The sequence below is a fragment of the Engystomops pustulosus genome, chromosome 7, assembly GCF_040894005.1.
Source record: "Engystomops pustulosus chromosome 7, aEngPut4.maternal, whole genome shotgun sequence".
In the NCBI taxonomy this organism is placed as follows: Eukaryota; Metazoa; Chordata; class Amphibia; order Anura; family Leptodactylidae; genus Engystomops; species Engystomops pustulosus.
This window is the reverse complement of record NC_092417.1, coordinates 54,101,513-54,173,601: the sequence shown is the minus strand read 5'-3', so window position 1 is coordinate 54,173,601 and position 72,089 is coordinate 54,101,513. Positions and strand designations below refer to the sequence as shown.

Here is a 72,089-nt window from a genome sequence, read left to right as displayed (position 1 = left end):
CCAACCAGAGAGAATAACATAGAAAGCTAGGGAGGGATCACCGAAGATAACACTCTTCGCCCAAATGTCAATTCATGTGCACCCGCCACATCCAGTCTATAGTGCTTATAAAAAGTGTGCGGAGAAGACCAGGTGGCAGCCTGGCAGATCTGACCTACTGACACCTCATTAAACTCTGCCCAAGAGGAGGAAACTGCCCTGGTGGAGTGTGCCTTCAACCCTTCTGGTACAGGTAGCATTGCTGCCTCGTAAGCTGAACTAATGGCAAGCTTAATCCATCTAGAAATAGTTTTAGCTGAGGCCTTCTTCCCCTTGTTCCTTCCTCCAAAAAGAACAAATAGGCTATCTGCTTTTCTCCATTCTTCAGCCCTGGCTAAGTAAATCTCGATAGCTCTTCTGACATCTAATTTACTAAACTCTCTTTCCTTATCCGTAGAGGGATTATTACAAAAGGAAGGAAGCCTGATTTCTTGTGACCTGTGAAATCTTGAAGCTACCTTAGGCAAAAAGGCCGGGTCTGTTGTAAGAACAACCCTATCCTCAAAAAACCTTGTAAAAGGAGCTCTACAGGATAGTGCAGAAATTTCTCCTACCCTACGGGCTGAAGTAATTGCAACTAGGAAAACTACCTTCAATGTTAACCATTTTGGGGGGCAGGATTCTAATGGCTCAAATGGTTCCTTAAGCAAATAATTCAGGACCAAAGTGAGGTCCCAAGGAGGAACTGTAGTATGCTTAAAGGGAATCATCCGAGATGCAGCTTTTATAAATCTGGCTATCCAAGGATGAGAAGCTAAGGAAGAGTCAAACAGGGCGCTAAGGGCTGACACCTGGACTTTAAGGGTAGCTGGCTTCAACCCCTTGTCTAACCCAGCCTGTAAAAAATCTAGAATTCTGGCTATGTTCGGGCGATCTAGATTTATCTGATTCGGACTACAGAAATCCGAAAAGACCCTCCAAATCTTAAAATAAATCCTAGAGGTAACTACTTTCCTGCTTCCCTGTAGGGTTGTAATTACCTTATCAGATAGGCCTTTTTTTCCTCAGGATGCACCTTTCAAATTCCAGGCCGTCAGATGGAGGTTTGCCATCTATGGGTGGAATACTGGACCCTGGGAGAGAAGATCCAGCCTCTCCGGGAGGATCCAAGGATCTGACACTGAGAGTTCCCTCAGTATTGAGAACCAAGCTCTCCTGGGCCAGAAGGGTGCTATCAGGATAACCCTGGCCTGATCTTCCCTTATCTTCTTCAGGACTTTCGGAAGGATAGCCAGGGGAGGAAAGGCATAAGAGAGGTTGAAATTCCATGTTGTTGAAAAGGCGTCCAGGGTCACGGGATAATCTTTCGGGTTTAGAGAACAGAAACTATTGACCCGCTTGTTCTTCCTGGTGGCAAATAGGTCTATCTGCGGCCGACCCCACAGTCTCGATATCATGTGGAAGACATCCTGGTGGAGGGACCATTCTCCTTGTCTCAGGTGATGACGGCTCAGAAAATCTGCTTCTAGATTTTCTTTCCCCTCTATGTGTACTTCCGAGAGTGATCTTAAGTTGATCTCTGCTAAGCTGAAGATCTGGTTCGCCACATCTATCAGAAATTTGCTTCTGGTTCCTCCCTGGTGATTTAAAAAAGCTACTGCTGTCATGTTGTCTGACATGATCTTCAAGTCCTTCCCCTGAATCTCCGGCAAGGATTGCTTCATCGCCTCTAAGACAGCTCTCAACTCTCTGTAGTTGGAGGACATTCCCTGAGCCTCTTTTGCCCAGGTTCCCTGGAACAGGAGGTCTTTTACTTGGGCACCCCATCCCCAGGTACTTGCGTCCGTTATCAAGGACAGTGGTCTCTCCTCCTTCCAAGATCTTCCTCTCTGGAAGGTTTCCCGCTTTGTCCACCACTCCAAGGAATTCAATACCTCCTGTGAAAGAGGAATTTTTTGGTCTAAGGTGGCCTGATCCCCATCCCAAGCATTCAGCATGTATACCTGCAGAGGTCTTGCATGGAACATTGCCCAAGGCACCGCCGGTATGGCTGCTGTGAGGAGACCCAGAACCTTCATTACTTCCCTTATTGAAGGAGAACTGTTCCTGCATAAGCTCTTTACTGAAGCTGTTAATTTCTGTATCCTTTCGGGGGGAAGGAAAGATCTTTGGATCATGGAATCTAACTGAATCCCCAGGAATATTTTTACTCTGGAAGGTGTAAGGGAAGATTTCTTCCAATTCACCAACCATCCCAGACGGTGAAGGGTCTCCAGAACCATCTTTATCTGATCTGCTAGATCCTCTGATGATCTTCCTACCAGCAGGAAATCGTCGAGATATGGTACAAAAATCCCCTGATGTTTCCTGATGTACGCTGCCACCTCTGATATCAACTTTGTGAATACCCTTGGAGCTATAGCTATTCCAAAGGGCATGGCCGTGAACTGGAGGTGAGAGAGGATGCCATCCAGTACCACTGCCACTCTCAGATATTTTTGGTAATCCGGATGAATGGTGACGTGGTAATATGCGTCCGCCAAGTCTATAGAGGCCATGTAGCAGTTGTGAAAAAGCAAATTTATCGTTGACTTTATGGACTCCATCTTGAATCTTTCTACTTGTAGATATTGATTCAGAGGTTTTAGGTTTATTATAGTCCGAAGGGAACCATACAGCTTTTTTACGAAGAATAGGGTTGAGTAGAACCCTTCCCCTTGTTCCTGAAGTGGAACTCTTCTGAGTACTTTCTTCTGAAGTAAGGACTTTACTTCTGATACTAAAGCTTGTTGGGTCTCCAGACCCGCCACAGATGTTATCCTGAAGCGCTGTGGGGGAAAAGACAGAAAAGGTAATTTTAGGCCGTCCTGGATGATTCCCACAGGTCCTCTGGCGTCATTGTTGATTAGGTCGTTTGTTGGGGTCTGAAGGGCGCGAGAACATGAAACCCTTAGATCTTCTGGAAGGTCTCCATGTATCCTTCTTGTCTCCAGATCTTTGAGGTGACTTGAATCTCCTTGGGGGACGAAAAAACTTCCCTGGCGGTTTTGTATTAGGAAAACCTTTTTTCCCATCTGCCGCTTTCTCCAGGATCTTATCCAATGTGGATCCAAAAAGGAATTCTCCTTCACAAGGAATATTACATAGGTGACTTTTTGATGACAAGTCTCCTGACCAGTTCTTGAGCCACAGGGCTCTCCTGGCTGAATTAGACAATGCTGCTGACCTTGCTGATAATCTAAGAGCATCTACCGATGCGTCCGCTAGGAAGGCTGAGGCCTTTTGTGCCGTAGTGACCTCCGTAACCAGCTGTGATCTTGGAACACCCGACTTGATCTTCTCTTCCAGCTGGGTAAGCCACATAAACAGTGATCTAGACACACAAGTAGCCGCGATGTTTGGCTTGAATGTTCCTGCTGACGCTTCCCAGGAACGTCTCAGAAAAGTGTCAGATTTCTTATCCATAGGGTCTTTTAAAACCCCGGAATCCTCCACTGGAAGAGCCACTTTCCTAGAGACTTTGGATATAGCCACATCCACCTTGGGCGCTCTGTCCCAAGTCTCCGTATCTTTCCCTGCGAAGGGATATTTTCTCTTCATGGCTCTTGGGAAAAAAACTTTCTTTTCCGATTTCTTCCATTCTGCTCTGAGGGAGGAAATGTTATTATGGATGGGAAAGACTCTCTTTTTCCACTCCCTTAATCCCTGGAACATAATGTCTGTAACTGAGCGTTCCTCCTTCTTGTCCTCTAGCTCCATAGTATCCCTGACCAGCTTTATCAAATGCTCCGTATCTTCTGCTGGGAACAAGGGTCTACCCGATCTATCTTCTTCCTCAGAGCCTGACGATAGATCCTCTGGGCTAGAGCTTGAGTTGTCTGATACTCTAGAGGTGCCGGGGGAACTCTGAGATCTAAGGGATTTTTTCATCCCCTGCATCGAACTACGCACTTCCTGTTGGATAAAGGCACGCATAGATTCAAACAGAGACGACTGCTCCTGATCTACCATACGCTGTATACATTGATCAGAGTTAGGTTTCGGATGCGAGTCCGGCAGGTCATCTCCACAAATCCTACAAACACGATTTTTAGATTTAGTGGCAGTTTTCCCCCTACGCGTCTCTTCCCTCTAATAAAAAATCACATAAGAGACTTATCACAACCAGTTTAAAGGCTTAGTAAGGCCCCACTTACCATCCAGTGGACTATTCCACTAAACCATAATTACCGTAGCGGTGTCCACTGAATCTCTACCACCGTCGTTGGAACTCATACCGCCTGGTGGAGAGTAAGCTGATTATTCAGGTCCTCTGACCAAGAAACAGCAGCAGACAAGCTGGATGCAAATCCTGTAGCCGGCTGCCGGTGTGGAATACACACAGGATTCCTGTGTGGGACCAGAATTTCAAATCTCCCGCCTGGTGATGTCATCAGGGTGCGCGCTATCATTTTCCTTGCCCCACTTCCTGTCTTCACAGGAAGTGGGGCGGATGCCATCTTGGTTTTTCGGCCTGCACCAAACGAAGCGTGCGATCCCCCGGCCTCAACGTTCCCACCACACCTGCAGACTGTCGCTGCGACCCGCAGCTTCCATCGCACCACCCCGCCGCGTCTTAAACACCCTCCGGTAAGCGCTTGGCGGGGGACATGCACGGCCACCGCGGGGTACCTGGGACTCCCATTCCCCCTCTCGCCACGCAACGGAGCCTCACTGAGGCTCCCTGGATACCCATCAGGGACAGGAAAACCACTGAAGGAGGAAGGACGGGCCGCGCTTAAAAAGATCTGGGTTTCCTGTCCCTGGGGGCGGATCCCTCTCTCTGGTTGGGTGCTGTCGTGGTGAGAGGGGGAAAGATTCATCAAAGGCTGTTCCCGTATGAAACCTCACATAAAGAACTCAGTTCCTCCCTGGAATTTTTCATTGGTTTTAAATTGCCTCACAGGGCCCCCTTTTGAGCCCCTAGACTCAGGGAATATTAAAAATCTTATGTTTAAAACAGCCTTCTTAATTGCTATCACTACGGCACGCAGATTGAGTGAGATTCAGGCCCTTTCCTGCAGAGAGCCCTTTCTAAGAATTCTAGATAATAAGATAGTTCTTAAACTAGATCCCCTCTTCCTTCCCAAAGTATCTGACTTTCACTGCAGACAAGAAATCATCCTTCCCTCCTTTTGTTCAGACCCCAAAACAGAGCGTGAAAAAAACTGGCAGACCCTTGATGTCAGGAGATGAGTACCTAGAGGCCGCAGAGGGGTGGAGGAAAGATTCAAATTTACTAATTAACTTTGGGGAGAAAAATAGAGGGTCTAAAGCCTCAAAAGCGACCTTAGCCAGATGGAGATATTAAAGCTCATTCCACTAGGGCTGTGGCAGCCTCATGGGCAGAGAAAAGAGGTGCATCTCTGGATCAGATTTGCCGGGCAGCGACGTGGTCAAGCTCCTCGACCTGGCGATCGGTAGGAAAATCCTACAGGCGGCAATCCCTCCCTAATAATGACATAATCTGGTAAGTTTCCAGGTGGGGGCCGTCATGGAACGCGGTGGAAATATGGAATTAGTCTTACTGGTAATTCGGTTTCCACTAGTGACCTTGACAGCCCCCCATTATTTCCCTCCCTTCCTTCCTTCTTGGAGATGGGTCTAATTTAATTTTCATTCGCACTTGCATCCTTCCAGGTGGTACTTTGGTAGACACAGGTGTTGGATGCTAGGGAGGAGCTTTTAATCTCTTGAAACTTCATGTCCCTAAAGGATATAGAAGTATCTTCCAGGTGGGGGCCGTCATGGTCACTAGTGGAAACCGAATTGCTGGTAAGACTAATTCCATATATCTCACATGCCCATAGACAATCTTCAAGGGTAAACAAGAAGTGACATTTACTTTTCGTATTCACTTTAACCCCTTAATGACCGCCGTATCGGCTTTTTACGGCGGTCATTAAGGGTACTTCTTCTGAGGCGTACCCCTTTCTGTGGCGGTGCGTCAGAAGAAGATTTCGGGACACCGGGTCTCGCTGGTGCCGGTGTCGGGCTGTGATATCACAGCCCAGACCCGGCACTAACACCCGGGATCGGAAAAACTCTGATCCCAGGTGTTTAACCCCTTACACGCCGCGGTCAAGCATGACCGCGGCATGCAAGTGTGTCCCCCTTGGATCGGACCCCCCGGTGTGCTTACCGGGGGATCCGATCCCTCCTGCCGCTGCCCCGGGTCCCGACGAGTGACCCCAGGATGCAGGCTTCTCTCCCCGACGGGTTCTGCCTTCCTGGCAGGACCCGGCTGTAAGTAACTGAGCATGTGCGGCATGCTCAGTTACTTACACTATACACTGCAATACAAGTGTATTGCAGTGTAAAGGCTTGAATAAGCGATCGGATGATCACTTATTCAAGCCAAGAAGTAGAAAATGTAAAAAAGTTAAAAAAAAATGTAAATCTTTTTATAATATAATTAAATAAATAAATGAAATAAAAGTCCCATAATCTCCCCAATAACACATAAAATGCAAATAAAGTAAATAAAACACAAAAACACGTACATATTTGGTATCACCGCGTCCGTATTAATCTGTACCAACAACTGTTTTCGCAAAAAATAAGCCCTGAACCATATCTGACAACAGAAAAATACAGAAGTTATGGCCCTGAAAAGTTGTCAATAGTAAAAACAATGCGATTTTCTCCAATATTGGTTTTGCTCAGGAAAATTTAGCAAAAATAAGAAAAACTATATAAATGAGGTAACACCGCAATCGTAGTGAACTAGAGAATAAAGATAAAATATTATTTTTACGTTACGGTGAGCGTGGGAAAAAAATGCTAACAATCCAAAATAAAAATTGATGATTTTATTTGTGTACCCCTTGAAATAGTTAATAAAATCTCATGAATAAGCTTTAGACTCCCAAAATGAATTATCTATACATTGTATATCATCCCGTAAATAATAAGCCCTCATATGTTTGCATTACCAAAAAAAATAAAAATTTATAGGTTGTACAATGTGACAATACAAATCTGCTGTGAATGGCGCCTCCATTCATTCTATACTCGGCCGTGCGCCCATACAGCAGGTTACCACCACATATGTGGTATCAGTACACTCGGGAGGAATTGAGCATCAAGCGTTGCAGTGCGTTTCATCATTTAATTTATTCTGAAACTGTCAGTTTGGCCTAAATGAATGTATTTTCCCAAAAAATTCTATAGTTTCTAAATCGCAGGTCCATATTTTTTAACCCATGTGAAATACTTAAAGGGTTAATAGACTTTGTTTTACATATGTTGAGGGGTGAACTTTCTATAGTGGTGTAATTTATGTTATTTTACTATTATTTAGGCCTCTCAAAGTCACTTGAAAGCTGAGTTGTCCCTCAAAATGTGAGTTTTGGCAATTTTCATGAAAATAAGAAAAATCGCACCTAAAGTTCTGCACCTCATAACATCCTAGAAAAATGACCAGAAGCAAAAAATATCATCCCAACATAAAGCAGATATTCTGTAAATGTTAATTATCAAACTTTTTGGGTAGTTTTACATCTTGTCTGTAAACCAGAACATTTCAAACTTGGAAAATGAAGAATTTTTACAAACTTTTGCCACATTTTCACTTTTTTTCAGAACGAAACGCAAAACTCATCACTTAAATTTTATAACTAACATGAAGTACAATGTGTCAAGAGAAAACATTCTCAAAATCACCCGGATATGTTAAAGCGTTCCAAAGTTATAACAAATTATCGTGAGACATGTCAGATTTGAAAAATCGAGTCTGGTCATTGAGCTGAAAACTAGTGTCGGTGATAAGGGGTTAATGCTACTGTTTTGCTGCAGATTTTCTGCAACAAAATCCATGCACACAATTTGTACCCTTAGGCTTTCATGAACATATTTTGTTGTGTAAAATTATTGTGTAATACAGAAGCTGTAGGGTGTATGTTATTTGGCAAAAGTTGTTAAAGCATAACTGTAAAGGTATAATTTTATCAACCTATAATCTGACTCCCCCCCCCCCCCCCCATTTGAAAACAAATGGAATGATGCTTACTTTGTCCTGTTCACTCTTTTCTTTCCAAAGTTCTGGCATTTTATGTTCTCAAAGTATTTGACAAATCTTTCTCACCAGGGGTGAAGTGGGCAGAGACTAGTGTCAGTCTATGCCCTAATGCTGAGGCCAGTTAGCTTGCCCACAGATCCCATGATGCCTTGCGTTCTCAAAGTAATTTAGCATCAAATCAATTTAGTTTCCCACAATAACTCCAGTGCACTAAAGAATATATATGGTGGCACGTTCAACACATGGAGGAGCAGGGAACATGTAATATGTGAAATAAATGGTAAGTAAACCAGTTACATGAAGTCTATAGCCTGTGCTATTAACACTAGGTGTTAATATCTTATCTGCACAGAGATGATACTGCTGATGACACGGTGATGGATGGGAGCAGCATGAGGTGTAGAGAGAGACTGAGAAAGTTCTGTAGAATTAGACTGGGATAGTGGTACTGATTGGGAATGGAGATCTTGTACCTCACTATTCAGTGCATGAGTCACCTGTATCCAGTCTTGGACACATCCAGCTCTGCTAAATAGAGAGCTCTGTCACATGACCATAAGCATAATTGGTACTCAGATAGCCTATGTTATGCTCTGTATCTTGACTGTATTTTTACAAAAAAAGTTTTCTGAGGAGGTTGCCATAGGGCCAAGATTAGGTTTTCGACAACCCTTTCCTATTTATTTATTTTTTCCAAAGAAGAGGGAACAGAGGCAAGCACACCCTTCCCAAGACAGAGTTAGTTTCTTTTGTTGTAGTACTGCTCTCCTGTTAGCCCAGTGATGATTAACCTGTTCCCCGTCAATAAAGACCGAGAAAGGATAGCCGGATACATGTAGGATGCTCCGTGACCTCCAAGCTGTCAATGAGTGTACTGAAGCTATTAGCCCAGTGTTCCCTAACTCACCCACCTCACTAGCAGCAGTCCCCAAGAATGCCACATTCTTAACTGTTATTGATTTGGCAAATGTTTTCCTCTCTGTGCCCCTACATGAAGATTGCCAGTACCTATTTGCCAATTTACCAATTTAGTATTCCTGTAAACGTGGTGCAGATTCCCTAAAGGAAGGGGGTAAAACTGTCCCAGCCAGTACTCCACGTCCCTACAGGGAGTAGATTGGCAGACTAGCCCCTTACTGGATGTTCTCCTTTTACAGTAAGCGGATCACCTACTGTTTACTGCAAAACTTTCAGAGACAAACTCCAGTACTGCCAGGAGAAGGTGGTCTTCCTAGGCCACTGCTTCTTAGCCACAGGCAGATACTTGACAGAGGAAAGAAAGATGGCAGTCCAGAATATACTCCTGCCCCGAGGCCCTGAGCCTTTTCACATGTTTCCAGCTACTGCAGGCCTGGGATAAGGTCTGCTGCCTCCAGCCTGATGCTGCCCCTTTATGACTGCATTGCCTCTTCCCCATTTGCCCTTAGTCAAGAGGCAATTGATGCATTCCACAGCCTTAAGCTGGCAAATTCTGTCTGCCCCGGTGCCAGGCACACCCCACTGGACCAAACCTTTTGCTTTATTTAGCACTGAGTATCTAGGCCACGTCACAGGTGTCTTAGCCCAGGAACATGGTAGCCTCCCCAGTGGCCCACTATAAAGCCAGCTTAGACTCAGTCATGAGGGAAGCCTCTCATGTGTCAGTAGTTGCAGCCAGCAATCTGCTCAGCAAGGCCAGCGAGTTGATCCTAGATCACTCAGTTACTGTGCAAACCCCACATAACTTGCACAGTGTCCTCACCCAACTACAGCCCAAGCATCTGAGCAAAGGCCAGACAGCTCAGACTCCAGTGTGCACTCCTGATTCTCCAGAACGTCAAACTGACAAGGTGCACAGCTCTGAATCCTGCCATTCTGTTGCCAGTCTTACAGGATACAGAAGGGGGGAGCGAAGGGTGCTTAACCCTATGTCGGAGATGGCTCCAGGTCTGCAGAAGAAGACAGATGGTTCTACACTGGAAATGCCAGTGTTCACTGGAGCACATGAGGTAGTAAAAGCAGAACCACTCCCTCCACACAGGTCAGTGCAGGAGGTGGAGTTGATGGCACTCAGGGAAGCGCTACAGCTGGTGGAAGGTAAAAGGTCAAACATCTATACTCAAGGTATAGTTTTGGGGTCTAAACACGACTATGGACCCATATGGAAGGCCAGAGATTTCCTCACCTCTGCAGGGATCCCCTTTAAGCATGGCACACTGATTAAAGACCCCCCCTTGTACTCTCTATTACTTCCACAAGAAGTGGAGATAATAAAAGTAAAAGCACACACAATTGGTAACTCCACAAGCCAAGGGCAAGTATGTGGCTGACGGGATGGCGAATGCAGCTGCACAGATGGAACCCAGAGACTGGAGTAAAATAGCAAGTGGACGGCACTCCGTATAGGGACGGTGCTCCGGTTAGGGCTTGCGCCTGGATAAATACCAAAGAAGATCCCGGCACTCGTCAACTAGATGCAAACAAATTTTATTGTAAGTACAACTTACAACATGCTGGGCAGGGTCACAAAGAGATGGGAACGCGTTTTCGGCTCAACACACGAGCCTTTGTCAAAGGCTCGTGTGTTGAGCCGAAAACGCGTTCCCATCTCTTTGTGACCCTGCCCAGCATGTTGTAAGTTGTACTTACAATAAAATTTGTTTGCATCTAGTTGACGAGTGCCAGGATCTTCTTTGGAACCCAGAGACTGTCCGGTAGTCTCAGCGGTGAGTTCTGAGCTAAAAAGTTTGATCCACAGGTGTTCCAGTGCCTGGTGGCCCGAGTGTCATCAGAAGAGAAGGAAGTGTGGAGGAAAGCTGGAGCCCAGATGCCGATGGGACCTGGATGCTGGGAGAGAGGGTGTGCCTGCCCAGAGCCCTGACAGTAAGTCAAGTAGCCCACTGACACACACACACATTCAAAATGGCCATTCTAGTGCACATAAACCACCAGTGGTTTGCCCCGGGCGTTACTACCCCTGTCACTAGACTAGTGAAAGCCTGTATAGTCTGTGCCCGCCAAAACCCGGGTAAGGTGGTAAAGCCCCCACAGAAGGTGACACCCAAGCTGCTGTATCCCTTCCAAAGACTGCAGCTGGATTTTACCCAGCTACCAAAAAGTGGTACATAGGAGTACGTGCTTGTGTGCATTGATCTCTTTCCAGGGTAGCCAGAAGCTTCTCCCATGACCAAGGCTACTGCCAGAGCTCCAGCAGGTTTGGACTCCCAGAGACAAATTGCAGAACCTTCTTCACTGGACAGGTAAAGACTCAAACCTTGTCCCTCCTGGGTGTAGAAGAGACCCTACACACCCCTTACCATCCCCAAGCTAGTGGTAGGGTTGAGAGACAAAACGGCACTCTTAAGTTAGTGATCCAGGAGGCCATGGCCCGAATGCCTGTCCGATGCCCTCTATTCAGTCAGGATGACCCTCAACAGAAAGATGGGATTGTCCCCTTTTGATGTACTTTTTCGCTGTGCACCCAGACTAGGCCTCTTTTTCCCAGACCCTATAGCTGATGGCAGGAAACCAGGTGGAATATGCCATACAGTTGAGCCAGGCCTTGGAAAAGGGGCAAAAATGTTTCTGATTCCTTTCCAGATTCAGACAGATACACTGAAGCCTGGAGACTACGTGGTGGTAAAGAGACACACCAGAGAGAGAGAGTCTGGAGCCTCGCTACGATGGTCTTCTTCAAGTCCTGCTGACCAGTGCCACGTCTGTGCAGCTAGAGGGAAGCCAGCATGCATCCAAGCTTTCTATTGCAAACTTACTTCTTGCTAGCTGATCTCTTCTGACTGACTATATGCTCAGGGACACCCCAACCATGACTATCACTGTATCTATAGGGGTGACCAGGATGCCACCAGGGTAGGAGACTTTACCTACGGTTGGTGCAACAAGACAATGACCTTCTTTAACATTGACAGCACAGGTAACCCTGTATTAGCAGTGTCTCATGTCTACAAGATTTGTGGGGATAGAAGAGTAAGGTCAAGCCTAGAGGCTGGGAAGGTGAGTGTGCTGTAATAAAATTTGTGCAATCCTTCCTTGTGATCCCCAAGGATAAGTTTGATCGGACACACTTGATCTATTTCTTTTTCCCAGCTCTCGGACATCACACAGCCAACACTGTCTATTGTGTGAATAAGCCCCTTCTTCAGGTATACAATATATTACATCTTCATGGAGGCCTATGTCTAGCAATAGAAATATCTCCCTGGGAGAGAAAAAAGGACAGTCTGATAACTAAAGTATATAGGATTTCCAATACATATAGCACTGTGAAAAATGCCTTAGAAATGAAAACTATCGGTATATATTTATTTCGCCTGCCTCAGCCACATATTAATATTAATTGATATCAGAGAACAAGGAAAGTAAGTATTGTTTTTGGAATGAGGTGACCCATATTCCTTTCTACCATATCTGTATAATGCCACCTACTGGAGAGATTAAGAAAAACATGTTTATTTGTCTTCTGCTATTTTTCACCATTGACTCAATCATTTGTTAGAAACACAATTTTTCTTAACCTAAATCGATAAACATCTCATGCGTTGTTTATTCTTTGCAAAATGATTGAGATTTTTCAGAAATCCTTTAAGAACCAGAGATGTTTGTGCTCCTTTTTCTGCTTTTCTGCTGGTCAGATTTATCTTTGGAGTTTCTCCTTTTTAATACATCTGAGTGAATGTGTGACTTTTTAAATAAAAGTCGCAAACAGTTTTACTACGCCAGACAAGATGAGGTACAGATTTTGTTTGCACATTTTTACAAAATATTACATCTGGGTTCAGGTGATAACTCAGAGAACACTGCAGAAAACTAGACAATGGCAAACTGTGAAGGGAGGTTGTCTAAGGCGTGGAAAAAAACACAAAAATTCATGTGCCCCGCCAAAAGTCGCAAGCCAAAAAAAATCCATGCTAAAACTGGTATATAAGCCCCTCAGTCAGGGTGCAGCCACACGGTCAGTTCTTGGTGAGTTTTTAGAAGCACTGCAAATGCATTTGTAATTGTATGTTTACCATGTGTTTGGCTGGTTTAAATACATTTTCCCTAACTTCTGGAAGTGTAAGCAGCTGTATTAACATTTTCACAGCTGCTTACACTTCCAGAAATGAAGAAAAATGGATTCAAACCAGCCAAATGCACCATAACATGCAAAAGCACATATGTTTTGAAACCCATGGGTTATTAGTGTGTTTAAAAATGCACCATGAATGGACCAAGAATGCACCGTGTGACCACACCCTCAAAGAGAACCTACACTCTCTTCTGCCTCAGGCAAACCATAAATTAGCGCACTCCTTCTTCCAATTCATTAGTAATATATCATTTTATTGACATCAGATGTGATGATACAGTACATTAAATATTTGAGTCCTGCTTTGTGGTAAGTGACTGTGATTCCGCCTCACCTTCCTGCAATTTTTGCTGTTTAAGGTGAGAGGTTTAAGGGTGATGCCACACATGGCGTTTTGAACTCGTTTTTGGTCAGTTTTTAAGCATTCCATAAAAACTGCATTCTATAAAAAACGCATGCGTTGTTGACAGGTTTGACCAATTATCTTAATTAAAAGTGGTCAAAAACGCATGCGTTTTAGGACGGACTTTTTAAAAACGGACCAAAAACGGGTTCAAAATGCCATGTGTGGCATCACCCTTACTCGCCTTATGGTTGGTGCACCCTTGCATACAAGTCCTGGGAGAATCTAGGCAGACTTATACATGATAAAGAATGAAATGAAAAACTATATATCACCAGGCAGCACTTATCCAATATCAACAAGGAAAGAAAACCTGTTATTACATACCTTAAATGATACTGGGGAGCACATCTCTCCCTCTTTCTTATTTGCTATTGAGTTCTTTGATATGCTGGGGCTGAAACCTGGTCACTGTATTCTAAAGAAGACCTTTCACAGACTTCTTATATTTGTTATCCATGGCTTCCTATCTTCTATAATCAACTTTTATGCTAAGGGGCCTTAATGATGCAGAGTTACAGACTGTTAGAATGAGCCGAACATGTCTTATCCTCCCCCTGATCTCTCTCTCTCTCCTTCCTCCCTCTATCTGTAAAATTTAGCAGCAATGGGAATTGCAGGGGTAAAGGAGACCTGCTCTGCTCATTGTAACAGCCTGCGAAGCTACAGCACTGAGGGGCTCTGGAAACACACACAAGAGCCCTTCTGGCTATTAAGCATAATTTTAAAGGTTTATTTTAGAAGAAAGGAGGCCATGGATAACAAAAATAATAAGATTACCACAGTCACAGTGCCTGGATCTATGAGTACGTATCCCTGGTTTATCATAATATATTTTGATGGTAGATTTTCTGTTTGCTCACAATGTCATTTTTATGTGCTTGAGTCCATAGAAAGTGAAGTGTGCTAACTGTAAAAAATATGACTAGCGCAAATCTATATCTAACATTTGCTTGCATGTAGCCTTATTGTGAGCCAAAATCAGTTGTGGTTGATCACACAAAACTTCTGTATGTATTCCCATATTGCTTTATCCCTGTGTAGTCTTCAGCCTGGATAACTAATACCAAAAAACTGATAAACTAAATAAATAAATAAATAATAAATGAAAGGTGTGAAATAGGCCTTATACATTTGACATTAAATTGCATATCATAAAATGTATTTAAAGGACTGTGTCATGGGTGCTTCTGCGACTTCTGCTCCTACGACCACGGCTCGGGTCGCAGGCGCACCCATGCTCCTCTGTGTGCCCCCGGTTTCCAGCCACGGCTTTCACCTCTCCATGATCCAGCGCTGGCTCCGGCAGGCCAATAATTGGCGCTGGCCGGCTGCCAATTCTGATGAATTCTCAGACGCTCCCTGTCTTCCCTCCTGGATCTTCGTGCTCTATGCCGTTAAAAAATCTTGTACCCTTGCCTAGTGCCTGTTTGTTGATTTACCGTTGTGACCCTGGTTCCGTGTTTGACTTCGATCCTGTTCCGCGTGTCTTGACCTGTTGTTACGTCCCCGACTGGCCCGTCCTGACCTCCTGCCTGTCCCCGACTACGATTCTGCCTAACGACTCTGTATCTTGCCTTGGCTGCCACTGCATACAAAGTCGCACCTGTGGAACGACCTGGTGGTACCACGCCGCAGCAAGTCCAACCCACTTTGCGGCAGGCTCTAGTGAAAACCGGGTGCCACTTAGATTCCGTTCCCAGGTGTGCAAGGGCATGTGCAGCGCACCGTTAATTGGTGCTGGCTCTTTTCAGGAAATGGATAAAGCCCGGCGTCTCTCAGCATTCCCTCCCAGATCTTTGTGCTTATGCCATTGTGAAAGTCTCCCAGCGATATATTCCTGTGTGTTCCTGCGATATTCCTGTGTGTTCCTGCGATATTCCTGTGTGTTCCTGCGATATTCCTGTGTGTTCCTGCGTTCCTGTTCCCGTGCACCTGCATTCCTGTTCCCAGGTTCCTGCGTTCCTGTTCCCATGCTCCTGTGCTCCTGTGTGTTCCAGTCCGTTCCTGTGTTCCCGTTCCCATCTGCCTGGACCTCCCGTTGCTGACCCCGGATTGGACTTGACCTCGCATCTCTGCCGCCTGCCCTGACCCTGTGCCTGAACTTTACCAGGAGAATGTCTCCTGCAAAAGTACCTTGTCCTTGACTGCCACCGCAGGCTAGTCGCACCTGTGGAACGACCTGGTAGTATCCCGCCGCAGCAAGAACATCCCGCTTTGCGGTAGGCTCTGGTGAAGACCAGGTGCCACTTAGCTTCCGGTCCCAGGTATTGGCTTGTACCACCTCCCGCGATGGTCCAGAGGATCCACAGATCCCGCATCCTGACTGTACAATGGGGGTAAGATTGGACCGAATAGGTAGCAGAAACTTGGTGGGATCCATGTTCGGCTCTTACTGTCAGGGGATCATGGGAACAGGAACACGGGAACAGGAACGCGGGAACACACAGGAATATCGCTGGAAGAATTTCACAATGGCATAAGCACAAAGAACCGTCAGGGAATGCCGGGCGACGCCGGGCTTTATCCATTTCCTGAAAAGGGCCAGCACCAATTAGCGGTGCGCTGGCCCTTTAAATCTACTGAAGCCGGCACGTGTCCCAGGAGACGGAACTGTGCGCACGGCCGATGGACGGGAATCAGGAATCGGGAGAGGTAAGACAAGGCGGGGGGCACTGGGGCACACCGAGAATCACGGGTGAGCCCGCGATCAAAGACGTGGGTCACGGGAGCACACGTGACAACTGGCAGGCCTAAAGGGGTTAAACAGAGTCCAGTCCAGCGTTGTTTACAATCCCCAGTCACAGGTGGTAATTTCCCCTGTAACTGAGGCTCTTATAGATACCTGAGTTACAGGGGAAAACTTGTAAAAGAGACACTTTTACGATCTCAGGGGGGACATATAAAGTAAAAAAAACACACACAAAAAAATATTAATAAATATTTATAAAATACAACATTTCCCAATATAATGAAAAAAAATCTCCCGCTACACTACAAGAAGCATTGCCAAAGTCGCCCCGTTCGTCCGAGACTATACACATTACATATGGAAAAGACCAAAACAAAATAAGGAATTCATTCATAATTTTCATATTGAGTTAATTTGAAATAAAAAAAAGTACTATAAATTACAAAACTGTTAACCCCAAATAAAAGTAAAAATTAAAAAAAAAAAGTTTAAACTTTTATTACCTTTTTAACTAACTCTATGTGTCCTGAAATAAACACCGCAAAAGAATTTAAGGTAGCATGCAAAAAAAAATGTTATGGCCCTTTAACCGGTGCACACGAAAATTTGCTAAAAATGCCTGGTCATTAGAGCCTTTTCAGGCCACATCACTAAGGGATTAAGGACATCATTTATGTAAATGTAGTAGACTGAAAACAGACAAGTTGATTCAAAATAATTAACACATATGTATAGCATAAGCAGGAAACTAATGACCAAAATTTAATATAAATACAAAATTAGCAAAATAAAGCTGAAGTACATTATTTTGGAAGTAAAATGTCATACAGGACAATACAAAACAGAAAAATCTAAAGAAACAATAATGAAAAAAATAACCACAATTCCCTTAATGAGAAACAGAATGGAAATTCATCATAATAAGAATGTAATGACTAAATTTAGCATCCCCCTCCCTCATATATTTTTTTGGACAGCACAATGTTAGTTCAGAGTTTCTTACCTACTAAAGATTTAAGCAGAGGATTTGGTAAAATGAACCCAAAGTAAAATATACCTACTTTGGAGTTACAATACTGTTTATTGCAATTCTGTACAACTAAAATCAAGGGGTAGCTGTCATGAGCCTCTCTTTCCTTTTTCCTGGTGGCTGGATGCCAATTGATCCAGGTGGTATATTCCAGTCTTCCAGTGCAGGATTACAGGTGTAGTTTATTTAAAATAGTGGATTTAGATTTTCAGATTAAATTTTATATTGGCGGCAGGTGTTCCCTCTCTGCCTGCTGTACTGCCCCTCCTGGCCATGAGTGTTGTGTTTAAAGGGATTGGCCACTTTACCCTATGTTTCTATTAATGTGTGTGTACAAAGCCCTGCTCTGCTTTCTTGATATGTAAAGAGAAGCCTCCTGTCTTTTACCTCATCAGCCAGACATTCCTGTCCATTGGCTGCAGATGGAGGGTCATGTGATCTTATCGGTCCAAGAGCAATTGCCATGCCAGGACTTAAAGAACAAGTGTAAAGTTTTTCTTTTCCACAATCAATAGCTATTTGGATGTTGAACAAGTTTGCTTATTATTTTTGTTACCTATATCCAGCAGTTTATTTGCTATCCCCCACAGATTATTTCAATGCTGAAGTATCTCTTTCCTCTGCCTGTGCTGACAAACCCTAGAAACCATCTGATAAACAAATTTATAGTCTGAACAAGTGGGGAGGGGCTGCTGCTCCCTGCTCACGGTCATGTGACAGAGCTATTTGTGTATGAAGCAGAGCTCTGTGTGTACAGGACTGTGGATACAGATGTGTCCTACACAGTATAGAGAGGTACAAGATCTCCCCTGTTCCCTATCATTCCTCCATCCCAGTCTGTGATCCTACAAAACTTTCTCTTTTTTTCTCTTCTTGGCAAAATAGGCTCTGTGCAGAGGAGATATTAACCCTTAGTGCTCACACAGCGCAGGTAATACACTTCAATTAACTGCATTACTTATGATTTCTTCCACTTATTACATGTTCCCTGCTCCTCCATGTGATGGAAGCTGCCAGGCAGTCACCATATACATCCTGTATGTGCATTATGTGTTCAGTGGATTTACTTGTGGAAAACTAAATGGAGAGAGAATGCGCAGTCATTGGTTCTGTGGGCATATTGAACTGGACTGAACTTCAGGGCAGGTACAGGAAGACATTAGTCCACTTCACTTCTGGTAAGAAAATTTTTTGTCAAACACTTTCAGAACAGAAAATGCCAGAACTTTAGAAAGAAAAGGTCAAGCTGCACAATATGGGCATTGTTATGTTTGTTTTAAAGGGGGAATCGCATATGGTAAAAATCATTATAACTTTACAGTTACGCTTTAATGATAGTATTCATGAATTTAAGGTTAAGGTCCTGGCAGGGCGATTGTTCAAGGACAGATAAACATCACACCTCCATCTGTGGCCATTTGATGGACAGGAATGTCTGACTCATGAGGTAAAAGACAAGAGGCTTACATTACATATCAATAAACAGGTGCAGAAATTTTAATAAATGTGTAACCGTATATTGGTAAATTACCTAAAATCCTGCACCCTACACTGACACACACGTTACAAAAAAAAGTTAAAGTGGCCAACCACTTCAAGTCTTTGTCTCTAAGGCACTAAATTTTTTTCAAAAAAGAGACAATGGGCACATTTTTGAAAAAAAAGTGTGCAAAGTGCAGTTTGCCTGTGTACTGTGCAGGGTGCACCAGATTTAGGAATGGTGGCCCCCCTTCTGCATGAATCTGGCTCTCTGCACTGCTCTGACAGAGTGCACTAACTTTTTGGTGTTTTTCAGTGCAAAAATTTGTGTAGTGTTGAGTATAGTGCTGCCCCATATATATTTGTGACGTATATGTGGTGCTGACACAGCTTAAATACACGTGCAAGCACATAAAAGAATTAGCAAAGTCCTTCAGAAAACTGACGCAAAGTCCTTATTAAATGTGCCCCAGTATCTCAAAGTTACACTAGGTTAGACCAGGTGTAAATTTCAGCTATAGCATGCATCAGTATTCCAGAGCAAGCTATATGAAACAAGGGGGTGTCCTCAGTATAAAGTATATTGCTTTATGTAGCTAATCTACCACTCGTGGACAGTCATAGTCTTGCTATCCTTGAATATCGAATCAGACTAAAACTAAAAATCATTCCATTGGAAAAATGACCCTCTCTGCAAAATTTAAAATATTAAAAGGGTAAATATACTCCTCAAACTGTATAGGTTTGGCCCAGTACATTGACACACCTAGCATGACATAGCTTTCTCTCACTAGAAAAATACTTTTTGGTAATTTTCTACCATGAAAGCAAACCAGTGGAGTTATGGAATAGTTCTGCTATGATTATACTATCTGTCCTTATAGTTATCAGGTCATTTTAGGGCTTATTCAGATGCTGTATAGTGGATTTAGGTGGGGTCCAAGAACCCCCATAATTTAGAGACCTAATTTACACATAGAAGAGAATAAATATGTGAAAAAATGGATCCCTACACAGGCTGATACCGGGTCATGAAAAGCATCGCCGAGCAAAAGAAAGCCGCAACAGAGGTATAACACAAGAAGAGGGAGATTACTTCAGAAAAAGCTTTGCAGAGATTTAGGCAAATTAGTTTTAGTAGAGCTCCAGAGGGCTAGAGAACATCATCAATATATCAATTACATTTGATAATATATGTATCTGGCCTTATTTTGCCAGGCAAAACTACCCCAGGTCCGACCTGAGTTCGTTTTGTGTAAAAACCAGGTTACAGCCAGGCGAGCACATGTCAGTATGAATGTAGCCTTAGAGAGAATGATGCAGCCTAGGGCCACTTTTGCCATAAGGGTGGCAGCAGATAACTGAACCCTTAGGGAGGGTCACAGAGTTGGTACTTGCAGGCAGCAGTCCTAATCACCCACCATTAGTACGGACCTTCTGCTAACAAATCTGTACTATGCAACATATATCAATTGCATATGTGTCTTTAAGACACAGATATAAATGATATGCATAACGGCACAAAACAAAACTGTTTGTCTGCACCACTCTGCACACCTTGGAGGACCCAGAGGGCATTTGATGATGCTGCAGCAGAGCAGAAGAGTATGGGAACAGGGAGGTGTGTATTTATTATTTTATTATCCCCACATATTGCATATACATTTTCTAGAGGGACTCTATAGAATTTAAAGGAAAACAACCATTTTGTTAAACGTGCCGGGATCGCCTACAAAAAATACTTATAATAATAAAGAAGCTCCTGGATGCTAATTATAAGTCTTTTTTCTGGGCGATACTGGTGTGTCAATATTAAAGAAAACCAGCGCCTGGATCTGAATGAAGAGGAGCGCAGGTGAGCATGTCTGGTTTATTCTTTGTTTAATGAAATTGTTGTTTTCCTTTGAGGGTGCGGTCACACGTCGCGTTTAACGCATGCGTTTAAAAACGCATTGCAATAGCTGGAGAGTGATTTGCCTAATTAAACAGCTGCTAACACCTGTGTTTACAAAACCCAACAGTTAACGCATTGTTAACGCATGCGTTAACATTGCGGTTAACGCATGCGATTGTTAACGCATTGTTAACGCATGCGTTAACATCGCGGTTAACGCATGCGTTTTGTAAACACAAGTGTTAAGAGGTGTTTAATTAGGCAAATCACTCTTCAGCTATTCCAATGCGTTTTTAAACGCATGCGTTAAACGCGACATGTGACCGCACCCTGAGGGGGCTCTATACACACTGTGTAGGGGAGCTGTATATACACTGTGGGGGCTATATATACTATAACCTGGCTGCATATAAACTGAAGGGGGGTGTTTATGTGAAATCCTCTTCCTGATGGAGCAGATTGTCACCTGTAAGGTACTAGATGTCCCTAATATCTGTGTCACTGACTGATTACTAGTGTGTGAGACAGCATGAGCATATGTAGTGCCAGTCATTAGTAATGTTCAGCATTTACTTATTAGTGTGTGGTCGATTTTTTAAGATTTGGCTGTAAACTTAGTTGGGTGAATATAGCAGGGGATCAAAGGTAGGTTGTTGGGGGGCAACATTTAAGGTTTCAGCAACAAAAAGGCTAGAATTGGCCCTGATGCAGCCATCCTGAACTATAACATTGATGGGTCATCGTGATGGCTAAGACACTGGTCTATCTACAGTACAGTTATGTATATGGCTCTTTGTAATATGCTGTATGTCAAGCATGAAATACATAATATTAATCATTGCTTGTATGTTTGGGGGCTGTATGAGTTTGATGACTTCACTGGACACTTTGCCTTGCATTCTATGTATGGTTAATTTTGAACAAATTTGTATGGTATTCTCAAAGAGGTTTCCCCATGTAAAACAAAAAAGCTGCATTTTTTTCTCCATGACCCCAGTAAAGGTATCCCATATTAGAATAGATCGGCTCACTGTTTCGAATAACCAGGGGATTGGAGAAATTAAAGGCACTGCTTTGTCCTCCATAAGGTAAATGGAGACCTATGAATACATTAGATGTATGCACTGGGAATATACTAGGGTAGTGAACAAAGCCCAAGAGATTTATGATTTAAATAAAATAACATTGAGCAATGTATTTCATGGCCTGATCACAGACTTAGTCTATATAGTTCCTGACTCTGCATACAGCTTGGATTATTATGCATAATTTAAGTGTTCCTTCCTGTATATGATATAATAGGCCATTACTACAGTAGGACATGTCAGAGATATTGGTTAGCTATGTCTTAATGTATTATACGATAAAGAAAATGGATTGATTTTATACCTTGTATGCATTTGTTTAGTAAAAGAGACATTCCTTATGGATGAGAATTCCCCTGAAAAGAGCTGCTCCCACTCTGCAGAGAAATTACCATCATGGCAGCCCATTGAGTTCACTGGACTCCATCTACACTGGAGATCAAAATTTCCTATCTTTAAAGGCCATTGTGTAGTCCTATGTAAATATATCCTGAAAGAATAAAATGTAAATGATGTAATTGAAAACAACACTGATCATAATAAAAATAACTGCAGTTTATTGGTGTTAATCTGACATCTGGTGTTAAACCCTATTTAACTGCCAGCCTAATTTTCCACTTTTCACTTACTTTGCAAAAATTGTGTGTTATTTCAAAGTGACTGAAACCCTCTGTCAGGAGGTTGTACCAGATGAAAGCCTAAGGGTTGACGCTGTCACATCAGCCTTGTGGTTGCCATAAAGGGACGGACTGTCATTTTATTGCTAATAATAATCTTTATTTATATAGCCCATCAAATTCCGTAGCGCTTTACAAATCATAGGGGACATATACAGATATAATACATTACAAAGAACAAACCGTCATATGGAACAATAGGAGTGAGGGCCCTGCTCGCAAGAGCTTACAGTCTATGAGGATGAGGGGGTGACACAAGAGGTTGTATAATGGTCCAGCCATTCTTTATAAGGGAACAATATAAAATAATTTAATAAATAATTTAATAAAATAAAAATGCAGCCATCAGCCGCCATCTTATTTACAGGGTCCTAGGTGAAAAAGACTGCAGAGAAGCCTGGAGCTTGGTATATACCTGCTGTTTTGCCAGACGGGAGGAGGACATAGGATGGATTAGTAAAGGGAGAGTTGACATTTCATGCAGTTAGCGAGTGTGATAGGCTTGCCTAAAGAGATGGGTTTTAAGAGCCGGTTTGCTGTATAAGTGTAGCTATTCGAGCTGTTCACTAGTTACATTTATACAGTATTAGCCAATTTAGGGCAACCACAAAGCTATATTGTTAAATGACCTGAGACATCGCGTGAGTGTGCCCCCCAAAAAACAGCCAATACTCAGAGTGACCCAACAGAAGCCACAGCAGAGTACCCTTACAGATAGTACAGTGCCCCTACAGCTGCCACATGCCAAAGTGCCCCCCACAGCCACCAGAGTGTACCCCCACAGATGCCACAGTTCACTCACAGTAGCCACAGTGCCTGCGACAGCTGCCAGTATCGCCCACATATGCCACAGTGCCTGCATAGTTTCCACAGTGCCCTGCCACAGCTGCCACAGTGCCCCCACGGCTGCCACAGTGCCCCCACAGATCCCACAGTGCCCCCACAGCTCCCACAGTGCACCCCATAGATGCCACAGTGCCCCCACAGTAGTCACAGTGCCCCCGTGCACTCCATAGATGCCACAGTGCCCCCCATAGTAGTCACAGTGCCCACACAGCTGCCAATGTGCCACTACAGTAGTTACAGTGGCACCACAGCTGCCACAGTGCACCCCATAGTAGTCACAGTGCCCCCACAGCTGTCATCGTGTCCCCACAGTAGCCACCGTGCCCAAACAGCTGCCACAGTGCACCCCATAGTAGTCCCATTGCCCCCACAGCTGCCACAGTGCACCCCATAGTAGTCACATGGCCCCCACAGCTGCCAGAGGGCCACTCAAAGCAGCTGTACACGCCGTCTTTGAAGCTGGCAGACGTGGTGATGTTGTCACGTCTGCCAGCTTCAGAGCCAGCGCGTACAGCCGTTGTTCACTGAAGTAAAGAAGATGACGGCCGCTGCATCGAAGGGCGGGGAAGGGTGAGTATAGTAGTTACTTTCCCCTATGCTGTGCTCCTGGCAAGCGGAGCATAGGGGCATGGATGGATTTTGCCCGCGGACCTTGTGCTTGACACCTGTACCTTATGACGTGATGCGGGAATAATATACTGATGCCACTCCCCTCTAGATTGGATGCAAAGTAAATATATATACACACGTTCCATAGCGTATAATAACTTGAATATGAAGAGAATCCCAACACCTCGAGGATGGTGAAGAAAATTTTCTTTTAATTTTGTATGCATTACAAGTATAAGCGTCACAGAGAAAACCATTATTATACCTGTAAAGCATGCCCCCCCCCCCCCCTAGATTGTAAGTTCCTGTAAAGTTGTGAAGTACCTGTGATCCTCATTCCTATTGTTCCATCTGAAAATGTTATTGCTCTGTGGTGACTTATTTTGTTTGGCGCAATATAAAGATTTATTATGGTGATGTGCTCTTAGGTAACACATGGGATGCATTACGCACCAGGCCTCGGGTACGACTGTATCCTCTATAACAGTGGGGGCACACCTATGGCACGGGTGCCAGGATTTATGGCCTCCTCCAGTACTCCAAAGAAGCCCAAGACGTGCAGTCCTCAATTCTATTTTCAAAGGCTGAAGCAAAGCTATTGTAGACTCCACTACTATATTTCTGTATGACATGGATGTCTCAAAGTGTATCAGTCTTATAGTGAAGGAATTAAGGACCCCACCTGCAGTGACACTCTGATAATCTCGTTACACTGGAAACATTATCCTACACATATCTATAGCCCATAGAAACTAATGATACTGGTTTCACCCTGAAATCAGTCAGACAATTCACTTGTTTGTAATAACAGCATGCAGCTAATTAAGGGGACACTACCCTAAAACACGTACTTTACAAACAATACTTGCTAAATAAAACTCAGTTACCTATGTGTGTGACATCACTGGTAAATAGGATGTGTCACTTTGGGGGGTAGGAGTTGTTCATCAAACAGATAGTTAACATATAGAAAAAGTACCTCTCATCGTGTTCCCAGGAGAAGGTGTGGACAGAAGAGTGATTAGCATGCCAGGCATCTGCACCAGGGTGTTCACTAAGCTACCTGGCAGCATGGAATATAATTTACATGTCACTGTCTTACTGTAGCCTGGTGAATGCCCACACCCATGTGAAATCATAATCTTGCTAAAAAGTTAAATTATTGACCACAGAAGAGGAACCATGTAGACATATCCAAAATACATATACCTAGTTATGCAATTATGTGATTGGTGCTCATTCATCATGCTGTTATTTAGTACTTCTCCGGGAAAAACAGTCTGATGACATGGGGATCATTCCCTGGCAGTTCTGGGAACTCCTGACAGCAGCTCCGCCTGATATTATGCCCAACAGCTGTGGGAAGGGGCATGATATGAGCGGAGGAAAAATATCAGGGGGAGCTTCTGTGAGGAGGAGCTGATGCTGAGGGGGGCATAATATGAGGGAGAGTTGCTTTGGGGGAATAATATGAAGGGAGCTGCAGAGGAAACAATGATATAAGGGCGAGTTTCTGGGGAGCACTAAGGGGGGGATTATACAGTGTGGGGGGTGGAGTAAAGGGCAGGATTATGACAAAGACATTTTTCGTGGTTCGCTACACACACACAAAATCTTTTGTCCCTCTTCAACTCCAAAAGTTGGTGAATATGAAAAAAAAAATCCAAAAGCTTAACCTTATAGACAAACCCATTAGGAATAACACATTCTCCAGGGGAGTAATTGGGAATGTAGGGGGCCCTCAGTCTGCTAAACGACAGGTTGTGGGTCCTTCTGAGGGGAAGATAATCGATTGTATGTGTTTAAGAGGGAAGACTTCTAGACATTTTATTAATAAGGGGAGGCTGCTGCTGGACATTTCATTAGTGAGGGGTGGCTGGTAGACAGTAAATATATGAGGGAGGCTTCTGCTGTACAGTTTATATATATGGTATAGGAGTTTGGAGCTGTGTCTATATGCCTGTGTTGCATATATGTATATTCCCCAATGTTATGCGCAGGCAAGGGTTTAGGTATTTTTGGGGCCCAGTTTAAAGTTGGCAACGGAGCCCAGTGGTGTCTTCCCCACCCCCTTCAACCCAATGGTTATGAAGGCTTGAGCCCAATGTTCACTAGTGAGTTTTGTCCGAGAAAGTTGCTCCATGTGGAGTATACCAGACCAAACCTAGAGTCACGACATGCTGGGTACAGTTCAGTTGCTTAGTAGGTTTAGTCCAGTAAATCCCGCAAGCACACAGAGCAAGTTTCATCATATGTGATGAGAAAAAAAAAGTTGGCACTCACCACTTTTTTTAAAACTTATTTTATTCTTTACATCAGTAAAAATGGCATGTGTTACAGGGAGAACGCTCCTAATGCATGTAACTCTCCTCTCCCTGTAACGCACGCCATTTTTACGGATGTGCTTCTAACCTGGTTTGTATGTTTAAAGGGAACCTGTCACCAGGGACCTCATTTTCAATAAGCCAATTATTATTTCAGAAGCCTATTACAGCTACAGTGCAAATATGCCTTCCTGCTTTCTCTAAGCATGTGTGTGTTATAACTTACCTTGCACCCTGACAAAATTCTCTGTTTAGTCCCAGGGGCTGGCTTTGGTTTGGATGCATTTCATTAAACAACATGTGACTTGTCTGCGCTACTCACTCCTCAGATCTAAGCCCCCACCTTTGTGCTCCTCCACAAAACAGAGCTCACATCCTGGTGAGCTGACCTCAGTGGGGGAGGGAGGAGATGTACAGGAGCACAAAGGTGGGGGCTGAGAGCTGAGGAGTCTGCAGCACAGACAAGTCACATGTTGTTTTTTGAAATGCATGCAAACCAAAGCCCAACCTCTAGGACTACACAGAGTATTCTGTCAGGGTGGAAGGTATGTTATAACACACTATTATATTGTAATGCAAAAGCTTAAAGAAGGCAGAGAGGCAGACTTACAATGCAGGTGTAATGAGCTTCTGTAATCTGTTGATAGTGAAAATGAGGTCCCTGGTGACAGGTTCCCTTTAAAACAAAAATGCTGATTTTATTCTAATCGCCAAGCATAAAACTAAGGGCTCATGGTGGCCCGATCTTATGGACTGCACATAGTGCTGTGGATGGGAGTCCCTGCATTATATAGAAATATAATTCAAGGACCTCCCGTCTGCCGGCTGAAAAGCGGAACTGTATTAACTATTGCAGTTCTGGTGCAGCTAAAACATGGGCTACGCACATTCATGAGCAAAAAATAAGAACAATAATACAACTCACATCACCCAATAGAGAAACAGCAAAAATGTCAACTTGCCTTGAAATGCGGTGACAACTTATTTTTTTGTAAGGCGTTTTCAACATGCAAAAACACTTAACATTAATAATACAAATGTGTTATCTTCAGAATTTTATTGAGGGGGGGGGAATAGATCAAGGCACAAAAGCCTTGACAAAGTTACACATGGCACACCTGGCGTTTTGAACGGGTTTTTGGCCCGTTTTTAAGCAGTCCGTCAAAAAACGCAATAGTTTTTGACCAGTTAGAATTAAGATAATTGGTCAAACCTGTCAAAAACGCATTCGTTTTTTAACGGACTGCTTAAAAACTGCCCAAAATCCTAAAGGAAATTTCCCTCCTTACGCGACCTCCATACCGAATGGGCAGTGAGGTGTAAGGAGAGGTAGAGTAATAATGTAAACCAGCGCAGGACACCCCTGTTCCTGGTCAGATGTGGCAGTAGCACCATTGCCCCTTAGTATATCTGCCACCACCTGCAGGGAGGGGATAACATCACGCGCTGGTGATTATGGTGATTAAAAAAAAAGCATTTGAATCCCAAATCCTCCCAATTAAGGGTTTCTCAAAGTTAAGGTCTATGTACCCCCAGTGGTGCCAGTAAAATATTCAACTGAACTCACAAAAAACAAGCCCTATAATGGCTGAAAGATTAAAAAGATAACGTTTTATTAAAAGTGAGTGCAAAGAAACTGCAAAAAGTGGTAAAACTACAGGAGCATTTCTTAGAGCTTGAGATAACGCCAGTCACCAAGCTGCATGTCGTCATGACTGGGCACAACTCAGCAGTTCTTGTAGAACTATAAGTCCCATCATGCCGCGCTCCAGCTCAGACCCCCCCCCCTCTACGTCCTACAGGGTGACAATAACCCCGCACACCCCTACACACAGCTCCAGCTTCTAGCCACAACACAGAACTCCAGTCGCCCCTAGCAACAACAACCAGTCCCGTCCTCCAATCAGTGCCGCGCACGGAGGGGACGTCATTTCCGGCGGCTGTAGCTGGGCTAGGCTTTGAGGATCCGTCCGGAGGAAGCGGGGCGGCCATCTTGGATGGTGTAGTAGTAGCGGCACGGAGGGGGCAGAGCGCTCGGGCTGGGGCGGATAAGACACCACACGTAGCGCCCCTCCAAATGTCCATAGGAGTCCGCGGTGCGAGGAGGGGGCCGTATCACGTGACAGCGGCGCCACCCGTCAGCCCGCCCCGCGCTGTGTGCGGCTCGGACAGTCCGTGAGCCTCGCCCCGGTGACATTACATCTCACTCGGGGCCTGTGGGACCGCGGGGGTCCGGAGTGTGTGTCGCCCGCTCCGCCCGGGTATAATGTAATCTCCTCCATAGAATGTGCCCACACGGAGTGTGCGCTGCTGCGGTGTACATCTGAGTGTAAGCCTGTGCTCAGCCCTGCCCGCTCCCGCACCACAGCCTGCTGCTCACAGGGAAGCGCCATGTCCACCAGAACCCCCCTGCCTACCGTCAATGAGCGGGACACGGAGAACGTAAGTCACCCCCCACCCTCCATCTAGTTGGTACATCCCTTACTATCCTATGTCTATACATGAGCTGTCACAGATCAGGATTGTACAAACCTTCATGTCTGTAGGATTATATGTACATATTAGAAAATGTTCTCTCTCCCCTTTCCATCAGGAATGTGTCCCCCCTGTCACCTGTGTATTATATGTGATCCCTATATCCCATTGTTATACGTCCAGTATTCCAGAGGAAAGGCTCCTGGATCTCTGGAACATCATCCCTTGTTCCATGTCTGTAGTGTGTTGTGTTCCCTCAGTCTTAGTAATGTTATTATGTGGTTACATATTTGTCACAATGTTTATTTAACTGTTTGGCTAATTCTGAAATGTGTTGCTTAGGGCACATTGACCTATAGAGGCATCTGGTATTGTGTCAGTGGGTAAAAGTGCATAGTCAATGGGGATAGGGATTTATGACTACTTGTATGGAGGGCACTTGGATGACTCAATTAGGATTTTTTTTCACATGGACCTATAGATCTGCAGCACTTGCATCTCAATGTAATATCTAAGAATGTACTAAAAATGGCCGTCCTTTATTAGAACTGAGTGCATTGGACTTGTGTGGTGTTGAATCTAAGGCAGGTTACACGGTATGGTAATAATGGAAGCCATAGTGTTGTGCCAGACACACAGCGGATCTGAACTGCTGCTCATGGACCACATGGTGAATGGTTCAGATGGGGATTTCCATTGTTCTGGAGGCAAGAATTGTGCTGCATCTTCCATTATTGCTGCTGTCACAGTGAGGGAACCTATGACAGGGCCGCAGAATGCTAATGTGAACCTAGACCGAGCAGTAATACCAGATGCCGCTCTTGTACCAGATAATTGCTGTTCATTTTAAAACATTTGAGCATATTTGTAATCCTTCTTATCCTCAAACAATACAAATATACACAATCAAGAAAATAATTTTTCATCTATTATGTCCCTAAATTTAAAATCACCTTTTTATTGAAACTCTATGGGGGTGTTGCAAATTTTCAGGTGAGGGAAGCATTGGGCATGTTGGTTTTGTCATTGAAAAAACACCCAAATGCTCAACTGTGTCCTTTTGTCTTTACAGTCTACATACACTGCTAATGAGCAGGTTTAGTTGTTGGACAGATGTTCACTGGTTGGATATGATCCATATGATCCATATTTTGATTGGTGATATACACTTATTATAAGGTTATTATGTGTGACTCTTATAGCTTGTTCTCTCACTGATCTCTAGTAGTCATGCTACTTATTATGTTTCAGGCTCTTTGGAGGCTTCTTTATTCATAGAGTATTGTAAAAAGCAGTTTATTAAAATTTAGGCTATAATCTGCCACTAAGATGTTATACAGTACAATGACAGGATCTGAATGATGTACTTTGATAACCTTGGGTATCCTGAATTCAAGGGGGTGGAGAAAAGTCATGCTGGCCTTGCGCCTCCCACCTTAGGCCCAATAGACTATTACATTATAAAAAGCCACTTCTAGATACTGTCACCTAGCAGTTCAATTCTCATAAGGTGCCTTGGGCCTATTAGATCTCAATCAAGCCTTTGTATGATTACAGTATTGTAAGATCTTGCTCTGTGCAGTGCTAAATCTCACAAATTATAGGAGCAGCATTGTGATCCTTTTACTTATTAACACTATGGTGGTGGTTTGCTGTTTTAAATCCTCCCACAGCTCAACTTCATAGTAAATGTTCTGATTGTGTCATTAGGTTCTATTTAAAATTTGTCTCCCTAACCAGCCTGTTGGTTTCGATCAAATCAAAAGCTACAGTCAAAATCCATCATGATAAACCAGGGACACTTACTCATAGATCCAGTCTCTTTAACTGTAGTAATCTTAAACCTAACCTATGGCCTCCTTTGTTGCAAAATCAACCTTAAAAATTAAGCTATTGAGCCTGAAGGGCTCGTGGGGTTGTTACCAGGGCCCCTCTGTGCTGTTGCTTCACAGGTGGTTGGGCTGTCTCGCACATCTACCCTCCCTCTGCCTGATGTAATCTCACTGCAGCACAGGAAGTTTCAGCATGCAGTGGGAGAGGGAAGTTCCCCTTGCACAGTGTAACAACTTGTGAAGCTACTACTAAAAGAATTCCAGAGCCCTTCTGGTTCATAGGCATATTTTTAAAAGTTGATTTTAGAAGGAAGGGCCAATATATAGCAAATATGATGGTAGATTTCCTTTGAGTGTGAAATAGATGCCTTATAATATTTTATGTCATCATTGATTTATATTCCTGTAGTTAAAATTCACCACAGATAATCTTATTTTAGGTGCAAGAATAACTTGTATTGGCCATTGTTTGTCCCCATGTATCACTGGGGCTGTTTCTCTAAAATGTATCCCTTTTTGAGGTATTTGGATATCTTCCAGATCCATTTGGACACTGATGTGTGTTCTGTGGTTTATAATTAGCTGATTATCTTTGTCATTACATCTATGGCGGATAATGTATGTTCCCTGGCTGGTTTGGTTGGACAGTTAATGGACTATTGTATAAGAACTTGTCACTAAGACTAGTTTAGTTCCTTCTATAAGTGATTTATTCTTCCCCCAGACGAATAAGGGGGTTCAATCCTCATCAGAGCAGTGTTACCCCCTTTGGCTCCCTGCGGCATAACTAATATTAGTGTAAGTAAATTTTTCGTTAAGACAGCAGGTCAGAACTGTTCATACACATAATGCGTAATATCTTGACACGAGTAGATCTAAACTCCTATCCATCAGTGGTTGAGAATATGAAGTTTATTCATATATTGAAAACAAGCGGGTGAGAGTATTGTGCCTTTTAGCTTGTCAAGTTTTCTAATATTGTAGATTTTCAGTAATGCGCCTTGTGTCGCGTCATACAGCAATTTATTTTATCTATACGAGACATTTAGTCTTTCATGACAATTCTGCATCTTTGTGCTAACATTTGACACTGAAGAGTCCTGTAAAAATTATCTCTGCATACTAAATCTGCCAGACTGGTGTGATATTTGCAGAGCTGGTTATCACTGGTGCCGCTTCCATTTCCATCTTGTAATTTATTAGAAGGGAGCGAAAAAAGAGACTGCCAGTAGCAAGTAGTGGATTATATGTTTAGGTTGTTGTAGGATCTCTGGTTACAAAGCCCCTGTCCTCTGAGCTGGCTGTCAGGAAATGCGTCAGTGCTTTGTGGGGAGAGCCCTGCAGATGACGATGTCACTTATACATCCCACACACTGGAGGGGAGACGCGGCTTTGTCTCCTCAGCGGTCACTACTGTACAAGATACATGTTTGCTGAGGGTGATCTAGACGATTAGTCAACTGTATACATAAGTTATACAGGAACGGAATAGGAAGTGTATTTTAGTGTGACTCCACTGTTTTAGTTGTTGTGAACGGACTAATACACTCAGCGTTACGTTTGCTTGTGCACAATAAATCGGAATAAATTTTCCCATCTGGACCTTAAAGTTAGTGTTTGGAATACTAAATCTTATTCTCCTTAACCAAGTCACAAAGGTCACAGTATCATTAGACTGATGAATCTCAAACTGCTTCGAATAACAAGCAAAGTCGGCCTGGGATTGTTTTGCCTCTGTAGTTCTACTCACAGGGCACAAATAGAAACAAAAGTCATTACAGAGTAAAAAACAGTCATTTGCAACAATAGGAATGAGGGCCCTGCTTACAAGAGCTTACCATTTAAGGCAGTGATGGCAAACCTTTTAGAGACCGAGTGCCCAAACTACAACCAAGACCTACTTATTTATCGCAAAGTGCCAACATAGAAATTTAATTTGTGATTTATACTCCCTGCTCTGTCACAGTTTTCATTGATACCAGCACCTGAGGACAGCAATATAGCAGAAAATAGAAGATATTTGGATGATCATTGTAGCTTCCCTCCAGGGTCCCATAATCAGGAAGAATTGTCAGGGCCGGAGCAGGAGCTACAATGATAATCCAGATCTGTCCACACCTTCCCACTCCTCCAGTAGTTCCAAGTTGGGCTGTCACGTTAATTATCTCTGTGCACAGCAAGTCCTGGGCTGTCTCGGACTGCTGGAAGATACCTGGAGTCATCTCTGGTGATGGCCTGAGTGTCCACAGAAAGGGCTCCGAGTGCCACCTCTGGCACCAGTGCCATAGGTTCGCCACCACTGATTTAAGGAGTAAGGGGTTACACGGAAGCAGACTACTGGATCTAGCACCAATCACAAGGAACACATAGGGCCTCCATTCCCCTAGGTAAATGGGGTGGCAGTGTTACCTGTGTGCGATAACTGCTTGCTATTACATAGGACTGCTCGAAATACCTGAGCACTGTACTTGGTTTATCTTTGGTAGATGACCATCCATGGTGCTGTGGATGGACCTTCACAGATCAGTCTTATTTAATGGATGAGAATAATTGCCAGAGGACAGGACAACTGTTTTATATAATGAGACATTTACATCTACAGTCACAGGAATCAATTGCTATCAGCAAGTGAGTGATCTTCAAACGGGGGCAAATAATGGACCATTGCTGTCACACTGTATCAATGCTTAATTATATTTTTTGAAATAGAGCAAACTTTTAGTGACGATTCTTCAGGCAGTTTGCTTTAAGAAAAACTAATAAAGCTGCGAATAGCACCATGTGGCGCAGTATATTTGGCAATTCAGCTGCTGCATGTGACAGGATGCCATAGAGCCCTATAAGGCTACATTCACACGTGTATATAATATATATGGCCCTGATATGCGTCCCCCAGAGCACCTGTAATATCTGGACTAAGTGTGCAGTGAAATTCTTATTATATATTGTACTCTCGCATGCTGAGTAAAATAAACTACCTAAGCTGCAATCACATAGGACATTTTCTAAAATTTCGGCAGTATGCTCACAAATTAGGCAGTGGAAAAGAAGTGGGCATGTGCCTGAGCCCATGCATGGGGACTGCGAGCAAGCAATTGATGCAACCGATAACCCACGGACAAAACTGTTTATGTGCATGTAGCCTTACCTTTGGAGTTTTGCATCACGTTTGACTACAATAGGTTACAGTGTATCTATTATACCTAGGCCTGTGACCAGGACAAGGGGGCATCCTCTGCGCCTAGAGGAGAGGCGATTTTACCATCACCATAGACAAAGGTTCTTTACTGTAAGAGCAGTGAGACTATGGAACTCTCTGCCACAGGAGGTTGTTATGGCGGACTCTATGTACATGTTCAAGAGAGGCCTGGATGACTTTCTGGAGAGAAAAAATATCACGGGTTATGGGGATAAAACATTTATTTAATTCTTAAAGGTTGGACTTGATTGACTTGCGTCTTTTTCCAGCCTTATATACTATGATACTATGATACTATTTGGATAGTTTAGGGTGAGGCTGCATTTACACTGATGTATGCCTGCACAGCTATGGCCGATGGAGAGGAGGGGTGAACCCTACCCTCTTTATTGCAATGCATTAGGTACGGCCCGTAACATGGGGAAAGTTGGGACATGTCCTATCTTTTTACCATGTATTGCATACCATGTATGCACTGTATTGCCCCGTGCGGTCATTGCCTTCTATGGGGGACAATGCAGCCTAAAACTGTGCATATTGTATTCTGCACTGTGTGAATGGGTCTGTATCTAGTCATTTACAGGATGTGATGATACATTTAGATGGAAATGTGCCTCTAGCGTCACTCTCTGAAGTGAGGTCTGATTCTTGATGTGTCCAGCTCTTCCTGTCCATACTGCATAAATACAGCGTCATTTCCGTGGGTGACCTGTGCATTGTTTCTGCAGAAGCGTGAAAGAGGTTTAATTGTGTGTAAAATAATACTATGCAGGTCCTCCTACCACTAACATTGGCACCTTATTTGTATATAACTTGTCTATAGAGGTATGCTTGAGGTACTTATAACTTTTTGGTTAGACGTTTTTCTTTTCTTTTAAGCTTGTTGTACTGCGTGAAAACCCCACACATAACTTAATTGTGTCAAGGCAATGGGAGAGCTTTATCAAGCTGTCTGTGCCAGAATTCTGGTTTCAAAAGACTGTCTCAAATGTGCTAAGTTTATTAAGGGTTTTAGAACATTTTTGGGCACTTTTTCCAGCTTCTACAAATAAGTAGCTTGGCCTAGTGGCAAAAAGCCAGTGCACCAAAGACATTGATTTAGACCGTCTTATAGATGGTGCAAGGTACGACTTGCCAGTTTTGGGCAACATTTCCATGATTTGGCTGCATAATTTGTGGCGAGATCAGGATTGAGGTTTGTGGCACCTTTGGGCAAACACTCGGCTGTGTGTAATTGGGCTATCTATATAAAAGTGAGGCAATGTTTCACTTAAAGTTTTGAACACCCCAACACTGGTTGGTTATAGAGAACAGATATTCTTGCTCATTAAAGAGAGTTTGTTTTTACCTTCTTGCACCAAACTTTTTTTTTATACCTCTTGTTACAGCACACGTCTCATGGAGATGGCCGGCAAGATGTACCATCCCGTCCTGGCCGCTCTGGAGCCCGAAACAGGAACTCGATAGCTTCTTGTGCTGATGAGCAGCCTCACATTGGAAACTACAGACTATTAAAAACAATCGGCAAGGGAAACTTTGCAAAAGTAAAACTTGCTCGCCACATTCTCACTGGCAGAGAGGTAGGTCTACAGACTTCATTCACTTCTTTCCCCCGTGCATCATGAGTTACATAAGAGGGAGTAGAGTGCATGCATATTTCAATGTCACTGTGTACTGGAATGTTATTAAGGCATGCCTATCGTTTGGAGACCTCATTGTGCATTCACTACAGCACTCTGCCTTAAATCTGTGCTTTGTGCGCTCCAGTACACAATGAGCTTGTTTGCAGTAAAAGGTCACAGGAAGACTCTTCATGCACAAATTCGGATAACATTGAATTTGCTTACGTTGAGTCCATATTTTAATGTGAAATACGTCATTTAAGAAAGTGCTTTCCTGCAAATATATGTAAACATGGATCTAGGTTTGTATGAAGTGTCAAAATAAGAGAAATGTAATTGTTTCTTAAATTTATTTACTCGCCTTCTCTCAAGGTCTCCCTGAAATGAACCCAATAACGCACTGCTAATTTGTAATGAAGCTAGTTAAAGGAAACCTGTCATCAGAAGCCACTTTTTCTCGCTTCCACTAGTTTCTATAGAGAATAATGTGCACATTGCCAACTAATTTTTATAGTAAAACTAAAAAAAGTTAAGTTAAAGCAAAGTTTACCTTTCTGTATGCAGAGCTGTGTCCCTAGTCTCATGGAAGTGGCCAGTGGGGAGTGCCCCGCCCCCCCCTCTGGAAAAGTTTCATCATGAATTTATTTCAAATTTAAAAAATACCTCCCATGTCCCCTTATCTCCGCCCCGTCGCTTCCCTCCCCTCAGGACTCCATGCATGTCTGCCCCACTCCCATGGGACTAGGGACACAGCTCTGCATACAGAAAGGTAAACTGTGACCTACCTTTTTTTTTGGGGGGGGGGGGGCGCGGAGCCAGTTTTATTACAAAAACACTTGGCAGTGTGCGCACTATGCTATGGGGGCATGGAGAGCCAGAGAAAGGGCTCCTGATGAAAGGTTCCAAATAACAATAAAAACAATCTTTATTTATATAGTGCCATCAAATAATGGAATAATAGGAGTGCGGACCCTGCTCATTCAACACCTTTATCATACTACTTTTATGGTCTGTTGTGGTGGTTTTGTTCACAAAAGCAGCTTTGAAGTAAAATGCCTGTATTAAAATGTGTCTTCAACCTCTACCACGCGTTACAATCTACTTGCAGAATATTATAGAAACTGACTATTTCCATACATTATGCCATTTCCAAGATACTCCCAGTTTAATTTGTATGTTAATGAAGCAGTTGACAATGCTGCCAAGTCACTTACCACCTCTTCCAGTGTTTCAAGCTACTTAGATCTCCTGTTTATCAGACAGTTAGGATAATGGTCCAGTCAGGAATATCAGTGCTTTAGGTGCCAAGAATCAGACTAGGGCACATGCTTTGACATCTCTCCATTCCGATTTATCCCTAGTTTAGTCGGACTATAGCTGGTGACGCCAGTGCACCCCCAACACCCCCCCCCCCCCCCCCCCCCCTCTCATTACTAGACTTTGGCTGAGACAACGCCCCTCCCTCAAACCAGACTATGGATGATAGCACTTGCCTCCCCAGATCAGCTTATGAAATTCCAGCTCTTTAAACTTTTTTTTGTGTGGGAGGAGGAATAACTTTAAAGGACACCTACCACCAGGATGACGGATTGTAAGTCGAGCACACTGACATACTGGTTTATGCCCCCTCTAGGAGGATCTGCTCTTCTTTTAGCTTCCTATGCCCTGGTTTTTTTACAAATTTTTTTTTTTTATTTATGCAGATGAACCTGAGGAGCTCCAGGCTACATTGACGTTTGCATAATTTGTAAAGCCTTTTTTTTTTCTTAAAAACAAGGGCATAGGAAGCTTAAATAAGATCAGATGCCTGCAGAGGGGGCACACACCAGCATGTCAGTGTGCTTGGTTTACAATGCTTGATTCTGGTGGTAGATGTCCTTTAATTTTTTAACTTTATAATCTAATATTCCATAGTACAACAGTTAGCATGGAGCATATTACACGTGTCCCCTGCTGTTTTTTATTTAGATGGCAGATAACAGTAAATTTATCGAATCTACTCAATGGATCACAGAATTATGGCGGATTTTGTGGATTTATGTGTTCCCTGTATCGTTTTGTGCTGTTTAATCCTTTTTAATGGTGCCTAAACATTTGCCAGGCCTCTTTGTTATCATTCTGCTGTGTTTGTATGTCATTGCTGTGAGGGGACCTCAAATCACGGGGCTCCCAATAGAAATGACAGCTTATCTGACGTTCTGACAGCCCCCCAACTGTGCTCTCACATGGTTCTAATCCGCTGTGAGGCACTTCTGCTATAGCTTAGCTTCCATATATTCCACTTTGAATAGCGTCCAAGTAACAGTGTGTTCTGGGAAATATCATTGTGTGCCCTGCTAATTGATCTGGTATCAGGTTACATTCCCATGAAATGTGCCAGGATTCAGGTGCAGCTTGTGTGCGGAGGACGGTCTACATTTCACCGCTGCTCACACAGATTTGTAAACTGTTTTATCAATCATCTTAAACTTTTTTTTTTCTTTTTAGGTTGCAATAAAAATAATTGATAAAACCCAGTTAAACCCAACTAGTCTGCAAAAGGTAAGAACCACATTTGTTACATACTGTGTCAGATTACAAGTTGGCACATGTATTCTTTAGCTTTGTTATTAAACCCAGAACAGAAGTACAAGGTGACTTTAAGACCATGACTAACTCCTGGCTTTAGAAGGACATCTAAGCCCCCACCTTACCTGCACGCAGACATACTCTGTTCGTTGAAAAGGACTCTTGTGCTGGTCAGATCCTGCGGACCAAGTACAGTGTGGGACTCCTTGCATCATAGCGAAACACAATGGATGTCAAAAACGCCTGTCTGAATAAGCCCTTAGATGTATGATAGATAAAAACCTAGAAACAAAAACATTAAGCCAATTTTAGACAAAAATATCTTTCTTTTATTAAACACTTAATTTACACAAAACAATAGTAATAAATGATTTTCACAGATGGGTAGATGAGGATATCACATTAAAAACATAAAATTCATGGGGCGTGGGTGTAGAGTATACATAATTGTTGAGGTAGGTCACGTGTTCAAGACAGTTTTTATGTGCAAAAAAACAGCATTAAAGTGCAGAGTGCGATAGTGCAAATCTCATGACATTCCTACTGCCTTCAATGTATATAGTATTATAGTTGTATAAGTTTTAGTAACGTGACAACATACCCATAATGATGATGTTACACCCGTCCACAATGAACAAAAGATACCCCGACGCGCGTTTCGGCGCTAGCCTTCGTCTGGTATGATAGATACTCAGTATTTTTGTAGCAGGCCCTAATCCAGGGATGCGGGCGGAATCTACCACCCGGATGAAGGATGGTAAGCCAAGCACACTTACATTCTGGTTTGTGACCAGCAGGTTCTGCTCTTTTTTAGCTTTTTTTTTATACCCTTGTTTTTACAAAGAAAAAGGCCTAGGGCTAATTTGCATAGTTTGAAGTGCTCTGGGCTCCATAGCTGTTTGTTGAGCCTAGTTTTTAACGCCTTCCCACAGTGACTTGGTGCTCATTGGCGGATATATCCACCGCAAACCGGCATCAGGAAGCACGGTGTGCAGGCTGTAACTAACAGCCAACATCCCAGTGTAACACCTGCGGTCGGAGTGGGCTCCGATCACGGGTGTTTAACCCGTTAAATGCTGCATTCAGCGCGACAGTGGCATTTAACCTTCCGGGGGTCTTTCCACCACGATGCCCCCCCCCCCCCCCCGGCCTTCTGGGTGTGCCGATAGTTGCTACAGGAGCCCTGGGGTCAGATCAGGACCCCAGAGCTGCCTGCCTGGCAGTGCCCAAAAATGGCTTCGATGACGTAGGCAGTGTCAGCTTATTCATGTGCATAGGCTGACGCTGCTAATACCCTGCAATACTAATGTATTATATTATCATGAACAAGCAATCATTGGAAATCAGTGAAAAAGTAAAAAAAAAATCTTATTCGATAAAAAATAAAGCAATGAATCAATAAAAATGCCCATAAGCCGCATAACATAGACACATATAACAGTCTAAATCAAAACACGAACCCCGCATATATAGTATCACCGCCCGTAGAATAAAAGTACAGGCGGTCCCCTACTTAAGAACACCTGACTTGCATACGACCCCTAGTTACAAACGGCCCTCTGGATTTTGGTAATTTACTGTACTTTAGTCCTAGGATACAATAAATGGCTATAAGTTATCAGTGGTGCCTGTAATTAAGATTTATTGTTTATCCTGGTTCTTATGACAATCCAACATTTTAAAAATTCAATTGTCACAGAGACCAAAACGATTTTGACTGGGGTTACAATAATAAAGTATACAGTTCCGACTTACATGCAAACTCAACTTAAGAACAAACCTACAGACCCAATCTTGTATGTAACCCGGGGACTGCCTTAAATCATTTTTAACCTGCACGTTGAATGCCGTAAAAAACCTGTAAATTAACAGTCAAAAATTATTATTTTTACCTATTGAATCCCACAAAAAAATGCAATAAAAAGTGATAAAAAAACATATGTACTCCAGAATACCGTTGAAAAGTACAACATCTCCCGCAAAAAAACAGCCAACAACCAGCTCTGTAGCTAAAAAAGTTAAATTGTTATGCCACTTGGAAGACGGCAATGCAAAAATTATAGATTTTATTTTTCCCACATTAGGGTTTTATTTGGCAAATTTAGTTAAACTTAAGAAAAAATATTCAAGTCTGGTATCGCCGTAATCGTATCGACTCGTATAGAATAAAGATGACATGATTATTAGGCTATACGGTGAACATGGAATTTTTTTTTTTTTTTAAATCCAGTACAGAATGAATGCTTTTCTACTCCTGCCCTCAAAAAAAAGTTGCTAAATTTTCAACAATAGGGGATACCAACCCCAAAATGGTAACACTGGAAAAACCATCTCGTCCCGCAAAAAAAAAAAAGAAATGCCATCACATGGCCCCAATAGTGAAAAAGCTAAAGTTTTTCTAGCCTACCAAATGGGCCAATGAGGAAACTATAATCCTGGCAGGTGCAGGGCGCTCCTTCCCTTCTGCGTCTCGCTGTGCACCCATTAAACAAGTTACATACACATGTGGGGGGTCTCTATACTCAAGAGAAATTGCATAACAAATTGTATGGTGGGTTTTCTCTCTTTATCCTTTGGAAATTTTAGGGCTAAATGAACGTATAATCAGCACAATTTGACCATTCTAAACTTCACCTCCATTTTGATGTAATTACGATGAAGATCTCAAGGGGTTAACAATCTTCCTAAAAAGCTGTTTCTGATAGCTTGAGGGGTGCAGATTTGAAAATGGGTTGATTATGTAGGGGATTTTTGATGTTAAATATGTAAAATTTCATTCAAAACGGTATTTATCTCCAAAATGGTCAATTCTGAAAATGCGGAAAATCCATGTTCGATTTGTAAGCCGCGTGACATCAAAATAAATTATCCAGACATTTCAAATATTATGATAATGTGTAAAGTAGACATATGGGAAATGTTATTTAGCAACTTATTTGGGTGGTAAATCTATCTGCCTGAAAACGCAATGATTTCGAAAATGCCAAATTTTTTCTTTTTGTTGTTCATGAAAGTAAAACATATTAGCCAAAATTTACCACTAAAATGAAGTACAACATGTGGGGAAAAAAAACTCAGAATTGCTTTGATAAGTAACAGTGTTCAAAAGTGCCAAGAATACCATCTCTGCCCAGTGTCACCCAGTGATGCTCCAGCCCTGCCCTCTAATACCCTGATTGTGACATAGGTGACCTATTATTGTCTGTAACATCCTATTGATTTTTTTTTGGCTGCAGCACCCCACAATCAATTCAGTTTTATTAGAAACCCTATGGCCCAAGCGTGTTTGTGCTTGATGCTGACATCCACACAATGAAATGTAGTCTCCGGCATCGGTTTTGGCCTCCTGAATTAAATTGTGCTTACAGGTCCCTACTATAAGAGCGTTTCTAATTCTTGTGGTTGGCTGGACATGCAGATTGCAGTAGTCATATGCGGGGTCAGCAGTCAGCTGTCCTTCCCATCCCCATAAAGGAAGGTAGGAAGAACAGTTCCCATAAGCAGTGGTTTCCTCCCTGCTCCTGTTATCCTGCTGTCACATCAACCAGAGAAATCTGTAAGAATGGGACAAAGGGGGAGGGGGTAGGAATGCCATTCTCAGACAAAAGTCCTGTTCATGCCTAGTGCCAGGACCCCTGAGACATTTATCTTCCATCCAGACTGCTGAGTCTGAGCTTTTCTAGTAACTTTTATACTTCACAAGATTAACCCTTTTTTACTGGCTTCCCACTGGCCAAAAGTTCAGAAAACCTCATTCTTCAATGGCCTGTTGCTGTACCTAGCACTACAGATCCAGAATGCAGTGGAACGGAGCATTCATACGATGACCAATTCTCAAGATTTACTTGGAGAGCCTCTTTAAGAACCTTCGCTGACAATGGATTCATTTATACTTCTGTATTTTTTTGAGTTTGAGCTTTTTTTTATTGTTGCCTTTCCTGGGTTCAGTTCTCCTTTAAGTATTTTCCCAAGGCAGATAGATATTGTATTGTTGCTGGCTTTAAGAATACTGCTTCATTAGGTCTTGGATAATATTTAATCTTTTCTTGGCTCAGCAAGAGATACGGAAGCAGAGCGCATAAAGCAGTCATAGATAAGTCAAGCGAGAGTAAACCAAGCTTGCAATACAAATGGAGTAAATTGTTTAAGGCTGGCATGTGTGGATATATTAACTTGTGGCTTGCCAGGGCACCAACAGATGCCTGCTGTTACCTAAAATTGTGTTTTATAGGTTTGTGGGCTTTGCCTGGAGCACCATGTGGTGCCATGACTAATAATGCTGCGGTGTTGTGCCCAGGATTAAGCTTGTGGCTTTTAGGGCACAGCCACTCCCTACTGTTCTTGGTTGCAAGTTTGATCCCGCTTTGCCTTTCACGGAATCTGGTAAGAATGGTATGAGGGTGTTTTTAGAGTTGGCTCCTATTGTGTGCATTGTTTAACAATCTGTTGAATGGCTACTTGGTAGACACATGCTTGTTCTATGAAGGTATTGTTTACATCCTTTTATCTGCTCACTTCACTGCTATAGACTGTTTAGTGACCACTTGTGAATAAAAGCTTCTATAGGTTCTGCTCACCCCGTTCATGGGAATGTTAGAGGTGCATTTAAAAAGAACAATATATAGTTCTTAAAAACCTGCCATCTGGACTACAGACTGGTCATTTTCTTAGGTCGTAGGCTTATCCACCCTATACTTCCCCATCATGTACAAATTTACCAGCAGGAAAAGTTTTGTCTAGTCATTGAGCTAATTTGCACCCTGTGGGGTGTGTATAACGTGTTCCTTACTGTATGTCAGCATGATATCTACCGGGATCTGGCTGTAAAAACTAGACTTTTTGTTCCGCATGCTATTTGTTTGAGCAACAACAGTCCCTATTTATTTCTATGGATTCATGCACATTGCTGGCGAATGCGTGGCCCCATGTGTGAGTTACAGGTCATTCTTCAGTGTTTGTGGCTCAGTCGATCCTTGCTGCTGTCCTCACGCGCTGATGACAGAAGATCCGACCACAGATCCCGTTACTTCCCGCTGGTGAGGTTAGGCAGGGATTGACTACATGGGGAGGCCTGCTAGTCTTCCAATGAGATGTTACTTTCTGGATATGTAGTTTGAGCTTTAAGTGCCTTTTAAAGACAGAGTGTGAAGCTTCACACATGGAATTTTACACTATGGAGTCAAACACATAAATACCTGCAGCATACAGTATAATAACTGATATATCTGCCTATTCCTTATCACTCTGGATCCTACAATCCCCCAGTCCATAAGCTCTCCTCCAAATCTTGATATAAGGGAAGAACAGGTTGCAGCAAACAAGAATCTAACTCTAGAAGCTCCTACATATTCCCTTAGGGAGTAAAATTGCAGGCAGTCATTTGCAGCTTGCAGCCTTTGCCTTTAATATTTTAGAAGATGTTCATTTAATATTGCCTGACGCTGGATTCACAGAGTGCGGCTAACTGCAGGAAGTGAGGTTATGTGCAAAAATCAAGGTATAGATCATGTGTTAGATAATGCTGCTCTTTGAATTTTGGATCACCTTTGGAAACACAGATATTTAGGAAAAAATAGAGGTTTAAACTCCCACCTGCTATTTGATTTTATCAATGCCTCTTGGCGCAGGTTACCGGTGTATCAGGTTTGTTTAATGTGCTGTACGGTTTTGACCTTCCAGTTTCAAAGGGGTTGTCTATGGTCAGTTTTTTGGATATTAGTCCCGGGGAGGGGGGGGGGGGGTGTATTGCAGGGGGGGGTTGCTGAGCGCCATTTAAAACTTAGACACTTATGTGGTCACCCATGTAGTACTTGCCCCGCTAAAGTTTCGGCAAGGCCACTGGGAAATAGGCATTATTGTCTACATGCCAAATCCTATTACTTCTATTAGAGTGGTTTCAAATGAGGTCACATGCAAATAGCATTGGCAGCATGACACAGGAAGTCCTGAGTCCTGCTGCCAGTGGATCGCATGATCTGACAGTTCTGGCTGTTTTACAGAAACTTTACCAGAAACCCAGGTTTAAGCACAATTGAAATCTCCAATGCAAATTCATGGCAGTAATGTAGCATAACATGGTTATTTGTATATAATATTTTATTCCATTGTACACGTTCTTATAATTTTCTTAGTGAAGGTGTTTTGGTAGCTACCAGTGTGGACAGGATGGGGTGATTCACAGGTAGAGGTCTGGCAAGCAGACATTAGATCATTGTTTCACATAAAATGACTCCTTGGAATTAGTCCTTGTGATTGAGAAGTTCTGTTTTGTGAAAGTTACTGCTAAGACATGCAAACTGTTTGTGTTCTTCACCTTGAAGGTAGAACGATTCAGATTTTCCATAACTTTCCTTTATGTTTTCTTTACTGGGATTCAGCAAATGCGAACATGTTAGAAATCACATGCCAGGTTTACTACCTTTTTTGTGTGCATATGTGTGTAATTGCCGCATAAGGGTTGAGTCATTTGGTTGGTATATTGTACTTGTCAGACTTTAAGGTGAAGAAATGCCCTGTAATTATTTTAGGTTACTGACGCTACATTTATGAGCTATTTATTGAGAATGACCTTGTTGGCCAGACACCCTACATATTAACAAGACAGACATTTTCAGCCATGGGATTCCAAGGATCTCTTAAGAAATGGTTCTGGCAGTGATATGAATGGATCCTTGGGAGGGCGGGGCTCTAGATGTTTTGCAAAAGGACATTTATAAGCCTTCTCGATCATCAGCCGTCAGCCACTATGAGGGGTGACCCCTCTCCTCTCCATGGCGATCCACGGCGCATGGCCCATAAGGCTGCATTCACATGACCGTAGGAAAATGTACAGCCGCAATTCTCCCATGGACTGGCAATGCTCGCACGGAGCGTTGCAGTACCGCTCTGTACACAGGGGAAAGATAGAACATGACCGATAAAAACTTTTTGCCCAACTTTGCACTAAGCTAAAATAAGCAATTCTCTAATGAACTCTTATTGGCTATCTGCAGCGGTTTTCCTGCTAGCAGTGGTTTTACCATGTCCTCCTGACTGCCTTTGGTTGGTTTCCATGGGAATCTGTATCCAGATGGTGGAGTGGGGGGTGGGTGGATTCTGTTTGGAGGGGCACTAGAAGATATGCACGCTCCTCGGAATCGGTCCTGAATATTGATGGCAGCATGTAAAAGAAACAACTCTAGGATCTTGAGTGATGTAATGCTTCAGGTCATCCATTCAGACTGCAACGTGTATTTAGAAGTCTATTCATACTGCCCCAGGAATGATATGTAGCAGGGCTGTTTGTGTTTGAATGCAGCAGAATTGTGTATGTACGAAAGTTGAGCTTTAACTGACAAATGAAGACTGAGCTCAGGCTCCCCATCCATTCTAATGAATAGCGATCATATCCTGCACACACTGCACAAAGGGGTGATCCGCAGGCAATGAGACAGCTTCCAAAGAGTATGGCACAAATTTTTAGAAAATTAGTTATAGAATAAAAAGTCTCTTATGGTCCTCGCAGAGAGATGATATTTTGGATAGTTTTAACTGTGTGTGTATAAATATCATACTGTGTTGCCATCTTATTCCTATGTAGGTGTTTTATAGTGTTTTTCATGTACATAAACTGGTTTAAAAATCATTTTCTTGTGTAGTAGGTTACTGTATGATCATTTCTTTCTATGATGCAGAGATTCAGTGATCACTGTCTGTCTTCCCTGCCTTGCTCTGTACTAGATCTCTGTGCAAGCAGTAAAACTGGTTCTGCGTCCTGATAGGCTGAGGTTTTTGTGCATGTTCGTGTGAATGCCCTCAATTCTCTGGCCTCAGTGCCCCTTAGCTAATTTTACAGCCAGGAAGTCCCACCTACTTCAGGAGAAGCTGAATCTGATGTTATAAGAAGGGCTGATGGATATACCAGGCTGTATCTAAGGCTAGGAAGAAGCCAGAGGATGATATATGTATTGTTGGAATTCTTGTCACAGGCTTTCTCCAGCTGTGCTAAAACTATTTTTTTGAAGCTTAACTATATAGTTTTGCGTTAAAATAATGCAGACTTTGCTTCTCGGGGTGTACAAATCCATTTAGGACATATATTGAACTGGATGCATTAGCTGATTCTAGACTGTATCTTGCAAGGCCTAATTTACATCTTGGGTTAATCTGATGCCGCTGAGATCCCCACCCTGTACAAAGCTTTAATTGACCTGATTTTCTGTAATATTTTAATGAGGAGGTCTTACTGACACGCTGAGATTAAACATCCTGGTGACTGTTTCCTCAGCTTTCATTTACGTTCCTGCGGAAGAGAAGCCAATGGCTTCCTGTGCTATCTCTCGAGCCGCTGCTCTCAGACGGCCTGGGTGGAGTAGGAAGCTTCAAATCCCATTTATAATTTAAGTCTTGCATCAATCAGCTGACTGTTAATGGAGATTATAATTTTTGTTCTAAATTTAGGAGCTAATTCAGTCTTGTTATGCAGTTTTTACAATGTGAATGTCGTTGGTCATTGATAATTAATGCTAAGAATGCCAACTTCATGTCACTTGTTGTAAGACTTGTTTCCCTCTAGCCCCAGATAATGTGCTGCTTGTTCACTGTGGTGAACGCACAAGCTGCCATCCACATCTAGTTTACTTCCCTGGGTAAGGGCCATCTTCCATACATTCAGCACAAATCTCTTGCAAAAATAGCTGAAATAACTGAGATGTGATCAGGTGGTCTAACCGATACAGTGGCTTCCTTAGTGTGCCTAAATACAGTACAAATACAACCACTTATAAATGCTGGATTACTACAGGGCATCCTCTATAAGTGATGGCAGTAATGTTTGAGTTTCACCAATGGTCTATTCTTCATTATGTTTTTACAGCTCTTCAGGGAAGTACGTATAATGAAGATTTTGAATCATCCTAATATAGGTAAGATTCTCCATTGTTCTGAACACCGTTACAATGTAGAAGGGGGGGTGACTGTATTCAGACCCTTTGCTCAGTAGTGAGCAGTAGCACCTTTTCAGCTGGTATAGCCATGTATCTTCCTGGGAATGATGCACCAGGATTTGGGGATCCTCTTCCATTCTTCCTTGCAAATCCTCTCCAGTTCCCTCAGGTTGGATGGTGAACGTTGGTAGAAGCCATTTTAAAGCCTCCAAAGAGATGCTTACTTGGGTTTATAACAGGACTCTGGCTTGGCCAGTCGGTAATAGTGAAGTCACAGGGGCAGATTTATCAAGCTGCCTAATAGTAAGAATGTGCTTAATTGCCCATGGCAACCAATTATAGCTCAGCATTCATTTTACCAGTGGATATTTGAGTCATGATTATTTTAAAGGAAAGCTATAGTTGGTTGCCATTGGCAACTACGCACATTCTTACTCTTAGGCAGCTTGATAAATCTGCCCCATTGAGTTGTTCTGAAGCCACTGCCACTGTTCTTTTAGCTCAGTGCTTAGAATAATTGTCTTGTTGGAAGGGGAACCTCCTGCCCAGGCTGAGGTCCAGAACACTCAGGAAGAGGTTTTCATTCAGGATATCCCACTACTTGGGCAAAATTCATCTTTCCTTCAATTGCCACCTGTGCGTCTGCAGTACAAATGCCTTAAAGGAAATAAAATCTGTTCTCCATTGATTTTATGATGAGCTAGAAAAAAATGACATCCATTTATGATGTTGGTCCTTTGTGTATTGGGCATTGTGCCCAATTGAGTCTGGCAAACATTGACTACTTGACTACACCTGATAATGTCCTGGTGCAAAGCTGTAATTCCCTGCTCACTTCCTGCAGTGTATACAGAGTGGTAAAGTGACATAAACACTGACACCGACTACAATGGTACCTGAGTGTTTTCTCAAGAATTTGGGCATATGATGACACTAGCTCTCTATAGTCAGCTGATAGTAGACCCTCTGGTGCTTCAGTAGAACCTCTTTGGTTTTTGTAGATGCAGCAAATCCCTATGGAATTAAAATTCTTAAGCAGAGTTATTAGAGAAGATGCTCCGAACTGATAGTTTTAATGAGAAATGTTTGCAAAAAGACATAGGTGACAGACCATTAGGATCTTGTCTGTCTTTATGCTTTGCCGGATCCCTCTGCTTTTATTGTATTCTTGACTTTCTGTATGTGTGTGCAGCATTTCCTGGAAATCCCATGCTAGTAGCACAGGGGATTAATTAAAACCCTTACTCATAATTTCCCTTACTATTCGCTAAGCCCCCGGACGCTGCAGGATTTAGCTTTGTGTTTTGTCTTGTTTTAGACAACATAAGTGCCCCCCCAAATATCTGTAGTTCCAGCACCCATTACACATCTGTAGTTCCAGCACCCATTACACATCTGTAGTTCCAGCACCCATTACACATCTGTAGTTCCAGCACCCATTACACATCTGTAGTGTACAAACTGCTGTTGTCTGCAAACTTCAAGAAAGTCTGTGTTTTGTTTTCCCTGCATGTAGTTAAATTATTTGAAGTCATTGAAACAGAGAAAACGCTCTACCTAATAATGGAATATGCAAGTGGAGGTAAGTGATTCCAAAGTCAGGTCGATGGATAACTGTGTAAAATCTACCAACACAAAATAGTTCATTGCTCTTACATTTAACCCTTTAGGGAATTTCTTTCTGATCCTTCTATCTGAATAAAGCATTTTACCAGGGATTAAGTCACAGATTTTTTTTTTCCGTTTTTTTAAATTTCCTTTTTGCTCCCTGTGAAGAGACAGCCCGTCCTTGTAGTACCTGAAGTTTGCAGCTGTTGTCAAGCTTATTGGCAGAAGTTCTGTCCAAGTGTGGTCAGCAGTGTTAATGAAGTACAGGGAAGGGAAGTTTATTTTACAGAGGAAAGTGCCAGATGAAGAGTTCACGTTCTGAAAGCCGAGCTTTTTAGGCGTAACCTCAGATGTTCTTATTAAGGAATTATTTATTAAGTTGAACATTTGTGAAAGAATGATCTCAACTTTGCAGACCCGGATATTAATTGTATGAAGATGGGATGCAAACATTTCTGGTAGATGTTATGGAGCAGACCTGAGCAGACACTTCTTGTTTGCTTGTAGCAACTTTCCTGCTCAGACTCTTTGGCAATTCTTTTCTTCCTGTTGAATGTAAACAGTGTGTTGTGTCACGGTGCAAGAGGCTTTGCCCTTAGAAGTATTTATGGTTTAGATCATTGTGCAAAGCTACACACACACACACACACACACACACACACACACACACACACACACACACGGTAAGCCTTTATTAAAAAAAAAAAAAACGCACGTTACCATGCATCAACTGATAGTCTATTTACTCACGTTATCCATTTGATATATAACATTAACGTCCAACACATCCCAAAAGTAGCAGTCAAACCATTGTTTGATCTAGAGCTATCCCATCCATCTTTAGTTTTTATAATTTTATTTATAAGTATCTCAATATTATGCAAAGAATTTTGTTGTGGCTGTAATGGAGAAACTGAAACTGTTGACCGGAACTCCAATTTAATATTTTCAGTATTATCTGTGCTTCATGTCTCCTCTTTCCTCATTGTCTGCACTGTAGGGGAAGTCTTTGACTATCTGGTTGCACATGGAAGAATGAAGGAAAAGGAAGCCAGAGCCAAATTCCGGCAGGTGTGTGATGTTATGGATTTCCTTTCTCTTCCCTGTCTAGGTTTTGCTGTGAAATATGAGTTATAGTACTGGAAGACCAGGTTATTTGTTTGGCTTGTAGCAATGTTAATTGTTAGAAGTTATTTTACTCTTTAATACTTGTATCCAAGTCCTATAAATTCTGGTGGTCCAAATATCGGTTTTGTTTTCCACAGTTTTTCATGGGGTTTTCATTGTTACTTTGGGGAGATTGGGCCAAGTTTGATTGTTTCCTTTCCATAAGATAGATCAGTCTGATCAGTGGGTGCCCGACCTCTAGCGATGACTAGAATAGAGATCTTGTTCTTGCTAGTTGGATTTAAAGTGTAACCGTCATTTCAAAAAACTTTTGATATGTTGTAGGGCAGGTAATTTTAAGCCCTTTTGCAATTGGGATTAGTTACCCGAATCTTGCTCCTTCCTCTTGTATTCTGCAGACTTCCCCCTGATGTCAGTGACTCCTTAGATAGCTGTTGCTAGGGACATTCCTTCTTCATAAAGAAGACTACGGGCAGGAGACACGCCCCCTCCCCCTGCAATCAGCTGATCACCTCATGTCTCCCTGCACACAGGTGTTACCTCATGTGTCACTGCCCCAGCACTCAGCCATGTGCAGGGAGAAGACCTCACTAATATAGTGACCAAACACCTAAACACATATCTCTCCTCAGCTACCCCTACACCTGTATACTGTATAACAAATAATCCACATAGAAACTGCAGCCCCCTCCCCCCATCACCTCACACACACAGGAAATGACAGGAGACTCTCTCCAAGTCTGCAAGCTGTGCCCTCGTGTGCTGTGCTGGAGTGTTACTTAGGGAGGTAGCATGGCCGGCACCAGCACCCGGCTTACTCGGGCATGTGCCGGGGTCCCAGAGGGGCCCACGGCACATACTGGCAACATAAAAAAACTCAATTACATCGTCATACTTGTCGCCGATGTAATTGAGAGAAGTGCGGCTGACAGGGGGCGGAACCGCAGGCGGAACCTCACACAAGACAATAGCATTGGCGCGGCAGATGTACCTCTGCAAGAGAGCGTCTGATACTGTGCTGCTCTACAGTAGACACTGCTCTCACTCGGAAGATGTAGCAGATGAAGAAGATGCGAGTCGCCCTTGAGGTAAGTTAGTGTTTATTATTTTTTTCTGGCCACTAAAAATTTGTATTTAATTAATGGAGCCTGGGGGGGGGTATTTATTAATGGAGCCCTGGTGGTGGTGGTGGTGGGGGGTATATTAATTAGGCAAAATACTTTGAGGAATGATTCCTAGGGACACCTGGAGCAGAATTATGTATTTCATTTTTTTTTTTTTTTTGCTCAGAATGACGGTTACACTTTAAGCATGTGTCCTGCTGCTTCATTCAACTACGGGAATATTGGATATTGTTGAACACATGGTCTGGATATCTGCAACATTATAATAATCAGTAAAAGGGAGTGCCATAGATGGCTGAGCCTCGGGACACATACTCTACCTACTGCTCTCTCGCCACCATACATTATACAGACCAGTTCTGTTGTGTCGCATCTACCGCCTAGTCACTTATTGGTAACTACCACCTTAAAGGGCTCAGTCGGGATTTGTGTATATGATGTGCTGAGCAGTTAAAGGGAATCTCCACCTTCACTACAGTTTTCCTATTGCATTCCTGATCAGCGATTGAAATGTCTGCTAAGAAGCTGTTTGCCATAAAGAAAATAACCAGGATGTCTAGGTGCAAATCATAATTTCATTTTTTTTTTTCCAGATTGTATCTGCGGTTCAGTACTGTCACCAGAAACACATTGTTCACAGAGACCTGAAGGTAATTCCATTTGTGCCTGTTCTTGCCTATTTCTAGTTCATAATGCAGTTTGTCCTCAATTGTAGAGGATTGTCTTTTACATTTCTGTTCATCAGACTAGGGTCTGGCCAGTTTTTGGGTCCCAACCGGGATGAAGTAACAGGAAATGGGGAAACTCTACAGTAATAGTTGCAAACCTGATAAAACTTCCATCAATTTTTGGATGTAATTTCTGATGGGATGCTTTGAGATCCACTCTTGTTCTTTACATGGCATATTACTCGGCATTAGTACTTGACCTGTAGGGTCTGTCATCAGGTACACCAGCCAGATAGCTTTGTGAAGGTGCCCTGATATTCATCAATCAAACCACATTGATCCGATGATTGTGTACAATGTCTTCTTGGAAGGCTAAGTAGTAAGCTTGCGCTCCGGTTTTTTTTTTCTCAGGCAGAAAACCTATTGCTGGATGCAGACATGAACATTAAAATAGCGGACTTTGGATTTAGTAATGAGTTCACGGTGGGCAACAAACTGGACACTTTTTGTGGGAGCCCGCCATACGCTGCTCCAGAGCTGTTTCAGGGCAAAAAGTATGATGGACCAGAGGTTGACGTCTGGAGCTTAGGGGTTATACTGTACACTCTTGTCAGCGGATCATTACCCTTCGATGGACAAAATTTAAAGGTGAGTGAATACTTTATACATTACCATGTTCAGTATTATTAAAGCAAGTGAACTACGGCAAAAAAAGTTTGGAACTACTGGTTTCTGCCACGGCTTTCCCATGGGACGCTCTATGATGGATGTGTTTTTTGCTTTGTTAACAAATTGCTATACAGAAAGTCCACTTGAGATATTCAGTGCATTGTGTCTCTGGCCTCTGGTAGTTTTCCAAATCTGTTTCTGCATTCTGGTCTCTGGTTTGTGTCCATTAAAGTGCACCAAACCCCATTTTCATAGAAATTTCTCTATTTCTTAGGAATTAAGGGAAAGGGTGCTGAGGGGTAAATACAGAATTCCCTTCTACATGTCAACAGACTGTGAAAATCTCCTCAAACGTTTCCTGGTGCTAAACCCAACCAAAAGAGGCACTCTAGAGGTAAGAGATCCAACCATTTTATGTTACTCTTATCCACTACTGTATTAATGCCCCTTATAGTATTACATCTGCACATAAAATAAAATGTTACTATTCATGTAATGAATACTGCAGATGGTTGTTTTTTTTATGGTCATTGTCCATTATCTGGCTGATAAGTTGTCAGTATTAAATAGTGAGGTTGAGCAAAAGTGGGGCTTTTTAAAACCATAGAAGCTGGTGTAGCTATCGCAACAGAAGACAAAACCCAGCAGAGCAAATGCCCCCTATTACTACAATGGAGTTTGTTGAGCTTCCATTAAAGGACATTACCGGAAGTAACAAGGATTGTAAAACAAGCTCACTTACATGCAGATGTGTCCCCTCTTTTAACTTATGTGCTTGTCTCTACAAATAAGTGTTTAAAACTATTCAGAGAAGGCCTGAGGGGCTCTGTGCTGTTATCAGAGCCTTTCAGGCTCCATTGCATCATTTTTAAAGCCCTTTTTGGTTAAAACAAGGACATAAGAAAGAGTGGCTCCTGCCGGAGGGTACACACACCAGCATGGTAAGTGTGCTTGGTTTACAATCCTTCATCCTGGAAGTAGATTTCCTTTATTACTTGCAGACTTTTTTGTCTGATATTTTCAGTAGAATCTGCAATACAGGCCACTGACAAATCTTCCTGTTCAGATGTTAACTTGGCCTAGCGGAGATACATTACATCTACAATAACTTAGATTTAAAGTTTTATGGCTTACAGAATTTAGAAAAACATCCTGTGTTCCTTTAGGTGTTAGGGAAAAGTTTTACCTTCTGCTCATGTGTTTTTTTTTCTTATTAATTCTGCAATTGGCAGTTCTGAATTTTACAAAAGTTGGCTCAAAAGATCTTAAGGGTTTATTTGGTAAATAAGAATAGCAGCTTATCCTTGTCAGGTTGGTCACTGGCTTCTCTGAATATCCTCAAGGACTGAAGACCTTACTCTGCAGGGTTGTTCTTAGAATTTGCTACTTCGTCCAAAAACCTAGTTAATGAGCAGCACACATTAAAACTCATGCAAACCGTGTCGGGAAGTAAAACCAAATCCCCTTTGAAGATCATATGCCTTATGATTTTCTCTTGTTAATTTTGGAATAGAACCTTGATTTAACCAAGGTGATGTGTAAAAGACAAAAAAATTTTTTTTTAAATCAAACAGTTTGCCTTAAGCTGGTAACAGTAAACTTTGTATGGGGCACCTAAAGCTTCTGGGCTCAGTTAGAACTTCAGCTTCTGCAACCCTTCAAGTTGCGCCTGATTATTAAATGGTATTGTTAAATGACCAGCAATTAGGATTATTGTTAGTTGCCTGAGATTTAGTGTTTTTTTTTTTTTTTAGCTTCTCCCCCAATCGCCTACTGACTTTATGCATTAGTTATGCGGGCCTGGAGTCTTTAGGGACGACTTTCGCAGTCTTGCAGGTTTTTAAGCTTTACCCCAATCGCCTACTGACTTTATACATCAGCTTTCTGGGACCTGAAGTCTTTAGCGATGACTTTTGCTGTTGCTACAGCAGTTCTCTCCTGCACAGGTTGCAGTAGTAGGATGAGGTTTCCATCTGGAGACCCTATGTAGAAAGTCTAAGCCAGGGAAGCGCAGAATGCGTGTATGTGGAGGTTCTGTTGCGTCTGAGGTGTGTACCATTGTATGCAGTATGTGTTCATAAAGCCCTCTCTGTAAACAGCATAGTCTAGAGACATCCCTGTCTAGGGTCATGGGCAGGATCGGGATGTCACACTGACTGCTCGATCCTGCCCTATGACGGGGGGCTGATATAATCGGTCCGCTGTCCCTGCGCAGATGACTGGTAACAGTCCTCTAATGGCCTGATACCATTAGATCACTGCTACATGTCGTCTTTCTATAAAAACAGCAGGGAACACATAATGCGCTCGCCTTTAACTTCTGTCCCAGGTAAAAGTAATAAATAAACGTAAATGGAAAAAAATCATATTAAAAAGCCTTGTCTAGGAGCTTAAGTAAATAGCCATTTATTACAATTTTAAACTCCTATAGAGTATTTCTATTACTGTCTATCATATCATCATCTTGGCTAAAAAATACTCCTCAAAAATGAAAAGAGTACTTTTCCTCTCCTGGAAAAAAAATTATGCAAACTCTCCTACTATACTTAATGTAACTTTTAATGTATATTTTTAAGATGGCAAAGTAGAGTTCATACCTTTTATCCTGACAATGCCTTTAAATACTCTCCTTTTAACCTTCTTCTATTTTTGACCTTTCTCTTTAAGCAAATAATGAAGGACAGATGGATCAATGCTGGGCATGAAGAGGATGAGCTCAAACCATTTGTTGAGCCAGAACTTGATATAGCAGACCAGAAACGAATAGGTAATCAATAGTTTTTCCACATGAGTGCAAAGTGTCTGACTTTTTTTTTTTGCATTCATGTGCGTTCCATGTTGTAAGTTACCGGGGAAGGGAAAGGTTTTTTTTGGGGTTTTTTTTTTTTTTTTTTTTTTTTCCCCCCCCTTTTTTATTTAGTAAAACAATAATTAAAAATAAAATAAAATGGCACTGAAAAAAAGTTAGCACCCGATTCTTCCTCCTATGAGCAGGACAGCATTTATTATTTTCTCTCGTCAGAAGAACTTGGTAAGACCCAGTGCACACTTGTGACAGAGATTTCCCTTTTCCTTGTTATGATCTTACATTATACAAGAGCAGGTGTCCTCTAAAGTGACTTAATAATGGAAGCATGACTGAAGCTACCAATCCATACAATGTGCTGCATAGGAATTCTTATTTTATACTACTTGGTTGTTATTTTTATAATAAAATGTTGGAATAGGCGCTTTAATGCTTTTTTTGTTTGCAGACATAATGGTTGGAATGGGTTATTCAAGAGAAGAGATTCAGGAATCTCTTAGCAAGATGAAATATGATGAAATCACGGCTACATATTTGTTACTTGGAAGAAAATCTTCAGAGGTATTTATGGTTGATTTGGGTACAAATTAGATATTTTTATTGTCTCTAACTAGATTTAGTTCTCACCTTAATGAAGCTGTCGGGGGTTTCTTATGTGATTTCACATCATCCAGTTTAAATGTCCGGACATGTGCTTTATCTACAGTTGGATGCCAGTGACTCCAGCTCTAGCAGCAATTTGTCACTTGCTAAAGTCAGACCAAGCAGTGATCTGAACAATAGCACTGGACAGTCCCCTCTACACAAGGTGCAACGTAGCATCTCTTCCAGCCAGAAACAGCGACGGTACAGTGATCATGGTGAGTATGCCTTGCGTATCTTGCTAGTCTTCCCTCAGATTGCCTTAAACTTGGAACGTATACTTTTCCACACTGTGGTAATTTTTCTATTGCAGTGATGATGTACCTTTTAGAGTGCCCAGACTAAAGCCTTTAACCCACATGTTTATCACGAAGTGCTGACGCAGCAATTTAATCAGACATTTATTGGTCCTTCCTCTGCCACTGCTTTCAATTGTATTTGCATCTTGCTTTCTGAGAGACAGCTCTCGCACCCATGCCATTGTTTTGCCCCCCCCCCCCCCCCCACACTTTTCTATTGCATCAAATAGTCCAACTATCAGGAGTAAAGGTAGTGTTGTAAATTTTGCAGCACGTATAGTAATGTGTTGTGAACAGTCATGGTTAATAGCCTTTCTCTATTGACTATGGGTGCATATGGAAACCCAGCCTGCTGCAGGAGCAGAGAGTCATAGATAGTAGTACTGCAGTGCTGAGAATTCACCATATTTTTACCTATTACTCTGCTTAAGGGTGCGTTCACAAGTGGTGATTTGCCACAGGTGTGTTGGATGCATGTGTCAGAACGCCATGTGTGAACGCATCCTGAGGCTCAGTAACTCCAGTTGGACTTGCAAGATTATTCAATGAGGTATTAACATGAGTTATATTCTGGTTCTAGCTGGCCCTGCCATCCCTGCTGTTACAGTTTACCCAAAACGAAGCCAGACAAGCACCACAGACAATGACCTGAAGGAAGAGGTCCAGTCTCGGAAATCTAGTAGTAGTGCGGTTAGTGGGCGAGGCGTCACTCCTCCTAGTCCAATGCTTGGCAATGCAAACAACCCCAATAAAGCTGATATTCCTGAGCGGAAGAAGAGTTCAGTTGTTACCAGTGTAAGTATATGAATTAATACTTGTCCTCCTCCTGGTATTTTGGATGTATGTTTCTAGCTCTTGTCTAGTGCCCCCCTCCCTCCACTGTTCCTGTGTTTAGCCTGCCAAGAATCCTGGCCGTAAGGTTCCCCCTCGCTGTGACATAAGAAGGAATTGGGTTAAAGAATTGAAATTTTAACAGGATTAGATTGTTTTTCTGTCACCAAATGCCCCGATCTCTCTTGGCAACTTGTAAATGTTAAAGGTAGAAGTCTAGGTCAGTTTACAAGAAAGATGTATAGCTAGAATATCCCTATGTGGTGCCTTCTATGTGCTCAGTGACATAACCTGCAGTGTCCTCTCTCCCATAGAATAATTCTACATCCAGTGGAATGACCCGTCGCAATACCTACGTGTGCAGTGAGCGTGCCTCCACCGATAGACATTCGGTTATTCAAAATGGCAAAGAAAACAGGTAAGATTTATTCATTAGATTTTTATGGATCATCTAGTAAGTCCTAGTTAAGATAATTCATATATTCTATATTATCTGCAAGGATTACATATGTATATCTTTTATGCCGGCTCAGAAATATTTAATTCAGGAAATAACACTGTGGGATCTGCACAGCTTAAATCTATTCCCTATAGGATTATGCAGCAGAGGATACATGTAAAAATGCTTTAGCGGAAATTAGCATAATGGTACTTGACATGGCACAAAGATGTCCAGGGAACTGAAGCAGGCAGCCCGTCATATACCCTTTGGCAATCCTGAGGCACTGGTTTTCAGCTTCAAAGGAAGAGGAACATTTTGCCAGTGACATTTGCCTTTGTAAAATACAACATGTATTTTTAATTCTACCCAGAGCCCTAAAAGCCTGTATCTGCATTATAAGGAAACAATGCATGTCTCACTTATGGATTCTGTAGGATATACTGTAAATGTTTGATGAATTTATACAGATGGATTTTGACTTAAGACTGTGTATAAACATATAGGATGTTTTTATTTTTGCCTCTAAGACTTTTTTGTACTTTTTGCTCTCATTTGCTCCAGTTTTATTGGTCCATTATACTTTTTTGTCTGCCCAAACCTATTCTACCCCCTTCCCATCACAGCCTGACAGGAATTTTCGCTTATGCAACTAGTCCTGCCTCAGTATTTGCCATATCTTCAATCTTTGCTCGGCTGCGGCATCCGAAGTCGATGTCCATGTCAGCCTCCAGGCACTCGGAGATGTTACCAACAAATACCAGTGAAGCAGATAACTTCGGGCCTGCGTAAGAATATTTAAATAGAACCCACCAGCTTGAAAACCCTTTAAAATTGTCTGTTCAACTAACATATTTCCCATTACCTCCAAGTGTCATTCTTTCCTCCGTCATACCAGGCCTGTGTTGCATTTACCATTTGGGTCCATTATCATTTTCTCCTTTTGGCTACAGCTGTTCAAATATGTCCTCTATAGTTGTAATGTTATCTGTGAAACCCATCTAAAATATATATTTCTGGTCCCTGCCTATGAACCCTGGTAGTTGTGTTTTTTACCACATGGCACTTTTAACAGTTAAGATAAAGTGTAACAGGGTCATGCTGAATACTAGTATATGTGTATAAATCTGTGACATGTGACCGCTGATGTGTTTAATACTTAACGTCCGTGTGCGTTTCAAACAACATTCAAATGTTATCCATTACCAACCCCTTGTTCTTATTCCCGAGCATCAGCCGTTTAGTGCATTGTACTTAAAGCACACCTCTGGTGAAAACCAGAAATTTCTAAGGACAGACAATGGTTTCTGTTGGGATGCTGCATCGGTAGTATCAATTTAATGGAACAGACATACTCACCACTAAAGCCTCAAGCGCTGCTGAGCGCTGCGCAGACCAACGCAGAGGCAAGCAGGAATAGTTTGTAGCAGGGGCAGTCGGCTAACCCGCTGTGCATGCTCCAAAAACTAAGTAATGTGGCCTTGTGTCAGCCGCAAAAGAGTGCAAGCACACCGCTCCCATTGCACATTTATGCACATGCAGCCTAACAGTGTATCACAATGAGCCCTCATACAACAACTGGTCTACTTCATAGACTCTCATTGGTAGGTGCGAGTGTTGGATATGGTGTTTTGTATTATAGGTTTCTGGGAGGAGGTGTGCTTTAAGACTCAAGTTGTGTATTTGTTTGCATTGATCGAATAAGTCATTAATAGGAGATTTGTTTAGTTTGGACACCAGGGACCTATTGCTCGGATGATGCAGCGCTGCTACACACTGGATGGCACAAAAATGCAGACGGCTCCATCTTTTCTTTGGCAGCAGTGCAACTCTGTGCTCAACATGGCACTTAACTTTAGTAACCTTGCACCGCGGCTAAACCATGGATGGAGCTGTCTTATCACTTTGTCCGACAGATCTTCTATCGTCTGGTCGCTGCAAGTGCCCATGGAAAGGCTATTAATAAGCTGGTACTGCAAATCCGTTTTTAGTCCCCATCTGATATTTTCAAGCCTTGCTGTATTAATGCAGTGTATCTTTAGTGAATAATGGTGAAAGTCTTAAATGAAACATTCATTTTCTATATTGGGATTGGTTACCCTCAACAATTTTATATGTGTATGTATAAATGAGTCTGTTTGTTTGTGTCTGTTTGTGTATATATATTCTTATAAGTGTACATGGTTTTGTTCAACTGCCTCATCTCATCGCAGCACAATCCCCGAACAAAGAACATCAGTGGCCTCAACGCACAGCATAACAAGCACCACTACTCCAGACCGCATGCGCTTCCCCCGAGGAACCGCCAGCCGAAGCACTTTCCACGGCCAGCTCCGTGAACGACGCACTGCAACCTACAATGGACCACCTGCCTCCCCCAGTTTATCTCATGAAGCCACACCTCTGTCACAGACTAGAAGTAGAGGCTCCACTAATCTTTTTAGTAAATTAACTTCAAAATTAACTAGAAGGTAAGTTACTGGTGGTGTGGGAAATACTTTCACCCGTCACTTGCTGTGTGCCATCACTCCTAAAATGTTCCCCCAATGTCAATGGATTTTACTTCTGTTGTATGTTTTGTACTATATGTATATTTTGTGCCATATTTATAGGTTTTTGTCCTTTTTCTTATCCTTTTGTTATGCAAATGTTAGACATATTTTGTTGGTTTTATTGGACAAGTTTAGATGTATAAAGTAAGCTCTGGCCGATTTGTATATAAATGTTCCCATTCTACAACCATCAAGGAGCATTGATATCTGCAGTGATAACATTCCTTGCACGATTCTACCAAACAGCAGATTTTTTATTTATTTTTTTCTGTAGAAATTGTCGCAAAGACTTGGGGGATGCCATTGATTCACTTTAGCTGGAATGTTGATTTGAAAGTTTTGGGTAATTCTTTTTTTGGGGGAATCTACAGTTTACATTGGGTAGGGTTGCTGTTTTATATATAAGGTGGTTGAATGTAGTGTAGCTTGATTCATGGCTCATGCTTAACATGCAGTAAATTTATCTGAATTTAGTTTGTTCCATCTACACAATGCCGAAAACATTTTCTTTCCCCAAAGTACCAATAGGAGGCTGCTAAGTCTTATGCTTCTGAGTAACTGCAAAAAATGGTAATTGATGGATACAAGATTTGTACATTCCTACCCTTCATGCATGTACATGTTTGCTTTATGCTGAGACGCAAACACAGGAATAGGACATGCTCTGAGTTTGCGCCTCAGACAGTCGATAACCATCGAAAACACAGCCACTTGAGACCATGGAAATACAAAGTGATGTGACGGAAGCACACCAGCAACATTTGCATACAGGGAACCTTCAATCTTGAGTTTTCCTTGCAATTTGTTTTCTCCAAGTAGTTGTCCCCTTATCTGCTTCCAGATGTAATTTGCAGCTAGTTAAGCATTTGCCATAGAGGAGAATTGCAGTGCAATATTAAACTAGATGCCTTCTATTTCCTTCCAATCTTGACCAGAGATGAAAGTACAGCCTGCTGAGCCATTGACACTGTAAAGTATTGATGTATTATTTTTCTGTTCTGTAGAGTAGAGCTTTTGCTAGAGAAGAGTATTATTTTAGAACATATCAAATTTATTTCTTGCAATATTTTGGGTGGTGAAAACTGCTCAGGCTTTAATACTACAGTGTCGTATTGTTCATATCTAGCAAACCCCCCTCACGTGTGTGTATCTACTTTTTTGTAGTAGTCTCTTTAAATATGCAATGTGTAGAACTTGGAATATTTGACACAAATGTACATTGTAACTTTAACACTAAATCTACCTCCAAGTTTAACATGCTTGTGTAATCTGGTATTGCACATACATTTGTTCTTATAAAGTTCTAGTATTTTGAATTGTAGGGGATTTGGGCAAATTTATATTTTGATCTTGAAGAGGAACATTTCTGAAGCTTGGGCTACATTCACATGATGTATGCCCACCGTACCGTAGTATGGTGGGCATACATCGGGGAGGGGGGGGGGGGAGAGCGCTGCTCAACCCCGCCCCTCTCCATAGAGTAACATAGCGCCCATCGCCGTATTCTGTCGAAAGATGGGACATGTCCTATCTTTCTACGAGCTGCGGATAGGTGCTGCACCATACAGCGCCATGAGGCCATATCGGTGTATGGGTGATGTATATACTTCCCCCATATGTTCGTGTGAATGTAGCCTTACATCTAGATGTATTTTTTTCAGATGATTTCTGTTGGCTCTTTTTGTCAGGACTCTTAAGAGACGATGAGAGTCCTGAGATCCCTACCCACATAAGATGATTGAAAGCCTTCCTTGTACACCAAAAGCTGGCAACCAAACAGTGCTGGTGAAATCCTACTCCACTACATAAAAACTTGTATAACTGAGGGTTAATTTTCTCTCTTTATCATAAAGTATCATAAATCTGCAGAACTTTTTCAAGGGGTTGTCCAGGAATATGGACATGGCTCCTGGTTTCCCTTGGTACTGCCCATCACTGCCAGCTTCTGTTTGTGTACATGAAAAGCAGAAAAACTGCAAATTAAACTTTACAATGATTCAATAAAAATATGGAGCACCTAATTGCATCATTTGTTAAAAGATTAGATCTTTTAACTATCACGCAGGCCAGTCAGAGAGAGAGAGGGCCGTACAATGCCCAGGTCGTCTCTAAATGCTAACTATTGGAGTACTCTACTCTAAAGTAGATGAGCTGAGTTTCTGGCTATGTATGTTATCACTGTACCCGAGCTGTTTCCACTGGTCACTACTTTGAACCGCAACGGCATGGTACATGTGGGGCACTGCTCTATGCTTTAAAGGAAACCTACCACTTGAAGTGGCAGGTTTCAGATGGAAATACCGAGCACCAGCTCACCCGGAGCTTATTTTTGTTAGTGTTTTAAACCGCTGTATTGCGGTTTAAAACACTTTTTAAACTTTATAGCCGGCGCAGGGAGGTACGCGCTCGGCGATTACCATGCGCGCGGCTACATAGGAAGTGAAGGAGAGCCGTGCGCATGGTAAGCGCCGAGCGCGTACCTCCCTGCGCCGGCTATGAAGTTTAAAAAGTGTTTTAAACCGCAATACAGCGGTTTAAAACACTAACAAAAATAAGCTCCGGGTGAGCTGGTGCTCGGTATTTCCATCTGAAACCTGCCACTTCAAGTGGAAGGTTTCCCTTAAGCTGGAATGCTTCTTTTAAAACAACCTTTATATTCCATAGGGGTCTGTCTCCCTGTTATCACCATCCTCCCCCACCCCCACAGCGGTCCCATTTCTGAGCTCATGCTTTTCATGCCACCATTGCATGAGGCAATAGCACAATACACAAAACTCTGTGGTTCCTATTCATGCTTCTATGCCTGTATGGCGATTTCAGGCAGTCTTGATTGTGGTCACTGGCACTTGGGCCTCAAACAATGGACCACAGATCCATTTTTTGGTGGCCCAAAAACACACCATGGTCATGTGCATGTAGCCAAAGACCTTATATTCAGCATAGAGATGGGACATCCAGCCATTAGTTCAGAGAGCCCTATAAACAATAGCTTTTGCTATGGAGGCTACAACCAATACACTTTCCATGGTGCTGGCTTAAGCTAAACTCTCATTTGGAAGCCAGTCGGCAGCCACGCTAACAGGCGGATGCTAAGGAGACATTGTAACACTGCCACAAGTTACCATTCACCTCGCTAAGCTTTAAATATTGGAGTTTCAAATCCATATAGTCTTTTGAAGTCTTATTACACAATTTCTGATATGTCAATATGACTTTAAAGAGCATGCGGTCTGGTCTGTTGTCCTGTCTGATTAGAGACCACATTTCCCATTCTCTAGCATGGATCCTTATGAATTAATTGACAGCTGGGCAGTGCCATTCTCTTCTCCATAGGGATATTTTCTTCCTTTTGACCCTTAATACTGATTTAGATATTGTTGCCTTGAGCAGGGGCACTACCACAATGGGTAACAACCAGTTGTCAATTTATAAATTAACTTATGGTGCAACATAACTATAGGAAATAAATGCTGCAGAATTGTGTTGTGAAGGGGACTGCAATCATGAAAAATCCTTCTTGCTTTACGCTGTCGCTTTGCTTACCAAGATGGGGAGGGGTATATAATTTTGCATTGCAGTCTCAAGTTTAGCTTGCATTCCGGCCAGCCATATCCCCTATATACAACCAATAAGTTTCATGAATGTTCCTCTTTATCTGATTGTTTTATCATGACTTTTGTACAATTTAGTGGAATGAGCTCTCGGACGTCAAATTGTAGTTTTAGGAGTATTTATTCCTAAAGTTTTATATTTCATGTGCTGCTGGGTGTCCAGTCATCGAACAAAGACTAAAACTTGTATTATATTTTATGTCTGTACCATTCTTTATGAAAGTATTACTGCTGCTTTTAATGTAAACTTTATGCTTTAATTATATTTCTTAGTCATTTGGTAAAAAATACTAATCATTTAACCAGTTCTGAGAACACTCAAGGCCAATTAATTTGTTCCACTGTGTACAGTGTATTACAATATAAGTGGTTTACACCAGTTTAACAGTTCTACATAAATGTCTATGGTGTGTGTGTGTCCTCTGCAATTTACATGAACTCTAACAGAGATAAATTCTCAGGGCCAAATAATCAACTCTAAGTTCTGTTCCAAATCCAACTTAAGACCTTTTCATCAGAAAGCAGCTCGACATCTGGCAGGTCCAGAGGCTCTAACATTGAAGACTCAAATCCTTCCGCTGCTGTGTCTTTAGTTAACACTCTTGAAGTAAATTGTCTGTAAAATAAAAACAAAAAACATTTTTTGAATACATTTAGTTTCCAACCTAACTTGCTTGTAAAAAAAAAAAAGTTTAATAAAACTTTCAGAAATACCCTTTTTGTGTGACATGTTGAGTCTTATAGTAAATTTAAGGTTATTTTCATGTTAATTATTGTATAATGAAACATAACAGAGACCTATATTTTGGAATAATTTTAACAAATTCTTTGTTTTCTGGCATCTGATAAATGGCAGCAACATTATTGGAAAATCAAAAAAATTCTGCTTGGAGATTACAACTTCTTGAAAGATGGAAGATGCAGTTTGATCTGCAGGAGGAGCTAAACAAATTATACATTTTTTTTTCCCCCATCATTTTATAAGTCTGCTATTTTTCCACTGAGAAGTAAGCAATGTCTGGCCACCTGCTGTCTGCAGATTGGACTGCATGTTATAGTGTTAGGATTTGCAACTATTCAAGGAACATACAACTTTCAAGGAACATACATGTTTACAAGTACATTTTTTATCGTACATGTGCATAATCATTTTCTTCTCCTGGCTCAAAAAGCTCCAAAAATGCATGTGAGCCTTCAGTCATAGTTACCTGCCTTCCCCATGTGCATCCTAGTCAGATCTGACCAGATTTTTATGGTACCTACTTGAGGCCTATAAAAACCAATTATACAGTTAATGGATTATCATTACGAGCATGCTTGTGTCCAGCCTCAACAGAACTTTGATTTGGACAAGATGAACGGAAGACTGCCAACCCAACATCTCATCCATAAGCAATAGCACAAATGTCAAGAGATCTTTAAAACGTAACCTTGATCTACCATTTGATGTCATGCATTATGAACCAAACATGCTTGGAGAATGCTGCAGCTACACTAATGCATAAACATCTCTTGTTTAATCCCTGAGCTGAGTGGGTTTGCTGAAAAAACTGTTGCTCCTTTTGGCTATTGCTTTTTCTTCTTGCAATGCTCCAGAGAATGATGTAATCACTGGGTTGTGGCTGACAGGCAGAAGTAATCAATCACTGCATCATCCCCCAACTGCTGTGTATAAGTAATCCAACTCGGGTTGATTAGTCCTGTCTGAACAGTTCAGGAAGCTCCATGTAATGTGTTTATCAACTGCAAGCAGTTTGCAACCCAGCTTTCCCAAGGTGAATTTTACTGTTTTTCAGCTAAACCATTTGGCTCAGGGATTAAACAACATATGTTTCTTCATCAGTATAGCTACAGCATTCTCTATGTATATTTGGTTCATAATGCATGAAATCAAATGGTAGATTTCCTTTAAAGATGATACTTTAACATTTAAGAAATGTATGCCAGGAAGGTGGTGATGGGTCAAAGCTTATCTGCTGACCACAAAATAGTTGCTTTGGGTGTCTTCAATGAGATAAAGTACTGGCTGAGTTGGACAGACTCGCTCAACTGTGGTCAACATCTGTCAGTCTAGTAACAACATTACATTGTCTTGTGTGCATGTTATTAACTGCTTCTTTTTCTGTAAAAAAATATATCTTTGCCACCTTTTAAGGAGGATCTGTCATCTCTCATGACTTGTCTTGTTTAGTTACCCATGTTTTTAATTAGGGAGAATGGTAATGCCTGGATTGTACGAAAATAAGGGGTAAAAACAGACAGGTTAGTATTGCTGACAGGTCTTCTTTAAAAAAATTTTTTTTTAAAAATCATGTAATGGAGGTGCCATGTACCAAGCATAACATGCACTACAGAAATAAGCTGTATGAACCTGTATATGTTACAGTTTTGATATTGTATGGTATGAGCTTCACCAAAGATATTATGGACTTGGCATACCAGTAGTATCTGTGTAGCCTTCTCTAAGGCTGACCATGGGACTTTAAAAAAAAAAAAAAAAGCCAGACACGGGTATAAGAATATTTATTTAAGGGCCAAAGCCACTTTAGTGAATTTCACGGGCAGTGAAGCTTCAAAGACCAACACAGAACTGTCCAGAGGAGCTGCCTGATTAGAAATGACCCCCAATGACTATGTACGTTAGGGTGGTTTCACATGAGCTTGTTTGTTCAGTCAGACTCAGTGTTTTGAGCTTGATGTTTTATCTGCCACCATAGAGCTAGAGGAGGTAATCAGATTGAGGCAGTTTTGTGGGAAATGGTTCAGTATAACTTGACATTTTTGTTTTTTGAATCCCTTCTATTTCTGTCTAGGAATCTAATGTTCCCAAACAGTGAGTGACAATCATTATTGTATGTCGTTTTATCCAGCGACGATTGGCAGTCATTGAGGAACTCCCTGCTTGTCTATTTTAGCTCTGTTCTATTCTATACACTCCACAACTGGGGTTTAAGGAATTATGTAGGGACTTGGCAGTTCATCTTCTCCCATGTTTTGCTTGTTCAGCTCTGTGTACATGTTGGGTAAGAATCTAAAACTCTGTTGGGCTGCATTCAGACGGCCGTTGGCGGACATATATACGTCCCCCATAGGCCAGCAATTGGGCGCACAGCTACGGTACAGTGGGCACACGTTTGTCTGAATTTAGCCTAATAGTTGTTAAAACAGGAGGTTTTTTTCCCCTTTCTCCCAGTTATTGTAAAATCCATCGCCTGGTGTAACCTTCTTTTCCTCCCATTTTCCCATCAAGAAGGATCCTTGAATCTGGGCTGTATTTCTTTCTGTATGTTAAAAAAAAAAAAAAAAAGTTTTTTTTTTTTACTTTTTAATTGCTTTTTTCCCCCCTATTTTTGCGCATCTTAATTATTTTTTACTTTGATTTTTTTTTTTTTTTTGTTTTTTAGAAACATGTCATTCAGATTTATAAAAAGGTAGGATTTAAGGATTTAAGTATCTTTTTTTTTTTTTTTTTTTTTTTTTTATTCTTGTATAACTTGTCTTTCTGGATCTGATTTTTCTGAATACTAAACTTTCTGCTGAAAACTAAATTTGATTGAGAAACGGCGTCTTTCCTACTTTTCACTTGATGTATCTCTGAATCAGCTGAGCATGTCCTGTGCACTTTGCAACCATTAGCGTGCATAAAATTTCACATTTCATTTTTACTAATAAACACTTGGCATGCGGACGGCAAAAAGCTTGTGGCGTTAATGTTACAATTTTATTACCAGGTAAGTTTTTGGGTCTGGTTTAGCATACACACGATGCTATTACACTGAAAGTACAGTTGTGACATTTTTGGAAAGGTCTGTTAAACGTAAATGAGGGCTCAGTATTTTGTTCCATGTGTTTTGGGTGCAGAATCCTGAAATTTATACAATATTTTCCCATCTTTCGTATTGAGAGAGGTTTATTCTCAGCTCCACTAGATTGAGATGGGTATAAACCTTTTAAGATTAAATTTGTCCATTTTATATGAAGGGAATGTTGCCTGGGGACAAATCCCCCTTTCTTCATGGCGACATATTTTGAAAAAAAAAAGACTTGTGTATTCTGGATTTCAACATGAATAAAGCCATACATCACTGCTCCCATGATTCTACATCCACTTATGACCTTCACTTATAAACCCTACACTTTTTTGTACAGTTAGGGCCCATACAAGTATCTAATTTGTGCTCATAATTCTGTAGACCCCAGCAATACAACTATATGCATCGTATAAGGGCGCAAAGATTTTAAAATGTTGAATCATACGATCAGTAAGGGATCAGTGATTGCTGTACAAACACCTCTTAATGGGAATATTTTCATTATCCTTGGGCCTCCATTATATACAGATGATAGGGAGCACAGATTGTAAAGTGTTGTCGATCTGCTGTGATGTCTCCTCTTGTAAATCTGTGCAGCTGACTTGTTGGTTTCAGCCTTTGGACACCAGTGTAAGATTTCTCTTCTTTTTTGCTTGTCTTTTGCTTTTTGCATTGTTTTCATTGAGGCTCCCGACTGAATCTGAAAGAAACGGGAGATATGAGGGCTCCAGGTGAGGGCAATATATATATTTACCCATATTTTTACCTTAACATCACTCATAAGCATTCCGCTAACCCCTTCATGAGAATGTGTTTGCATGACGTTATTGCATCCGACAATTTACATTTTACTGTTTATTTTGTGAATGTTTTGCATGTTTGCTGTCTCATTGTATGGTAGGGGAGCAGTTCTGCCTTAAAAAAGGTAACCTTTATATGGATGGATGGTCATTTCCTATCAGAGGGTTAGAAGAATAGACTTGTCCACATGTGGAAATCTATTCCATACACTCTTATTACTGAAGAGGTTTGATTTATTGCTTAGCTGTAAGGGGCAATACTTGAACACTAGGGACATTGAGAAAATTGTTACGTTTTGGCCTCCAAACTTAAGAATATTTTGCAAATGCATTTAAGACTCCAGATTAAAAAAAAAAAAAGAATATTGGGTTGGCAAGAGATCACCTTAAATTTGCAAATGTTAAGAATCGCAAGTGCATCTGAAACCAAATTCTCATCAAAAATAGTATTAATATATCATTTTTGTGACTGTATAATTGGTTGCAAATATGAGCAGCTGCTCTTTTAATTTCTGTGTACATCCAACCACTGTCCTATCCTGTGGTTTTGGGATAACACATTGTGATGGGATACCGCTTTACTTTTTTACGGGAAACGAGTGACCATTTATTACTCCTCTTGCACTAAGGAGGCCACTAAACCATTGTTCTGGGCTTTGTGGCGACAAGTTTTATTGTAGTGTTTAGCCATGATTTGTTTGAGAAGTCCTGGAAAGCTGCAGGGCCATAGTGTAACGGAGGCCAAAATGTTTCCAGTAGCACAGCTTATTAGATTGGCCTTGTTCAAGGGCTTGTATCATTTCGATTTGGTATATTGCGGCTAAATGCCCTTTTTTGTACAGACTGAGGTTTCAGGTCCCAAGGCCCATTTTCCTCTTTGTAATGTAAGGATAGCAAAGGAAGTTTGTTTGTCCATCTTGTCCGTCCATCCAACCTGGAGTTGTTGCCTATGAAAGAGTAACTTCTGTTTTCTTCTAGTCGTAATGTGTCAGGGGACCAGAAAGATGAGAACAAAGAGTCAAAGCCAAGGTCGCTGCGGTTTACCTGGAGCATGAAAACCACCAGTTCCATGGACCCCAACGAAATGATGCGTGAAATTCGCAAGGTTTTAGATGCCAACAATTGTGACTATGAGCAGAGAGAGCGCTTCTTACTCTTCTGCGTCCACGGTGATGGCCATGCCGAAAATCTCGTCCAGTGGGAGATGGAAGTGTGCAAACTGCCAAGGCTCTCTCTGAACGGGGTGCGCTTCAAGCGGATATCTGGGACATCCATAGCTTTCAAAAACATTGCTTCCAAAATTGCCAATGAGTTAAAACTGTAATATAAAGGGGAGGCTAAGGTGAACAATCATGTTGTAAAATACGTAGCAATTCAAAAAGTGTTTTCCCCAAGAACACTGGTTTAATGTATAGAATTATTTAGGCAATAATTCCTGCATCTCCTGAATTATGATATTACAAACGGAACAAGCTGCTGGAACGGGGGGAGAGAAGGACTTTTTTTTTATTTTATATAAATATATATATAAGTGCACTACAGCATTAAAGTTGCCTACCATGTAAATTATTTACTTTTGACTTTTTCTTTCCCCTTTGTTGATGGTGATAACCAAATATTGTCATATTGATATCCTTCATGTATGAGTGTGCAAGTATGGATGTTACATTTGCATAGAGCACACAGAATCCCTCCCCCCAGCCAACAAGAGAATGGAATAGATTCTTTTTTTTTTTTTTTTTTTTTGTTCAATTTTTAATTTTTTTTTTTACTAATTTAATGGAACACTCCTTAGAATTGCACAAGTGTTAAATACACAAGGTCATTTACAGTATTTTCATTATCCTGTTTGGGAAGATTAATAGTTGAGTTCACTAAAGTGAGAATTGTAACTTATGACTGATATTTGGCAGAGATTAAACAGTGTTACTGCTGAAGCAACATAAAATGACGTCTGTGTTCCTTGGTAGGCGCTCTGGTTATCCCAATGAAATGGCTACCCTGCTGTATTATATATTTTCTTACGGTACACATTTTGAAGTCACTAGTTTCATTGACAACTTACAACTGTTTTCCTTTCTATCCTTATTCCCTGTGGGCTAATGCCAGTGCTATGTTCCAGTATGCAGAAATCATGACACCATTATCAATCCATGAGGATTGGTTGGAATTGCTGGCTTAGTGTAGCTTTTGTGGCTCCAGTATGAATAGTTACCATGCCTTTAGAGGATGCACAGAATTAAAGAAGCCCAACCATTTATGCCCCCCACAAACAAAAATGTCACACCATGTCCTATGTGTCTGGTATGCCCGCTTGGCTCCTTTGATGTAATTGATGACCCCTGGTGTGTTGCTGGTTTTGGAGGAGACCACCCATGATGTGTTATTTTGTGGATCACCGTATATGGTGTGGGAAGTAAAGACTGTTCTCCAAGAAGTCAATATTCTGGACCCTTGTGATTTAAGATCGATAATTGCTGAAATATGAAAGTTCATTCTACCATTGCCCCGTTTTCAATTAAAAGATTTTTATAGTATCGGGAGATTCCATTTATGACAAGTTTCCCGAAAGATCTAGATCTCGCTATTGTATGTACATGTCAAATGAAAACCTCAATGCATATACACAACATGTGATAAAATGCTATAATATAGTATAGTTATAAAGCTGATTGCAACCATTCTTTGTACCACTCAGCGTTTAAGAACTACTGCTTAAATTCTCTTTCACACTTATAAATCTCATCAATGGATTTACCTGTTTGTAATTTCTGGCCTTTGTCATATTTTTCAAGGTTTATAAATCACCCCCTACATCAGGACTAAAGCAAAACTCAAATCTTATACTTAATAAATTTCTTGTTGTTCTTCCTTAATTGGTTAGAAGAACCAATCACAGCAAAGCTTTATTCCACATTCTGCTTTTGTAGAATTAAAGGGGGTTTCCCACGAGGAAAAGTTAGGCCCTATCCTTTGTATAGGGCCTTACTTGCTAACCAGTGGGGTCTCTGAGATTAGACCCCCGCAGATCGCGAAAACGAGGGATCTGTTGGATTCTTCGATTTTCCCCCCCCCCATTAATCTCTATGGAGCTGACGGAGATCGGTGAGCGCTGCGCTCTGCAATTTCTGTCAGCTCCATAGAGATTAATGGAGCAGACGGCTTTGCATGACCCCTCATTTTCACAATTTGTGGTGGTCTCTGCACTGAGACCCCTACTGATCAGCAAGTTAGGCCCTATACCGTGGATAGGGCCGAACTTTACTTCTTGGGAAAACCCCTTTAAGTGTCTGCCTGGCTAGTGTATTGAAAAAAAAGGTTTTCTTGGGCTTTTTGTGCGCAAAGGTTGTTTGTGGATATGTGTTTAATGGTTTCCACAGTTTCTGATGAAACTACCGAGACTGTTTGCAGCACCTGATATGCACATGTTTATGTGCATGAGGCCTAAAAGAATTTTTTTTATATGTTTACAAGAAGTATAAGTATAAGGGTCTTCCCAAAGAAGTCTAAGGGAACATAAAAAATACTGATGCTGCAAGGGTGTCATGTCTCTTGTCCATATTTGTGGATCAGTTATGGGACACTTCAAGGGACAAGCGAGTGACATTGTTTGTCTAAAACGGATTTCATAGAAATGGAAGATGGAGCATTTTTGAGGATATTCGGCTTAGCTGATTGAGCACATACCTGGATTACATACCTTCTAGTTACTGTGCATTAAACCCAAGTCAGGACTTTCCTCATCCCTGACTTCCTAACTTGGAGGGTAGTGGCGTTCCTTTAGTTAGTGGAATAAGAATATCTCTGGGATCCAGCTGAGGGACAGAATTGTACCAAGGAGTAGGCATGACACTTCAGGGTTGAAAGTGGTGTCCTAGTTATTAATGTATAGTTGGTGTCACATATGGATAAATAAAAAAAACTTCTGGATTCTGGAGTAATATGGAACTGCTATTTTGGGGGTAAGTATATTCTATAGTAAAAACAAATTTAACACTGAGGTGGCATCAGTAATTTTTTTTTTCACTTTCCAAGCTGAAAGCACTGGCAAGAGCAGGACCTACTCTGAGCTATTGCTCATATGGCTCATACACAGGGCTGAGGATACCATGGATGTGTCTATGAGCCCATAGATGGAAACGAGCGAGCAGCAAAAACAATGACTAGCACACGTGGGGAAAAATAAGTGTGTACATAAGGGCTTACACCAACCTCTTTGGATGGCACCCACTGAGCCCATTGCTGGTGCTTGTTGTCTTAACAGGAAGAATAGGCTTGTGCTATTCATGTCCTACACAATGAATCCTCTGATGCAGATGTGAACAGGCTATACTC

The 72,089-nt window shown here is 41.9% G+C and overlaps 1 protein-coding gene across 9 annotated transcripts; it reads left to right on the top strand.

Annotated features, from left to right (window-relative positions):
* The first annotated feature begins 28,075 nt into the window (after window positions 1-28,075).
* On the top strand, window positions 28,076-69,320 carry MARK3 (microtubule affinity regulating kinase 3). Of its 9 annotated transcripts, XM_072115956.1 has the most exons (19): window positions 28,076-28,587; window positions 35,040-35,231; window positions 37,761-37,814; window positions 46,696-46,744; window positions 48,282-48,347; window positions 49,374-49,444; window positions 51,219-51,275; window positions 51,705-51,941; window positions 52,237-52,356; window positions 54,630-54,729; window positions 55,217-55,329; window positions 55,475-55,628; window positions 56,290-56,504; window positions 56,855-56,958; window positions 57,606-57,767; window positions 59,193-59,450; window positions 66,547-66,573; window positions 67,641-67,685; window positions 68,733-69,320. In XM_072115956.1, exons 1-19 carry the CDS (start codon window positions 28,537-28,539, stop codon window positions 69,076-69,078), a joined length of 2,421 nt encoding a protein of 806 aa, XP_071972057.1. In that variant the 5' UTR covers window positions 28,076-28,536; the 3' UTR covers window positions 69,079-69,320. The 9 variants fall into 9 exon arrangements, with proteins under 9 accessions (XP_071972057.1, XP_071972058.1, XP_071972059.1 ...); XM_072115957.1 differs by lacking the exon at window positions 66,547-66,573; XM_072115958.1 differs by lacking the exon at window positions 67,641-67,685.
* Window positions 69,321-72,089: the final 2,769 nt, after the last annotated feature.

What these genes read in the sequence shown, in the direction of transcription:
- MARK3 (XM_072115956.1), top strand. Translation starts at nt 28,537, where the DNA reads ATGTCCACCAGAACCCCCCTGCCTACCGTCAATGAGCGGGACACGGAG. An exon ending in AGAGTTCAGTTGTTACCAGT is followed by an intron (nt 56,505 to 56,854) that starts GTAAGTATATGA and finishes TCTCTCCCATAG; the next exon opens with AATAATTCTACATCCAGTGG. An exon ending in TCATTCAGATTTATAAAAAG is followed by an intron (nt 66,574 to 67,640) that starts GTAGGATTTAAG and finishes GTTTTCATTGAG; the next exon opens with GCTCCCGACTGAATCTGAAA.